This window comes from Diorhabda carinulata, chromosome 1 (genome assembly GCF_026250575.1).
Source record: "Diorhabda carinulata isolate Delta chromosome 1, icDioCari1.1, whole genome shotgun sequence".
Lineage (NCBI taxonomy): Eukaryota > Metazoa > Arthropoda > Insecta > Coleoptera > Chrysomelidae > Diorhabda > Diorhabda carinulata.
Window position 1 is genome coordinate 10,123,685 of NC_079460.1, and position 72,089 is coordinate 10,195,773.

Sequence of the window (72,089 nt, forward strand, 5' to 3'; positions counted from 1 at the left end):
CAGCATTGGAAAACTAACACTGGCGAAATTAAAGATAAAGAAAAAAGCGGTCTTCCCAGATGGGTCAATAGGCAAGAACTTGCCAAAAAATGATCTAGGCAGGAATTTATTTTAATGGCCGTACTCAGTTGATTGTATTGAATGAGAGTTCAGGTATATAAAGATCAATGGTGGCCAACATACTGCCACAGTTACATCTTCTGTAGACCTCCAGTTCATTTTTATAGATGGTAATTGGAGGTGACATCGAGCTAAGGTAGTTTTAGAATAAATCATATATCAAGGATTTTTCACATCTTATGCTTCTATTCACGTCGCCTGGTCTCAATCCTTGGAATCAGGAACTTGAAAATCTTTTTCTACAGCTTTCGGCAGAAATCGCACATAATTTATTGAACAACTTGGTTGAAAGCATACCCGGAAGATGTGATGCCGTGATACGTGCAAATGAGGTCACACGGAATATTAGCTGTTGCTTAAACATTATTTTTTATTGAATTCCCTGGTAAATTCGCTTTAGGCATTCAAAAGTAAGCAAATATATACCATTTATGTAATAAATTTTCGGTTCTATCTTTTGAAATCGAATTTAAACAGCCATTTAATTATGGAGGTGTGAAATTATGAAGCTTATCAATTTAAATTAAAAACGAAAGTATATATAGATTATATAAATTGGGCTTAACAAATTACAGAAAGTTACGTCTTTCTTTACACCAAATTCAAATGGTGAAAAGTAAGTACGGGTTAGTTATCCTTATAAAAATTTAATTAAATTGTTTGCCAAAGTTGAAGCACAATACTGCAGTCAAAAATTCTTAATTATGAGATCAATATTTTGTGCAATGTAACAATAGATAAGGGAGAGATATGAAGATAAAATGGAAGCCAAAGCTTTTAAATGGTTTTACTGAAGTTGTCCATGAATATTTCAAAGGTACCCAATTTTCGCTGCTTTTTACATAATTATAGACGTCAATTATTTCCTAGGAGTTAGTTTGCTATCCACTTGATCAAACTACCTCGATAAACTCTTTGAACGTCAAATGCATACCAATTGACACTAACAAGTGTTTTTGATGTTTTCTTTTGATATGGTTGTATAATCTAAGAAATAGATTGTCAACAAATGTTCAATGAATCTTTCTATCTTTTATTCACACGTCTTCTACAATTATATTATGGTAAGATATGTTACGATATACTTACTACTTCTAGATTCTTCAATCTCTCTAATTTTTTGCGTTCCATTTCAACCTGATGAATATTAGACTTGGTGATTGAATTTTGGAGTTTGTTCTTAAGGTATTATATTACTCTAATACTAAATTAACATTCATCGGGCAGTTTAGGCAATAAGATTTGAATTTAACTTTCTGGCATATTGCAGAGCATTTCATTCCAACAAGTTTTTAGCTTAGTGTTTAGAATATAGCAAAATATTTTCAATCAGAAATGACCTAAAATCAAGACGATTTAGGAACAAAAACAAATCGAAAGGTCTAAGAAATTGGAGAAATTTATTTGGGACTATAGAGTATCGTTTACATTTCTGTGTTTTAAGAATCAATTTATACCATTTCAAATAATTGGGTACCTTTAAGACGGCACATGAAGTGTAAGCAAATTTCTGTCCAAAAACATCTCCAAACTCTATTAAACAACCACTATAATACTTTGAAATGTTACAGACCCAAACTTCTTTCAAATTTCACTTCATAGTCTCAATTTGAGACTTTCTTTTCTTACGTCGATGATGTGAATGTATTTGTTAATCTTTTCATTATCGCTGTTTTTATGGGTAGAACAGATTACCATTTATATTTTTAAATTCATTCTGTTATTAATTCCATGCTCCATGCTCTTTGAAACTCTTAGATTTTTAATGGTAAAAACTAAAATAGTTGCTATATTAACTTAACTCATTTCACTTCTACTGTTTCTGAACAGATATTTTATAGCAAATATATGAGTGATTTCAATTTTTTGCAATTGTTATTAGTTTTTCGAACTTTTTGTTGGTTTAATATGTATGTGTAGGTACTGTACTCTGGTGGATCCTTTTATGAAATATTTCCTTTGAAATATATATATTTGATGTTACATGCTTTTAATATAAACATCTCTTATTTTCTAAAAATGTAATTATTATCCAAATTCCTTCAATTTTCAAATCATAAACACAACACCACCGTAATTTTTAATACACACAGTTTTTACCATAAGTTTATTAGCCCAATCAAGGCCATATTCTATTTTTAAATTGATATTGTTTTTATTAGATAATGAAATTCAGTTCATTTGAGTGGTAACTCATTATTTATAAAAAAGGTAAGGGTAATAAAAAGTGTATAAAATGAAACACATTTTAATTTATATTAAATAACATTCATTTGATTATGTTACTAGATACTAAATACATATTTTTTTACAATGTATATCTAAGCGATGAGAAATTTTACAGGTGTAGATCAATGTAGGTTTTTCTCAGATATTGCACATCAAAAAGAGATCAAAGCATTCTCGAAAGAAAGTCCAATCGGGCTATCACCAGTTTTTATTACATTGCGTTTAACTGAAGACAATAATCTGTACATTCATTCAATTCATAAATAAATACGTATTGTGAGAAATTAACATAATTAAAATGCTCTGCCGTTGAATTACATATATCTGCTGTTTTAGGATCTTCACAAATGTATTAGCAATAAATATTTAAAAAAATTTACTCAAAATAACTTTTCATTAATTTTCAATAGATAAGCTTACCAGCGCATTTTAGAAAGACAAATGAACTCACACCAAACCAGGAAATCTCTTCACTCACTCGGTACATCCCTCACCGGAGATATTTTTAAGAGAATTCAAGTATTTCTGCCATGCATTAAGACTTCCTTGAGCAATGCTACAACATCCCTCCTAAACCGTACCTGTCAATTTCCAATAGTTTATCTAAGAAAGGTTTCAAGAAATTTTATTATGAAGGCCCAGGAATGGAATGTCAAATGGAAAACCTCGTTTTCCCATACATACGAGTAATCCTATTTACTTTTGACAGCAATTGTTATACAACGGTTTAGCTTCTGAGTTTAAGAATCTATCAAATAATTATATCATATTGTATTGTTATTTAAAGAAGATACAGTCCCTTTTTGCTCAATTGGAAACAAAAGGAAGCCATTCATAACATTGATCTGAAGTAGTGTGAATCAGTTCTTTGATATTTTTGTTTGAAAATTTTCTTCTTAAAAATGGCTAAGCTTTTTTTGAAACGACAAAAAGTAAGGATGATGATATTCGATGTTGCTTCAGACGGAGGAACTTTAAATTGAAAGCTGTAACAGAATAAAACCTGCAAAGATGCAATTTTGACAATCCATTACACTCCCAATACTACGAATCTCTACTGGAGGATCTACCTTCAACCAGTAATAATAATACTGAAGAATCGTTGAAAGCCAAAAACGTTGAGATAATTCTGATGTTTCCGATGCTAAGAAATTAGTTGTGAATTTCTGCAAAAATTATCTAGGTCCAAGGTATTCTGAGATATTATTTATACTGAATACACTGTTTACTGCTTCCATCACACCAACATTCACAATTATACTTTTTCAATAGTATACGATTTGCTCAGTATGAATATCATCAGGCTCCAAAAATTCCAGCTTGGTCAGAAATTATTATCAATAGAACTTTGTTAAATACGTATAAGAACTCATCAATAGCATTTAACTACAGATAAATCATGATTTTCTTTCCCGCAACACAAAAGAAATAACACGGTTGCTCAGTTTTCTAACATATATTTTTTTCTGGAAAAGTGACTTCAATTGTACTTAACACTAAATGTACTTATCTATCTAATAATTTTCATTGAAATTGATTTCAGTAAGTCATTTATGAATGATATTGAATATCATTTGTTTCATTTTGCTGCTTTAGATATAATAAAACAATATAACGAACAAGGAAAGCAAACGTATTTTGAATATTTTTAATATAAGAAACGGAATATCAAATAATAACGCAATAATTATTGTCAAAAGAAAATGCGCAGAAAATAATGAAATTATCATCACAAAATGCCAACTACAAGCTTCAGAGTTGGTATTTTTTTTAAAATACTTGTTCCATGTTAAACTATTTTGGATTCTAAAACTGAAATTGGTAGTAGAAACAGGAAATATATAGAATCGGTTTCACGATGAAATTTCGAAGCACAGTTTTTTGAAAAGAGTCGTAATAAGGAATTCATGTGTGGCAAACATAGTAGAAAAATACAACTGCCGCTGAGATACTAGAGCACCACCTACTAGTAGGGAATAATTAATTATGGAAGACTTCTACTTATAACAAAATTATTAAGATAATTATTATATTTATTTTTAAAATTGTTATAATACCTAACACATTTTTCTGTTTGGAAAGCACAATTTTAACTGAGTGAATATAGTTTTCAAATAGGTATTCTAATCACCTTGGTAATATTGAGTATTAAATGTACAGATTTATCATCTTTGATGAACACAACAGTTATATTTAATACGAAGGTCACAATAGTTTCGATGAATACACTGGGACAGTCATGGGTGGACGAATGAAAGGGCTGATGAAGTGGTGAATATTCCTATCACCGGAGTATGAAGCAGGAGTTGGTCCTTGTGAAGTACTAGACATAAAGTCGGGTTCGATGCAGTTACCACTATTTTCATGAAGTTTTCTCATATGCTTCTTCAAGTCAAAATTTCGACAAAATCCTTTTCCACATACCCTACATGTAAACGGTTTCTTGTCATTGTGAGTGTGCATATGGAAAGTGAGATTATATATTTGATGAAACGCTTTTGAACACACAGAGCATTTATAAGCTTTTTCCCCGCTATGAGTGAGTTTGTGATTCTTATAATTACCTTTTTGATGGAAACCCTTTCCACAAAATTCACAAACAAAAGGTTTGTACCCGGCATGTATCCGTGCATGCGTATTCAGGGTAGAAGATCTGTTGAATGCTTTGCCGCAAGTGTGGCATTTGTGAGGTTTTTCCGAAGTGTGAATGATTTTATGCCTACAAAGCGTTGAAGCTTGTCTAAAACCCTTTCCACATATTTTACATACGAACGGTCTAGCTCCTGTATGCACTGGCATGTGCCTAGTTAGATTATAATGGGCATTGAATACCTTCCCACATTCTCCACATTCAAAACTCTTCTGCTTCGGTGTTAAAATTGGCGAGCTGCCATTTGAGGGGGTACTAATTTTTGGTTGCGCTTTTACGGGGCTTGTTTTAACTTGATTAAAATGTAGAGATAAGGGATTTACACCTGAACTGTTTCCAATTGGACCGGGAGGTTCTTGAGTTACCGATGAAGTATATACAGATACTGATCCTAACATTAGTTGACTGGGGTGGTAATATACTAAAGGATAATTCTGTAAAATTTCTGGAGACCTAAGAACATTTGGAACATACTTCTTGAAAGCGGATTCGAATGCTGAAGCATGAGAGAGATTTAAGATACTGTTGTCCTTGTCCATTTCTAAATTCGATTTCTTCATTTTATTGTCAGGCTCCATTATTTTTGCGATAGAAAAATTTAAAGTTCTTGCGGGTGGAGATGGAGGTTTTTGAGGCGGTGCGCAAATATTTGTCGATATTTCCGAAGCCATCTTGAACATCTATTGAAATTCCTGAAATAAAATAAGCCATAATTATTACCATAAAATTATGTATTATTCATCCTGTATATGCTTTGAAATTTATTTTTGGATTTTACAATACCAAGTCTAATAAACTGATAAAGTGATATTTGTTATAAACTATAACTTTTCAACAATTTTCAAGTATTTTTATGTTCGTTTGTGTTTTTTTTGTTAAAATATTGAAGATATATAATCAAGAAAAATAATTATATTTGCATTTTGGCGTTGAGAAAACGATGAATGTAAATTGTTATATTAACACTAATTTTAATAGTAAACACAAGGATTTCGCAGGGCCTATCCAATTAAGATGGAACTTCAGGCTACTAGAAACAATAAAGAAAAAAATAAACTGATATGTGATCGCAAAAAATTTTTAAGACATTTTTACACTACTATTATTAAAATTGTACCTACGTCAAACGATACGTTTCTAAGGTTCAGGTACCACATTATTGTAGTCCTCAAATATCGAACATATATTAAAAAATTCAATATTTGAAATCAGAATATTATAAATATAAATTTAGACGTCTCCACCATTGGCGCTTAAATTCTTAAGTTTTTATGTGCGATAATGTATCTGACCAATTTTATTTTTAGTTTGTTAGACCTTAAGCGAATGAGCAGTATTTAAAAAAGTTAATGAACCTTGCTGTCAATAAATATGCTTCCGCTAGAAATTACATTACAATTAATAATAATTAACATTATTTAGTTTAAAACAGTTCTAGGAGCATTTTGTGTAATATTGAAAATCGAAATCTTTATTATGTAATGTATTTATATAATGAGTATTAGCCCATTCAGTAGAGAATTTCCCCTGAAACTGACATTTGCCATACATGAGGTTTTTATTGTCTTAAATACGAAAAAAAGCTATCCTAACGGTCGACCACATGGGGGGTGAAAACTACACTTTTAAATCAATTTTTATGATCGATTAGATTTTTCTAGAAAATAACCATGCTTATTGTCGGAAAATCCTGCTTAAGATTGATGTCGTTGATTTGAAATTTTTTTGCTTAGACACAAGAGTTTTCGCGTGAAAGCGCGAACTCGATTATGTGAAATTTGATGCGTCTTTTTCGCAGATTTAATGAATAGTTAATGGATAACCCCAAATGATGAAAAATAACTTATAGAGGCTAATAAATGTACATTAACTTATGATTTGATGAAATATGAGGAATAAAAACAATTTATATTTCATTTTATGAAATAATTCTTTTTAAACAAAACAAAATTATGCAATCCATTGAATATTATCGTTATTTTGAGAATGTACTATATTTAAAAATCTGTCAAACCGGAAATAGCTATAATCAAATGCATTTATAAAGGGGAGTGGCTATGAAACCCTCTATATATTTGGACTATCATTATTGTCCCTAGTTGTCGAAAATTGTGCAGCTGAAATAAACTTGGACTGGCATTTATTGGTTGCGATTAACTGTTTTACAGTAGAGAATAAAAAGATATGGATATCAATCAGTATTGATGGTGGAAATATATTCAATGTACTATTTAGAATACAATAATTCAATATGACACATGTTTTTCTTTATTATTACGTATAGACTTGATTAATATTTTTTTTGTTTCCCTTGCATAAATAAAAATATGCATTGCTTGCATATGCGCAATAAAATTATTCTATAACGTATCTAAATAATGTCACCATCTCTCTTTATATATATATATATATATATATATATATATATATATATATATATATATATATATATATATATATATACCATTGCGATTCTTATCAGAGGTTTACATCTCAATTTCTATCCAAATAGAAATAAGGAACTCTAAATACATGCTGAAACTTCGCAAGAAGAAACTTCGTAAAGTTAAAATAAAGTTGATAGCCTTCCCCGTTGCATGCTCTATCGAATTCAAGAGGTGATTCTAATCTCGCGCCTCTACCATTTGCGAATTGAGGGGCGTTGACTCTGGCAGTCGGCAGTGAGTCGTTTTCAACTGTAAAGTTAGCTCTGCCTTTCACGATCTCAATCAATGCATCACGAAAACGTTTTTTAAAAGATTGATGCGAAATGCGAAAGGGTGGGAACGCCTTTCACCGAGTTTACCGTTGCTTTGCACCATCACCAGAATGCACATTGAAAAGGTTAATATTATTCACTCAATTTCACACATTTTTCATACATAAATATGTATGTCACTTGAGAATAAGGCGCAGTCGAAAAGTATTTTTGGATGATATGGAAAACGGTTGGTATCCCGACAATTTTTATATACCATATTTCATAAAACGAAAAGACATCATCCAATTTCGACAAGAAAATTTCAGTGAAAACTATTTATCATACTGAAAATAATAAAAGCTGGATTGTAAGAAGCAAAAGTAATGTAATTAGCAATGGTGTAGCGTGCTCTAATAAAGAGGTGGGTAAAAACAGGCTACGACTCATGATATTGAAAAATTATGAATGCGCGGTGGGACAATATTGAAACCATATTGAATTGTAAGGAGGTTTTATTTGGTAACTTAACGATCTAATTTTTTACAAAAGTAATGTTCTTCGGCTTTTTGCTTTACTGAAATCCTCTAGTAATGATTTTTAATGCATTTTTGGAGCTAAATTTGCTTCGATTGCTAAACAAATAGCCTGATCGGCTTTATATTGTTTTTTAAGTAGTTTTTAATAATCTTCAACTTTTCTGCGCATATTGCACTTACAGGCATAATTAACCAATTCTACCAGAAATGTAAAAATTAAAAGTTGTAGTCATGAAACGTGGGAGAGAAATTCAAACAATGATTGGGGAATCCCAGTACATAGTCAAACATTATTTTCAAGTTTTAACATAGATGCTTATCCTGTTAAACTTACATAGCTTCAGTTATTTCCGGAAAAACAGAAACCTCTAATTTTCTTGAAAATTTTTTACTTTTGACTTTTTTTAATAAAAAAGAAGAATGCATATATATTGTGGACGTTTTATAGTCTCTCCGGTACGAGGCATGTCGCTCTTGTTCGGAATCTCATCTTAGATGCTGCGTCGAAAATATTACCTAGGTCAAAAACGAACTAAGTGTAATTAGTACATACGATCTCAGAATCTTAACTATACCATCAGTCTGAAGTCCTCCACAATGTATTTGTTGAATCGTCAAATGACGAAGAAATATGGCTCTAAAACGCAGAGCTTAAGAAAGACTATTAAAGACTGTCCTAATATTAAAAAAAGTTTTAAGTAGTTTATATAAGATTTGTTAACTAACTAATTTGTTAACTAATTTCTCTCTTCTCTTCTAATTTTTTCTCCTTAAGAACCTGCTTCTGGTAGATAGCAAACGTGAAGATTACTATTCAAAATAAAGCTGTCTCAAGTCTTAATATTACTATAAAATGCAATCATGACAAAAAAGATAGTAGTAGTAGTAATAGTATTCTGTACAGGTAAAACTAATAAAGCAAATAAAGGATTTACTTATTTTCTTCCAGAGATATTTGTCAAGATGGATCATACTCAATTCTTCAAATTTATTATAAATAACAAATATAGTGTATGAAATAGTTCACCCTGTATATCAAACACCCTCAATATATTTTTCGATTCTTCGCATCCCTGTTAATAGAGAATTCGTACCAATTACATTTTCACATTCCCCCATTCAATTCTGAAAGTGTCGGCTGCAACGGAAATAGATTTGTGGAATATTTTTACAAATATCAATTATAATCGTGAAATTAATTGACCAAATGTCACTCGAAATGATGTTCGCGTTATCGTGAAAATAAACTAGTCCATGCAGTGACATTATATTCGTGTTTGTTTGTGATTATCTACAACCAATCATTAGTATCCGATGCACTTGCACACACACACATGCAGAAATAATTTTCAATTTACTTGGCTATATCGGTTTTAATAGAAAGTATAAAACGATATTTTGTGAATAAACAACGAGGTTTTCTAATATTTCACTTGAATACATAAAATGTGAAAGCATACACACTGAAATGTTTAAACTACCTACAAAATTTTAAATTTTTTCTCTTTCAATATTGATTAAAGAATTAAAAAAAATTATAATAAAAGTTATAGTTATATAGACTACCCAAAACTATTTTTTCTCAAACCGTGCAACCCTATTGTTTCAATGCTGTTATATATGTTATATATTGTACATAAATCAGCATTTGCCAATCTTACCCTGATCAAACAGGGTCAATATTTAATTTGCAACAAATTTGTTAAAAAAAACATAAAATAATACTTTCATAATTAGGTACTGTGAAAAGTTTATATATTAAACTCAAAGTTTCTAATTTAATTATGTTTATAAGCCAATATTAAACATTCCTGTAATTTAATAATATTCAATTAACTGACCCTCCGATCGAACAGCAGCAGCAAGCTACCCCTATCTATGGACATAATAATCCATTAAGAAGCGCGATCAGAAGTAATTAGCGATTATAAGTGTCAGCAGTTGGTGGCAGGATCTCAATAGTCGAAAATAGATGTCTGTCGGGGAGTTTTGAGGTGTTGCTCCTGTTTCTGTTGTTCGTAGTTAAGGCGATTACTGGCATATAAACATGGAAATGAGTGTCATCGGGGGTGAAAGAAGAGACGAGCTGAAAACCAATCTATGAACGTCCACGCCCCTTGCTAACCAGTGTCGGCTTCATTTTAGGGTTGAACAGCTTCATTTGTCTTGTTAATTTTTTAAACTACGTATTATTACTAAAAAAGTATCAAATCATATTTAGTATTTGGAATTTACCTGAATATGACTACTTCTTCATTTAAAACATCACGATCTGTCCATTATAACAATCATTTAAATTTTTCATTAGTCCTATATTGTAATTAATAATCCTGAATAGGGTTTCAATTGATAGTCTGATCAACGCAAAATATTTTCCATTCTGAAAAACTCAGCCTCGTACCAAATTTAAGAGGAATTCCAATAAGAGGTGTTATTTTGAACAGTTCGCTATTTCGGTAAATATCACTTTTGAAGCTGTCATTTTTTGACATTTGGCAAGTAGAAACTACGCCATTAATGAAAATGGAACGATACACGCTTCAACAACGCATTGAAATTATTAAAATTCACTATAAAAATGGTGAAAGTTTGGCAGAGACGGTTCGTAAAACTAAAACATTTTTGGGTCGACGTGAAGCACCTTCTCGGACCGCAATACAGAAATTGGTGGAAAAATTTGAGCTGTTGGAACAAGTTAGTGATGTGAAGAATAAAACCCGTGCACGTCGCTCAAGAGCAACTGAGAATATTGCTGCTGTAGCCCAAAGTGTTGAAGAAAACCCAGGTTTGTCCGTTCCTCGTCGTTCTTTGGAATTAGCCATTCCACAAACGTCATTACACCGTATTTTGCATAAAGACTTGGATCTTACGGCCTATAAAGTTCAGTTAACACAAGAACTCAAGCCGGCCGATCATCAACAACGTCGTGTCTTTGCTGATTGGGTCCTTGAAATGCATGAAAATGATCCGGAATTTCATCGAAAAATCATATTAACTGATGAGGCCCATTTCCACCTTAGTGGTTACGTCAATAAACATAATTTTCGAATCTGGGGTTCGGAAAACCCAAGAGTTATTGTTGAAAATCCTCTCCATCCTCAACGCGTGACTGTTTGGTGCGGTTTATGGTCTGGCGGTGTCATTGGACCTTACTTTTTCGAAAATGAGGCTGGAGCAACAGTTATGGTGAATGGATTGCGCTATCGAGAGATGATTAATGATTTTTTATGGCCGGAGTTGGATGATATTGATTTGGACAACGTTTACTTTCAACAAGACGGCTCTACGTGCCACACAAGCAACGAAATCATCGATCTTTTACGGGAAAAATTTCCGGACCGTGTTATCTCTCGAAGAGGTGATCACAATTGGCCACCGAGACCTTGTGATTTAACGACTTTTTCCTTTGGGGCCACGTGAAAGATAAGGTCTACGCCAACAGTCCAGCATCGATTCAAGACCTCAAAGATGGAATTCGTGAGGCTATCGAGGACATAGGGCACCCGCTTTGCAATTTGGTTACGAAAAATTTCATGAAATGGATATGGTCCTGTAAGCGCAGTCGTGGCGGCCATTTGGCTGATGTTGTGTTCCATTATTAACGGCATACCTTCCTCTTCATAATGAAATAAACATTCGATCATTTATCTCAAAAAATGGCATTTTTCTTTGAATATACCTCTTATTGGAAAACCCCTTATATTTGAACACGAGAAAATAAACGTAGCTGTTGCAACCTGATGTCATAGATTTAGTATGAAATACTAATCATTCGTTGAATCTGATATAAAGAAGACTACCTTTTCTGGAAAACGTTGATATCAGAAACGTGAATTTCAACTAAAAATTCTTCTCTATGAAAACTAAATTTACTTTGAATAAACTAGTACAAATTATATTAACAAACAGTTTTTTAGATGATATTAGCGGGCATTATCAAAAGAAAGAATCGTACCAATGAATTGACTCCGAACTCAATTCCTTTATTTTGCCCGCTTGCCTTTGTCGATCGAGTTTCCATCTGATCTGTTTACCAATCTTTGTTTTTGAATCCAACTTTTCTTCTATCAACAACGTTGTCAAAATTAAGTTTACTTTCTTTACTATGAGAAAAAAAATTGAAAACAGGAATCTTTTTTTCTTGACTATGAATTACAGCGAGACACATAGCAATAATCACTATTTCAAATAAATAAAATCCGATATTTTAACTTTGAATTAAATTTAATAAAGTTTGTTATATTATTGTTATAGATTATTCATTTCATTTAGTAGTTATTTTTAGTCTCTCACACTTCGAGGAAATGTAGACAGAATCCGGACGTTCTGCTCTCTGCGAAACCTAGCGCCTCGAGGTATTCTTTGAGGCGGCAATACCTCGACAGGGCTCCATTAGTATTCGTAATTTGATCTTACTTAGGTTAATTAATTCAATAGATTTTCGTTGGTTATAGTTCACCAGGAGTATCTTAACCTAACCTGCCCATATTGATTGTTCACAAAAAGGTTTACCAAGTTCATTGTAAGTACATTCTACTTCATTAAATATTAGGTGAAAAGTTGAATTTTTCAAGTCAGTGTTGAAGATCAACTTTTATTGAAACATGAAATCGGATTAATTAAGTATAAATTCAAAATATCCAATAGCTGTATATTTGAGTTTATTAGAAATGTAGGTATATATTCTTATAAACCCCACAACGTCGTCCCTGCCTTTAAACGACAATGGATTTACGCGCATTGTTATCTCGACCTTTGTGGCTCGCAACGATTTGATCTCATATTAAAGCAGGCAACATAAAATTGCTATGGTCAATTAGAAAGTAGACTGGATTGGTTTTGACACTTCCACTAAGGAAAGATGTCAGACAGTAGTCTTAAATTCATATTTAATCATTTGCAGACATGATTTACGAGGGATGAAATGAAAAAGGTATACATAGGCAACGAGAGATAATGATAGAAAATATCAGGAAATGAAAGATTGTTAAGCTTGGTAACGTATTTTATTTTGGTAATAATTTATACATAAATCCTATTTAATAAAGAACTGTTAAGATAATAAACCACTAAAATAAAATTAGAATCAAGTAGAATTTTTGTGTTCTGACATAGGCTAAAACATTGAAGGAATAGAATACTGGTGAATGGATCGTATTGTTGGTTCTACTGTGAGTGTGAGTCGTCCAACAGTCTGATAAAAATCGGGATCTCAAGATTTGGATTAAATGAAAAGACGATCTCAGGTGGCCATAGCATTTAGTGGTTTGTCTAGATGATTTGATTGTCCATGAGTCCAATGACTTCTTCTCTTATTGTGCTATACTACTATATTCTGTTAAGTTCTGTTATTTAAAATGATAATTACTCCTAAATCCAAATTTGGAGTTTCAAATTAAACTGAAAAATGTTCACCAATTCGAGGAGCTTGCTTAATATACCCAAATGGCATTTCATATAGAAGTTTCAATTGGGCTCAATGATGAATCTTGATTTAGAATTCATCTTGATTCGAGGTGAGTAAGTGTTTAGAGAGAAACAGTACAACAATGGTTCGGGAGGGTAGTAGAGTTAGCAGAAGAAATTATCTCATTATATTGGACAGTGCAACCAATCGTCATTTCATATGCAGCAGCTGTAGATTCGTTCATACCATAGAGCTCGTGTGCAGATTTATAATGTACTTTTTAGATAAGCGCAGGATATTCTACAATGACTGGTGCGGTCCTCAGATTTCAATCTCATAAAATATGTATGGGATGGGTTATGCTCCAACGAGAAACCCTACATATGGTAGAACCTAGAAATAATCCGCATACTCTAGGTGTAGCTCCCACGTACATCTCGAATGCTATTTCTCGAGCTTATTTAGACAAATAAATTTTTTGTACGTCGCTGTTCTGAATATTCGAGGAATGCATATCAGTTGCCAGTAGAATATATATGTAATAATTTTTTGATAGTGTAAATATTTCACTAGCCTATTAACTGTAATTGTATATCATACTACTCTCAATAAAACAATTGAATTGAAAGATTTCTATAATGCCTTATTATCCCTTATTATTGCGACTGTGTGTATTTTATTTTTATTTATTAGCTTGCATTTCACCCTTTCTTTATTTGACCAACTAACACCTTGACTGCCTCAATCTTGCATTCCTAACATGTAATCAAATTGTCATAAGTGAATCCAGACATTCCTTAATAACAATCAAAGGCGTTCTCGTTTAAAAAATCTAAATAAAAGCCCTTACTTCTTATACAAAATGCGAGGCATATGGACCGTCTTCCGGCCTTAGCCTTCTTCCTGTTTCTTTTGTTAATCTTCGAGTTGCAGCGAACACGCGTTCTAAACAATAGATCCTCAAGGGAGTGCGAAGTCTTGTTTTACAAATAATTTTTAGTTGAGTACCGATTCAAGATTTATGTCGCACGACTAATATCTTATTACACTTCCGCGAGTTGCATCTGGAGGATCGTTTGTAAAATTTCTAAAGCTCATTTGACTGCATACTATACCTACTTCAATGTGGAGGCACGCGGCCTGATAACTTTTTTTGATATCAGCAGATGAACGGTTTTATTTTTCATTTCAAATTAATGGGTGTGAACGACATAACTGGATTCAAATCGACAAACTGTATTTTATTGTGTTAGCTAAGAGGGAGGGACCCATATATTTTGAAAAGTATTAATATAAAAAAGGAGAGCAGCTCAGGTTTACCGAAATAAACATTTAAAATTACATACGAAACATTTGTTAAATTAATATTTTCTCAGCAAGCTAAACAACTAAACGTGTTAAAATGAAATAATTGAGATTAGAAATGAAGATAGAAAAAAGTAAATATATTGGAACATAAATAGAACTGAATATATTTCAATTAGTTAGTAGCACAACAAATTGACAATAAAAGCGACACCAGGTCAAAAATATGTGAAAAGAGAGATCTACAATTACTTATACCTTTTTTTTCTTCAAATTACTTGCACGTTTGGAAAATTAGTTTCCTTTTTGTCTCTGTCGTTAAATATCTGAACAACTGGAAGCTGGCATATTTCTGTTTTAAATGTGAAAATCTAATTAAATTTGCTTTTGTTTATGTCATTTTCTATTTACCGAACTTAAGGTTTTTCAATTTTGTTCATTATTCGATTTTTAGTTCACCGATATTCAATTTGTAGTAATCCTTCGGCTTTCTAAATTCGAATGAATTAAATATTCAAATGAATTGATTTGAAATGGTGTGATGATTATTGATATGGGGTTATGTGGTTCACCTTAATAGAAGCCGAGAAAGAAAAATTCATTAATTTTGATTGTTTCCCACTGGAAACAAGAACAAAATTTGACAGGAAAGACGTAGAGAGAAGAAATGTCTTGATTTTAGAAAAGAAGGGAAGCAAGTCGACAAAATGCTTTTCTCGCGCAAAGACTACATTTGTGTAATTTATGTTAAGGAAAAAATTCTCATCTACTGTGAAGTGAATTTCATTGGATTTTCGACATTTCTGAACATCAGCTGAAATAGAAAATGTGTAGTATATTCAGTTCAATTAATCTGGCACCTTTCCGTCTTAAAATAATGAACCCATTATCACATAGATAGTTTTATTAAAACTACTGTTTCATAAGAACAAACAATTTCCAAGATTTTCAAGGGCAAAGGGTGTAGTTAATTTATGTTTCAGCCTTAAGGGTACTAGTTTGCAAACAAAAAGAACATTTATCTAAATGATTGAAACTGCTTCTTCACCTTTAAAAAGAGTACTTGGATTACTTACTTGTATAGATGCCAATATACTTCAGAAATATAAGTGAACTGATACATTTTAATTCACTCAGCAACAACAGATGCAAGCTTTAATAATTTTAACCCATAGTGATACAAATCTCTTAGCTACAAAACCCATTTTCTATTTGTTTATATGTTGCAATAAGAATGAACTAATCAGGAGTGTTTTATAGTTTCGCATTTTGAGGTTATGTTATTTGTTCACTCCATAGTTTCAATTCTCTCTCTTTTATTTCAGTAGTTTTTCTCATACTTTTTCCAATTTACAGATACTTTGTAGTCTGTATTCTAGTTACACTATCGGGTTTTTTAAGTAAGGTAAGTTTATGTCTTCCGAACCATGTTGTATATTGATGAGCTGCTCTCATATTGTATTTCACTATACAATTGTGTTAAAAATGAAATTGGGGAAAATTTGAAAAATTTTAAAAACGAAAGTAATAATTCCAATCTAAAAGGAAGCTATTAAATTGAAATGGTTCGAGTAGATAAAAATAACAGATGATGAATGAATTCATAGGTTTCTTATTTTTTCTATTCATTTATACACTTTTAGTACTTTTAAACAAAAAAAAAAAAACAATTTTCGGAGTTTGAATACACTTAAATCTTGTAATCTTCATTAGATGGTATGAGCTAGGGTGTAAAGGCCTTCCATATACTTTGACCTGCGTACCCAGGACTGTTGAATAAGCGAAGATCACATACAACGAAGATTACGTACAGCTGGAATTTAGCGAAAATTGCGTACGCCCAGGTTGTAAAAAATTTGATGTAACCATCAACCTTCAAGACAACTGTCTGTTTACCAGTCAGATAGCATCGATTGTGTAAAGCTATCTGGGGAGGGCTGTACGGCTTATCTCTTCTGGTTTTAAGGAGCATTGATGTGAATGCTGCTTTCTTTGGTTCCCTGCGGACACTACAATGTGTGTCAGAAATTTCGTGTTTGCTTAACGAAAGGACATTTTGTGTCCAATTTCTTGTTCATTACTGTAATTGTCACATTTTTCATTGGTGATTTAATTTGATAATTTTATAGAAAAATTTCTCTATACTGAATGATGTAGCCTACCTCGACTTAAATAAAAAATAAATGTAACAACAATTCATGGCACAAAAGAAAATACTGTTTTCTGGTATCAAAAACACTAAAGGGTCGCATCGTATTTTGCTTAATTAGAGAAAAGCGAGTGAATAAGAGTGCAAGTGCCGTAAAAGAATCGCTAAGTCAAACAATAAAACAGCAGCTGGGGTAGATTTAGAGAGTCCATAATTACGACATATGTCAGAAAATTCAAGAAAACCGCAGGGGAGAGCTTCTGTGGCTGCACAACTTTTCGTTCTACGTTCGACATTCACAATGAATAATTATTATTCTCTGCTAAATTATAGTACCAGGGTTTGAAATCACAGCATTGTGGATGACAACTTCATAGACGTAGACAGTTAAGCATTTGGGTTATTAAATTTGCGAACACTTTTAGAAACAATAAATGAAAATTAGATCATGGTCGTGATAAATAAGACTTATCTTTCATTCGAATCAATTTATTATGAAGATATTTATTTCATTGAATAGTCATGTTATACCTTTCTGTTTTAAAAATTTCAATCAATTGTGTCCAATATTAATCAAATCATTTTCAGCAACTTATTCATAATTTTATGATTATGAACAATAAAAATGATATTTTTCAACTAAATGTAGGTTTTTTATACCCAAAATATCGATAATTTTAATGAAGTCAATATCTCTTGGAGGTGAAAAATTGTTGTTTTTGTTTAAAGGTAGAAACAAAGCTTATATTAATTACGCGATGAAATTAATAAAAATATGAGATTATTGTCCAAATTGTTTCATTTATTTATTTTTTAGTGAATTGGCTTGTTCTCTACGACCCTGGATAAGTTTGCCAACTAGCACGATCTCACTGTCATTTCCATAGTCACCCCGTTGCTACCATTGTTAGGACACATCGCAGGGCTTTTATACCCACCAACAGAAAGACGGAAAAGTGAAAATAATAATCCGGGAAACAACTACTCCATTCGAAATTCTACTCAACTTCAAATAATGCCCAAGATTTATGTTTTTTCTTCAGACCGAATGTTATTTGATAAATATCTATTATGACCAATATTTAATATCATCATTATCCGAAAATCTGTCAGCTATTTATTTTTCTTTTTTTACAATAATAAGCAAATCGTATCTTCTCAATCTTCTATATTTTTTTAATGAAAGTTTGTCTCTTCATTCACGTAACCTCTATACTAAGTAGGTACTTTAACTTCACTTATTAATAATGTATAGTCATCTTATAAAAGAAGTGTAAATCTACGAGTATTATTAGACCCTACATAAAGTTTATTCAAAACACTCTAAAGAATTACTCGAATATCTACCATATTTTCTTCGAATTTTGCAAATCACACCGAATAAAATAGATTATGATGTTTTGCTTGGTGGCTATTTCGCTTTACCCATAAAGCGATGACCTTCGCATACATTCAACCCTTGTCGTCAAATCCTGTTGTGGGAATTGCTAATTTGCCCAAAACGCGTTGTGAGTTAGTAGTGGTGAAATTAATGCAGATTAATTTACCCACATTGCGATCTGAGTGTTTTGCCAAGTACACGACGCGTTGTTAGTTTAAATTTCGGTCAATGTCCGAATTCGCCAATTACATACATATACAATTGATACTCGTATGGGGTGAACAGTTTATCTTTTTAATTTTTATCTTTTACAAAAACCTTCTTATGTCCCAAACGCACAGTCATTTATTTGATTTGAAATATTTATTTCTTCACCCTTATTGACTTGATCCTTATCATGATTTTTAAAAAAGTAGGTGAAATGTTTATTCTAATGGTTTGAAAAAAATCACCATGATAAATTTTCTCAGAAAAGACAAAAAACGAAATTTTTTTTATCAGTGTAACACGTTTTTCGTGTAATTATAATATAAAGTTTTAATAATAACTAAAAATTGTGAGTAAAAATACTTTAAAAAAAATTCGGATGCGATTTTTTTTCGTTTTTTTTGTAATGGTATAATTTTTTTACATCATCAGAAAGTAGAGATTTTAACGAACAAACTTTAAAACGACTTTTAAAAAATTGATATTTGGAAAGGAGAATTTCCGATAGCTCTTTCAATATTCAATCAAAGTAATGTTAAAAAATTTCAAATCATAAATCGAATAAATTACAGTGTATTTGGGAGCCAAAAAACTAAGTTTTATAATATTTACTTTTCTTCTAAGTGTCTTATGTTTATAATAACAAAAAATTTATTAATTGGGTATAAACCAACCAATAAAAATAATTTATTCCTAATAAATTTGTTCTTTCCCTAGTTATTTGTATTTATTTAAACTTGTGCGGTCACACGAACCCTTGAAATTGATGATCGAGCGTGGCGTGTTAAGTCCAAATAAACAGTTCTTGATGTACTGTAGTCCACGTGCTAGCGACATAATCTACAAAATATAGACACACCCTCAATAATACTGGAACATTGACAAGATCTAACAGTTTGTGGGCTGTAGCACCTCGATTTTTGCATTCACATCCGGACACGTGTACATTGGGGAGCTCGCATACTATTTACCATATAGTTTAACCGCTTTTGACATTGTACCGGAAAGAGAAATTGCCACAATAGAAATTGGACTCAAATTATTCATTAAAGCGCAAGCTCCTGTTGGCGTTACCCTTCTTATATACAGCGGGATGTCCATTTTGTGCTACGTAAAAAAATCGTTTGAGTAAACGGAATCAACTATGAGTAAAATAATTATTTGTAAGTAAAAAAAGCGTTTGTTCATTGTGATAAAAATAAAAAGATATCTATTACTGTTATATATCTATTTCTACATGCAGCCAAATTGAAAACTAGGATTTCGAATTGATGTATTATTCCATTCTTCAATTTTTTTCCTACTTCTTATATAGCTACGTGTTTGTTCTTCCTTGATATCTCTTCTTTATCTTGCTCTTTTTCTGCTTGAGTTTTTATTTGTAGCATTGTTTTCATCAATTCATTGACATGATTTCAGTGGTTCGTTGGATTATGTTTTGCTTTTCTACAATATTTGTTAATTGAAAAGCAATTTCAATAAATTCTACTTCTTTAATCAAGAAATCATGTCAAATTTCATATTTGTGGTAAAAAACCCCTTTTGAAATGTATTCCATAATTTTTTTAATATTTAGCTTGCAAGTGGGGTAGCCGAATCTTGTATTCCTAGAAGGCTTCTAGTAAATACATCACTTGCTTAAATATGTTGAAATGAGAGCGGAGAGGAGGAGTGACGATAAAATTAGAAGCCAGGCATCTTCTAGTCACAAACCAAAAGAATGGTTGTTTTGCAATCACCGTAGTTTTTTTTTGACTATAGCTACAGAAGAAAATAATTATACTACAAAGTTACATTTAAACTTAAATTTCTGTAACCGTTGGTGACATCCATACTGAACACTATATTTACAGTCTCCCGTTTCAGTTTCTGAAGACGATAACTCGATTATCGAAACGCGCTTCAGACAATGTAATTGTGAATGTCGGTGTAGGAAGGAACTAGGAAGGTCTTAGTAATCTATAGTAGTGTTAGTTATGTAAAGAAAATTTAATTTTATCACAAATACACCATTTTAAATATCGCTGTTATGAATTGAGCAACAATAAAAATACACAATATCGAAGTATCCGTCGGAAAGGAAATGAGAAAAATGTTTAATATACCTCTTGAACATTACGAAGGTTTTTAGTTCGATTAGGGAGACGGGAAAAGATTAAAAATTGTGTGTTTAACAGAGGGTGAAAAGGGCGGCTATAAATCTACTACACCGCTGTAGCTATAGCTATAGCTATAGACGGCAATGGAAATACGCACATGATGGTCCGTTTAAAGCCGATCTAAATAGTTAAAAGGTAAATGCTGTGCAAATATTTGACAAAGATAATTACACCCGCGCCTGAGAGGCGTGCCATAACGCAGGGTCGAAATCTGTGCCCTGAAATTGCAGAGCTGGACCTACAAATATATATTTGTTCATATTATTCATAAGGAAACACGTGGTTTACTATTCATATTTCTAGCCAACTATCAAAAAACACTTATTAATGATCAAAATTAGTTTTATGCCTTTTTGTAATATTCTCCCACAAGGTTATCATACTTTTCTATGCATTTGAATTCTTTTTGAGTAATTTCCAGCTTTGATAGCTATAAAATTTGTGGTTTTAACACAAAAATGATTTCTTTTGTTATAGAAAATCATTGACCATATGCTCTTATATATGCGGGATGAAAACCATTGAGTGTCAAAATGGTGGATAGCCAATCGATTCGATCTTTTGGCTGGCTTTAATAATTTGTGCAGCGGTGCGAAGGTCACAATTCCATAATGAAGAAAGATTCTCCGACGTTTTCCGAAATCCTTCTAACACCTTTAGGAGTTAGTCATTTTACGCTGCTCTAATGCCGCTGTTGCCACATGATCGATAATGCTAATGGAGCAGGCAACCAATTGCTTCTTCCCCGGAAAAATGTGGTGGAATTTTGCTTCACTTACAAAACTCACTCAGTTTATTTCTGTTTTGTTTGATGTTCATGTATGATGTTATACACAACATTTGATGCATATTTAGCAAATTTTCTCAACTTTTCAATGCACTTGTCGAAGCCAACCTTGTTCTGAACATTGGTCAGATTATGCGGAAACAAAATTTTACGGTCAAATAATAATGAGGTATCTTGTTGACGTTAGTCATATTAATGACCAAAGTCTCCTCAATCTAACTATATGTCAGGGTTTTTTCGATCATTTCGACATATTTTGAACTGCCTCACTATTTAGTCCTGGAGAGATTATCGGCGATGTTTGATATTCAGTATACCAGTTTTTTACAGAGCATCATTGTTTCATAACGTATTAAACACATCAATGCCGTCTTGTTATGCATGATAATCCATTTCGAAATATATAAAATATGTAATGAATATTCTAGTCAAATTTACCCAATTCATTGAACATAAGTGACAATATTTTAGTTTCTGCCTCAGAATTTGACACAACACTGAATTGACCTAATCATAATATATTTTGGATAAAGTACCAGATCATTTCTATCGATCTATTTATTTTGATGCTGTGGTACACAGGTCACGTTTTGATGGAGACACAATAAACGCAGTATCTACTTCTTAGAAAGCATTAGTTTGAATTATTTATGGTCTTAAAGCATATATGTAAAATCCTCACATGTTTGTACGGTAAAAATTGTGTAGTCACGTTGATATTTTTAATAGAAAGCTAATAAAAAATCGATATTCTTATTCTAGAGGTTTGGTTAACTTGTAGGAAGATATCAATAGCTTTATGAAAATTGAGAAACACAACTAGAAATAATCAAAAGAAGATGTGTAATATTCCACCAATATCTTTATTTGTTATCTTGCTAGAGCGTTCAGAACTGAACGGAAATATTATATATCCATAATATTTCGCTGTTCTGGAACCTTTTTATTTATTGTTTGTATATATGCAGAAAATCGAAAATTTTTACGAATAATATAATAAAATATTTATTCTTCGTCAGAGAACCTCTCTTTTTTGATAAAAATTGAGTATTCAAAATAACTCAATAACAGATTAATATTTTCTAGTTTCAGTGTATTTAATTGTCCCTAATACGACACTGCAGATATTCGAATAGCTCATCGAGTCTGCCAACATTGTGCCACGGTAGGCGGTCCCTAGAGGTTAACTCGACTGCCGCCTCCAAGCTCTATCTGTTTACCGATCCTTGCATCCGTTTCTCTCTCTCTCTTTAACTCTGTTGAGTTCTTACTGGAACGTTCCAGCGAGGGGTATCTAATAATTTTTTAGCTCATGCCTCAAAGGGCAACACTCAATCTACAAATGACGATACAAATAATCCCCTATTGTTTAAACTGAGTTGATGATATGAGTTTAGACAGTTATATACTGGATGTGTCTTGATTCTATAGATACGTTTATAAAATCTTTAGTACAAGAATATGACCGACAATATATATATATATATATATATATATATATATATATATATATATATATATATATATATATATATATATATATGGTCATGATACCTGTTATCCCTATTCTGTTTCTACCAGATCTAATCGTTCAATCCATATCCTAATATAGAAGTTGGAAGTTGATTAGTACGAGTATTGTCTGAAAAGATTCCGATCTGATGAAGAAATAAGACATTCTTTTCCATAATCATTTTCATTTTTCAATACATTTAGTCCTGTGATACTATAACTTGTTAATCCTTCCAATTAATAGTTGCCGTCTTACTCCTCAAAATATGCGATCAAGTCCTCGTTCGATGACAACAAGATAGTTGATGAACATAATCCCAAGACAATCCCAACATCACTTCACCGGCTGAAGAAATATCGGAACAGGTTCGCCCTTTACAACCACTGTCTTGACTATTTTTTCGTTCCAGGAGTATAGTAGTGGATCCAGATTTCATCTAAAGTTATGAATCGACGTAAGAAATCCGACTCATTTTGCTTAAACCGCGTCAATATGGCCTGGGAAATGTTCCTTCGAATACGCTTTTGGTCTAAAGTGACCAACACATGGATAGCTTACGCACTTAATCTTTTATATTCACTAAGTTCCTTAAGAGTTATTTGGTCGTTGTGTGTGTCCTAAAAAACGACTATTATGATATAGTGGATGTTTCTTTTACTCTATAGTGAAGATGAAAAATTACCGTCAAAACATTACACCAATAATTACTAGTATGATTTTTACAACAATCGATGGCTTGATTACGAGATGGTTTATTATATTCAATGTAGGTACATATGTTCAGTTTCAAAAACACTGTAATGTTAAATAGAGATCCAAAATTTTTTAGCTTATATTTAATAAATTTAATACCGTTTTACTAACGAATGATTATATGTTCTGCAAAATGTATGTATTTCTCTTCATTTTTACGTTTTGCACTGCCACTCTTTTATTTACCTACTTTATTTTATTTATTAATACGTTAGCTTGTGTCAATACCTACTAACGTGTTTTCAGTAATTATCCGTTTAGTAAGATAGCGGTCTCCTCTTGTTTGCTTTATAAAATGAATGTATTTGTTCCAGTAGGCTGATTTGAACCATACCAATAATTGACAATTTATATTTCAGCATAAAATTCCAATTATATAAATGGTTCTCTATATCTATGAAAATATTGATTGTTTTGTATATATTGTTTTTTGTAAACTATATTTAACTTCGCTTTGTTTCATATTTCTTGTACATCGAACACGCGATGTTTTTTTCACAATAATATTAGTTTTTCATTCATTATTGTTTTAAGCTTTTTCAAAAATTATTTTTAACTTATTATTTCGATGTGCTTTATAAGTAGGTTTTTAGGTTTTTTAAACAATATTTATTATAATAAATGGTATGGAGTGCGATAAATATGAAATTCATGTATTGTTATGACATTATTGGAAACAAAAGTAGCCGTAGCAGCAAGGAAAATATGTGAAATTGAAAAATACACAGGTAACGAGGGAACGGCAGAGCGTTGGTTCAATCGTTTCAATAGTGGAGATTTCACCCTTGAAGATCGTTCAAGCTCGGGTCATCCTCCTGCTTGGGATATTGAGGTTTCAAGAGAAATAGTTAAACCATCGATTAGAGGTGTATAAACAAGTTCTTGCCCTGCCGAAAAAAGATTATTTTATGAGACTCATTATATGCAGCTTCAGTGTACTTCGAACTCATTCCAGACGGTCGAACTCGATACTATTGAGTTCTTGCCACTTCCAGGATTTAGTCTGGATCTTACGCCGTCAGATTACTACATATTCAGTCCAAAAAAGGGTTTTACAAAGGTCTCAAAGAGCTTGCCGAAGGTTGGGTTAAAACCACATAACACGATAGACTTTCTTTTTGTATGATTATTCAATGAAAAAGTGAACATTTGAAACCGACATTATTTATGAGTCATCCTCTATATAACAGAGGAAGAGGAAATAGTAGATAAGAATAAAATTTCAACCGCTTCAAAAATATATTTACTAATGAACACAAAGGAGTAATAACTAAAACAATGGACAATTTGCTATAAAATAGAATCAAAATGAGTAAATAATACATTATTTATTCATAAAAATATACAGAAATAATAAATAGTAGGTTTCCTGGTAATAAACACGTTTTATATGATCTTCAATGTGGATAAATAGAGTAGGTACTTGGCAGATTTAAATCTTACCGAATCTTGAATGCTTCTAGTGCAGTAACTAACATGTGCCTTATGTTTTTAGGTTTTGACTTTTATATATAAATCATGAAGCCTGTTTCTGATAACTCTAGCTGTTGATAGTTTGTTTAATAAATATTTCTCACTTGTGTTTACGCTTACTGAAATTTCAAGTTAAGTTAAATAATAATAGTAATACATCACATTTATTTTAAAAAATTATATCGATTCAGAATATTTATAAATAAAATAACTTTTCGTGTGAGAAATTAATGACCAATTTGAAAATATATGAGCAAAAGTTGCTTATAAGATATCAACTGAAGGATTGTCTAGGGTAGATAATAATTATCCAGCTCAATTGTTGGTCATGTGACGGTGATAAATTTACATGTTTATAGCGTGATTAAGGTTACGTCTAGCTTCAGTGGAGTTCAGGTGAACACCAGATTTTTATACTGATTTTACTGCCCACTATCCGCTCAAAAATAGTACAGTTACAAACTCACATTTTCAGGTATTTACTAATATAAATTCGTTCCGATCATTCACTTTTACATCTATAAAGTTCTATAAAGCCAATTGTATCTCCCATATTATTCGTTTTTACGAGGTATTTTTTAATAACATTATTTTGTTAAAGACTATTTATAAGAGTTAATACGACTGGTTAATATCTCATATTGTTATTAACATAGCATCTTTATTGATTTTTTTTTATGTTTATTAAAAAAAATTCATTCGTGTAAATCGTTGATAATAGATATTCTAATAACTTTCTTCTAATTTTAAGTTGATACATAATAATTTTTAGTCGGCGTATTAAATTTGAATTCTAATAATAATCAGATAGTTTAACCAAACACAAACCTACCAACAATATTATTAATAATAAAAAAAACTTCAATACTAGTTAGTTCTATGCTATAAATATAATTGATGTGTAAGGAATAAACAGGATCAGTGTCATTCACGTCCAAAATTTATAAATCCATTATTTCCTTAGACATACCCTAACATTTCTATTTCTTCGATTTATATTGTTTTTCAAATGAAAAGGCTTTCCAAGCAGTAAAACTTCGTCCATTTCAATTTCCGATAGACTAATTTTGGTGGTTATTCGTCTGTAGTTAAAATGAACTGTTCTATAAAATCGAATAATTTACATCAAGAAGATAAATGTCCAACCGGAGGTAGATGATGGTTTGGCTGCCGCCCCACTTGAACGATGCATATTTTAAGCGAAACTTGCCGTTACTTTTGCGTGCCTTGCTTGAAAATAGAAGTTAACTATCTCTGAGGGTTGATTAATTTATTCACGCTTTTGTGGTCATCGGTGAACTCTTAGCCTTAAAAGGCTGTTCACTATTCCACCTTTTAAAGACTGTTTACAATGTTTCAAAATAATTGAAAAATTGACTGTTTTTTCTTCTTATTAATATTGAAAATATTGTTTGAAATGACGAAAAAAAAATCCTGAAAAATTTAGAGCTCTTAATATTAACATTAAGAAGTGCCGCGTCGAAAATTTGAATTTCCCATTTGATTAACGTGGGAATTTTTTTTTCTAACTTTGGAATTTATTAACTCTTCCACAAGTCATCGGACTAATTGAGTCAGAACATATTTTTATCGAGAAATTTCTACATTTTTCTAATTTTCCGACGCAACCATCAAATTTATGAGAAAATTTAATAGGACTTTTTGTAGAACATTTAATTTCCTATAACTTATCTCTTAAATTTTTTTTAATGTTATTGTTATTTTGTTTTGTTATTTGCGAAAAAAATTTTTTAAAAAATTGTCATTTTAATGCTTAAAATTAGTTATGATATCAAATAAATTAAGTTTCAACCTAAAAATTTGATGTTTATTATAATTATACACTAAAAAATTTCTATTAGAATTGGAAATTTTTTTTCTGTATTCACTTATAACTAACTATAAGTATTGTAATTGCTCTTCATTTTTAGTGAAACACTTTTGTATTGTTCAATTAATGCTACGCCACGCTCCGCCACATCATTTACGACTGTTAATTCTGTAAAAAATCGCACACACTCTTTAAAACTTCCATTACTAGTCCAAGAATTTAAATCTTTCTCAATGAAGTCATAAGGTAAATCAAAATCTTTGAAAATAGATAGAGAATCTATCGACACAAAGTCACTCATATATTTGTAAAATATTGCATTTAAATTGTATTTTTCACTTCACATTTCCTTGCTTTAGCTTTCTTTCCTTTCCGACAGTTAATATTTACAATAATTTTGTTTCACTTTAACTTCTACTTTATCATAAAACAAGGAAATTATTGCGTTTCAGTTAAATACCACAGATGATTAATCATTTTTTCAGTAGCAGCTTTTGATAATTTAGCATTAACGGCTTCGTATCGAATTAATTTTTGCAAAAAAGTGAAAACATGATTTAGACTATTTTTTTCAAGAGCACTGGGTTTCAACTCTCTAAAAATAAATATTATCGGACAATAAATTGCCTTCGTCATCCAACCAGCGTGACTCATAGCTCCTGCGCGCTCCTAAATTGATCAGACAGGAAATTCCCGCGTAATTCGAAAAATTCACTTTTTTTTAAAATTTTTTTCATCGAAGATAACTCACGAACGAATTAACCTACTTTGACCGGCTTGGTGACGATCGACGTGGTTTTTTGATGTTAAGAGCTGATTAGTTTTTGGAATCGATCGGTAAAGCCGTTCAAACGTTATTCCAAAAAAAAAAACTCCTTTCGAATGGCGCTAACCGCGATCAAATCGGTCAAGCCGTTCATAAGTTATGGGAGGCTTTTAGGAGATAAGCTACAGGAAATTAAATGTTCTACAAAAAGTCCTAAAAATTTTGAATCAATCCATCTTTATCGTTAAATAACTTTTGAAAAAGTAAATATATCAAAAAATTATATATATATATATATATATATATATATATATATTTTTGTAGAGCGTTCAATTCTCGATAAAAATAAGTTAATTAAATTAAATAAATTCCAACATTAGAAAAAAAAAATTCCCAGGTTAATCAAATGGGAAATTGAAATTTTCAACGCAGCACCTCTTAATATTGATATTAAGAACTCAAAATTTTTGAGGATTTTTTTTCGACATTTCAAACAATATTAATATTATTAATTATTAATATTAATAAGAAAAAGAAATAGTCGATTTTTTCGGAACAATCTATATCTATATTTATAACCACAGATCTATATCTACAGATAACAGATTTTAATAGTACCTTATTTAATCTCAGCTCATGTCATTTGATTCACATACAGTGACATGGAATGAATTCATTATTTCGGTTTCTGTACATGTTTATGAAAAATCCCAAGACACGTCAAATTTAAATTACAGATTGACATTCTTCAACATGAAAATACGATCTCCTTCAAATGACAGGTACAACCCTAATATTTTCAATGGACATCTAGGCTTTGTGATAATTTTGAAATTATAAAACTCTATGAAAATTGAAAAAAAAATCAGTTCATTCGAAATTTTATTTATATAAGATCAGAACAAAAGTTAAAAATTAATTCAAAAATCAGCAAAGAAAGAAATATTCTTAAAAAGGCCTAAAAATAAAATTTTCCTGTCTTATGAAATAATAAACGAAACTTAACGATAATGGAAATCTTCAGCTAAAATGAACAAAACTGATTTTTGTAAATAATCTTAAGAGACAATACCTACAACAGGCCTGTTTAACCCCATGGGTTAATTAAGCCACTTGTTAAGTTATCACAACATTTCTTAAATATTAAGGATCAAATAAATAACATACTTAAAATTAGACTTTCAACTAGGAACTTTTGGAATTAGATTCGTTTACAAATTATTGTACTTAAACGACTAAGAACTTACAATTAGACTAGACACAAAAAATAGCCTTCTAAAAAAATAGGTACTAATCTAATTAATGATAACGATTACTCATTCATCACAGTTTTGACAATTACAAACATCCTTATCATTGTTGATCAACCCTAAGCATTATTCGTGGTACCATATTTTGCATAAAACCAAATTTTTTTAAAGGTCTCTGCATTCTTTATTCAGTCTAAGACTTTCCGTGGCAATGTTCTTTATTCTGTTTAAAAGGCTTCAGCGTAGTTATTATTATAGTTTGAAATTCATTAACTTCGTGACTAATTCTAAAAAATGGTTAGATTATTGGATTGCATGACATACTGGATATCCAATTAGAAGACATTAAATGTTTTCTAAAATACACTATTTCATATACAGTCATCCTAAGCGGCTAAACTATTGCTACGTTTCTATGTAAAATCGTCACTGGATGAGAGAAAAATACACACAATACCTTCAAATAGTTGATGTTTGATCCTTTTTTCACCGAGGCTAATGTGAACCACCATCATTACTTAGAACTATTTTCAAATGACGCCATTCTCGCATTGGCAAAGTTTTACCGTCAAGCTCGAGGTTTCAACAAGATGGAGCACCACCACATTACCAACGCGATTTCCCAATCGGTGAAATGGGAGGAGAGGATCGATAGGATCACCTAATCTTATATTTTCAGATTTATTTCTTAAAGGAAAGGGCATTTTGTATGAAACTTAACCGTTTAATTTAAATGACTTAAAAAACGGATAACGCTTGCGATAAAGCAGATTACGCCTCATATGTTAAATAATTGGATTGTAGCAATTGATCGCTGCAATGAATTTGAAAATAATAACATTTTTGAATTGAGAGTAAAGTGACATTTCAAACGATATATCACAAGCCTATACATACCATTTCAAAAATTGTAGGTTGAACGTCACTCGAAGGGGATTTAAAATAGGGATGACGTTGAAGAAAGTCAATTTATAATGAATTTATTCCCACTGGCATTTACATACTGTATATTTCTAAATAAAAAATACTACGCATTGACTCAAATCGATATATTTATTTTTTTTTGTTAACTCACTTGTGCTTGAATAATTGTTTATGATCTTGGTTCTTATCAATGTCCTATATATCGTTGAAGAGTAGAAGAAAATATATTCCAACTATATTACTCCTATTTATAAAAGATAAATAGGTACATAGCATATTTTTTATCCAAGGTATATTCAAATATAAATTTGTCTTATTCTTCTTCAAATGACCACCTTTCAGGTTAACACGGAATCCTTCCTCGTGCCTTCGATTAATCTTAAATATTCTAGAAATTTCTAGTGGGCGAAATTTTCTGCAATACGTCTTCTAAAACCTGCCCTTAACGTATCCATAAATAAGATTTTTTATCATCAGCTTTTCAATACTTAGCTGAAATATCACACCTTGGTGTATTTTTGGCGCTAATAATGTTCCAAAACTGAAGCTAATCTCGTCTCAAAATTTTTATTTTAAAATGTATTTAAGCAAACAAACATGTTCTAAAAGCGAATTAACGGTACATTCAAAATAAAAATATTATTGTGATAGCAATTTAACACTCTATTCTATGCGTTTGAATCTACCAATCAAATAGGTACGGCAAACACGTAACGCTACAGATAATATAGAAAAGTCAGAAAGTGGGGATCCAGTAGAACAGTTCAGTTCACGTACCGTAATGATAAGTGTTACATATTCATGTTTAGGTTATTGAGAATCTGTTCAGTCTGCTGAATGATAAAATTTTATAATTGCGGATCAGATACTGGAAAGCTCGATCGTTTTCTTTTTTGGTATTAGAAAAACAATTGTACATTATTTATTCTGAATAATCGGAGCATTCAATTACGCTTTATTATTATTATGTAGTATATCTAAACGGATACAGATAACAAATTTATTTTTCGAAGTCAAATTCCGAATTTCGAATTGGTAGTACGATGGATGGACAAAGGTACCTACGAGAAAATTTCTGGGAGAGAATGATAAGCAAAGAAATCCTAATTTTTTGCAGGTGGTGTGGAGTTTGAAATTGTGAAAAAGGATGATCCAATACTATTGGATAGTTTAAGATAATCGCTTCGAATTCGGATACGGTATCCTCCTTCCATCGCCTACCAGAGGCAACAACTAAAAACTAAATTCAAATAAATTACTTTGTTGTGATATTAATATTTGTACTCGTTGCTCTGCACCATCCTAGACCATACTTGAAAGCTGCAATCTACCCGTCTCTCAATAGATAGTTTCCTGTCAAATTTCTAACGAAGAATTTAGAGTTATTTTTATAAACTATAAACTACTTTCTAGTGCTTTCTTGATTACACAGATAATGCGATTGTTACTTTAAAAAAAAAGATATTGCTGAAACTTTTTATTGGTTCCAATAATTTCTGCTAATTCAGAGAATTATGTTCTGATAGTTTCATATTCTTGAGGCCACGTTAATTTTTTAGAGGTGTTTGCAGCTTTTCCACTTTCCTCTTCATTAGTAAATTTGGTTTCGTTGAAAGAATCTCCTCTTAAAGGTTAGAGTATGAAATAAGGCCTATGTATTTGATATATTTGTATACAAGGATGGTCCCAGAAGTACCTGCCCTGAAGTTGCTTAAGAAATACCACTGTATTAGGAAGTATACAATCTCAATAGCATCTGTTTCGACGCCATGTCGTTTACTATTTCTTTGGCAGCCATCAATAGTGAACGTTTTCAGTGAATTTGTGAACATGGAAAAAATTGGTCATCGTTATGTGATACAATACTTTAATTTAGAAGGTATTAGCGCAACCAATATGAAAAGTTTTACTAGATTCTACTCTGGGTGACACTGATCCTTGTCAACAATTCAATATTGAGTAGCAGAGTTTAAACGAGTCCATACCACCTGCGAAAACCAGCATCGCAGTGGTGGACCATATGAAGGAAATGTTATAGAAAATCCACAAAGCAGTACTGGATGATCGTCGCCTGAAAGTGCACGAGCTAGCAGACATAGTAAGTATTTAGGTAGACATAGGTAGGAAAATTTGGATATGAGAAAGGTGTGCGCAAGATAAGTGCCGCATTTGCTCACAATGGAACGAAAATAGAGTCATGAAAATGTTTCTATCGAGTGTTTGGGAATGTTTCACAATAATAAAGCAGAATTTTTGCACCGTTTATAACTATGAATGAAACGTGGGTCCATAATTTCACACCCGAAACAAAATTACAATCAAAACAATTGGGATAATTTTCACTGACTATCTTGAAAAAGGAAAAATTAACAACGGAGAGTATTGTGGGAACCTATCGCAATGTTTGAGCAAAGAAATCAAAAACGGCAAAAACGGCCGCATTTGACTAAGAAGAAAGTAATGTTCTATCGAGACGATGTACTAGTTCACAAATCTGTTATTCCAATGGCTTAAATTAATGAATTGAAGTTTGAATTGCTATCTCATGCACCCTTTTCGCCAGATTTAATCCCCTCGGATCATTTCGTATTCCCAGACTTGAGAAAATGGCTCATTAGTCAAGATTTTCCAACAATGGAGAGGTGATGTCGGCAGTTGATGGCTAATTTGAGGAGCTTGACAAATCATATTATAAAAGGAGTATCGAACGTTTTGAACATCGCTGGGAAAAGTGTATGGAGGTAAAAGGAGATTACGTTGAAAAATAAATATATTTTTTTCCAAAATTTTTCTGCTTTCTCTGTTGGGCCAGGTACTTCTGGGACCATTCTCGTATGTGTGCCTTGCGTGTTCGATTATTCAGGATAAAATATTTTGAAATAGAATGGACTGTCATTGATGCAGTTTCTTGAGTGAAAGTTGAACATTTACATTCGAACTTTTTGTGTAATGGATGTCTCTAAAAAATGAAAGCAATCCAGACACCGAGCCGGTTGATATATTTAGAAAAATTAGTTCAAGAATCAAACAAAAGAAAAACGATTCCGGTTAATTAAGAAGATATTAATTTATTATATTTGTTGCTTTTATCCAAAGGTATGGAGCTGAATACGAACCTTAACACTCGACACTATCCGCAACAAACTAGATGTCTATCGCCCGTAGTTATCTCTCAAAAATAACCTCCCTTTGACATAGAATTTGTTTTTTTGCTCCAATCAGATTTAATAAATAATGATAAAGCTTCGATTGAAATCGTTAATAAATTTCTAATACAAAAATACAAAACAAAGATAGTAAAAAATTGATGATGGAATTTTAATAAAATATAGTTACAATATATTTCTTTTATTTTTGTTTTGCATATATTAATATTAATTTAGTCCTAAAAGAATAGACAAGTAATGTATTTTCACAATATGAGTCGTAACACTACAGTATTCTACATACTTAAAAACGACCCTCTGAAAACAGCTGAAGAAAGTTAGAGTGCACTCGATATCAAAAACAAAAGCAAATCGGGGCTGCTGGAAGCTTTTACAATCATTTCCAGACCTTTATTTTTCAAGCACTAGCATTTTCTAACCAATCAATATTTACATTTCAAATAATACACCAACTATATTACTTTTTAAGAGGCCTATTGTTTTAAAAGTATTGTTTTAGTTATCATCAATTGAGAAGGATTTTGAACACGAATTGCAACAACAAAAAACAGTTGTCGCAAAATAAATTCTTAAAAATAAATAATATCACCAGAATAAAAGAATAATTTTTTATTCGATTTGGAAATGAAATTTCATTGATTTGGTAATTTATAAAATATCAAATAATAATTTGCACAACGCCTTTGAATTTGCATGAGGTTTGAAACTGTAGGTGTGTTAAATATACAAAAAAAATGTATTTGTTAAAATAGACAAAATATGCTAATTATTTCAAACAAAATATTTTAATTACTAAATTTGCTAGTTTGAAGTCTGGGACGTAGAATTTTATTCTTCTTTGAAACACTAAATTAAATTGATATATAACTCTAACTTAAACAGAAATATAATAACTTACAAGAGTCCGGGAATTAAAAAGTTATAGTTTCCTGTTTTGTCGCAAAACTTCACGAGTAAGTGTAAGTGTAAAGTAAACCCATTCGTGGTAATAATTCTAACTGATAATATATAGGCTTTCAAAACTCATCCACTTTATTTCCCTGTTTTAAATTACTACCGCCCACAACTTAATTTTATTGCCATCATGTTAAGGGCGCACATAGTTAACTGCTATCATTTTGCAGCGTTTCACCCTGCCGTATAATACTGTTGCATGATTTCGATGTTGTAATCAAATGTAGGTATACTCACGATTACTAATTATGGGAATATTTTTGCAGAAGGTGTAACTTTTGTCCACAGGCTATCGTTTTTCATTATTTTTCTATATTTAAGATTAGAATATACTCAAATAAACGACTAGAAATTAAAACAACTACTAAATGGTGTGAAGAACCCATTAAAATGACTCCACTTCAAAATTACTTTTTTTTTTCGTCTCTCCTCCCGATTTTCTGAAAACAACTAAAGTTTACTCAATCCATATACGATTAGATCCAAGACTCGGTTTTCGTTAAAACTTTTTTCTTAGTATAATAACAAATTATAAAATTGTTTAACGCTAGCATAAATATTTGTTCCTCCATTTTTAACTAAATATATTCGATATCTTTGACATTTCGCAATATTTTCATAACAAGAAGAATAGAGGAAGCAATGAATGATAATCAGAACCCCATTGAATCCCTTTCTGCGCATTTTTATAAATAGAAAATACATTAAAAATTTTCCGGAAAACCATGGCTAATGCAACTTAATTTTACTGCAATTTATTTATTTCTGAAATGAATTTTATTGATTCCCCATGTATATAAATGATAACAGACACAATAATAATTTTTTGAGTCAAGAAAGTTCACACTAGATAATGTGAAGCTCAGAAAATAATTATATACGCTAGTATGATCAGCATCAGAATATTATGTTCATACTTTTTAAAGAAAACCTTATAACTTTTTAATCAAGTATACATTTGCAAAGAATTGAAATATACAAGCATAACCAAAAAAAGAACAAAAAGAACATGAATCGCGAAAGCCACGTACATAAACTACCAGAATCACTGTTCAGCTTAAGTTGAAACATCAAGCACAAGAAATTTACAATTACTAAATTATTCCATAATGATTTTGGTTAATATTTTTTAGTGAAATATTTTAATTTCAATTCAATGTCTGTTCCGTTGTACGTCAGTTCAAGATTTAACTCGTAGATTATGGAAAACCAAATTTCAAAACCGAACATTAGATTTTGATGTATAGGGGAATGGTCAGTGGAGGAATGATTGAATCAATTGAATTTTATTATAAGCTTTGATATCAAGATCGATGTTACATTGTGTAGGTATTGATACTGATTTTTATATTGAACATTTTGAAATAGAGTTTCGTTTCGTTTGGTACATTATAGTACTGTTCGATAAAAAGTACCTATATTAGATATGTATATTATTTCTTGTGAAAAATTAATAGGAAGTTCGATAAAAACGCAAAACTTAACAGTCTTGCACATACTATTTGGCAAGAGAATATTAACTCATAGTTATTTGTTCAAAAGAAGCCTGGATCCAAAATATAGACATTTAACTCTTCGATAAATATTTCGTACGTTAGACTAAGTCTTGTGTTTTTTCAAGGGCTTTCTAGGAAGAGTTGGGATAATGGAGACCATCTTTAATACCGTCTTAAAGGTGATCGTCCATGCAATCAAGGTCATTTTTTTATCCGGTCTTTTCACTCTCTTCTTCTGTTTGCTCATCTCACTACGTCTTCTTTTCCACATCGGATAAGGTATAATTCGAATTTTTTTGTTCTGAGGAGTTATTTTCTTATGGTGTTATCCGCTCTATGATGTATATTATTAAACATATGTTTACTCAATTCTCAACTGACAAATACGAATAACGCATTCATATTCTAAAATTGAAGTGTTTAATTCCATGTTAAGAATTTGAAAACGTTTTTCATATCTTTGAGCTTACCATGCACAGATTTCTGTTTCTCTATAAAATTTTTCAAAATGAAGTAGGCTTTTATTGTCTACAAAACAATTTTGTCAACTTCTTCGTTTAACGCTATGATGGCACGGAACTTTTTTTATATAAGAAATTTGTGAAATTACTCTTTACAATTTAAAAGTAGCTAATTAGTTGGTAACAATCGTTTAATTACTACTATGAGACGCGGCATTATATTTCATTTATAAGTTTTTGAGTTTTCCAGTTTGTTACAATAAAACCTCAGAATTAGAGACGTGTAATTCCAACAACTAGAAATTAATACTTCAAATAATGATTATCATTTTTCACAGCCCCTTGAATTTAGAATTATTAGTTCGTTGACAATGGTAATCATGATATGACATGTGTGAGGACTAAAAACTAAGTATATCACGCGATATCAAAAAGGGCACACAGGAAAATGCATAAGTATCACAAATTTCGTACATTTATAAATTTCACGCTTGAAGTTTATTGTATTTACTTAGATTATAGATATCATATTACATTAAATTTATTATTGAAGTTATTAGGTTAATAGAGAAGTTGTTATTATGAGGAATAAAGTTGATTTCATTTTCCAATCTGGTGAACATTACCATAAAACCACGCTCGAGAAAAATTGTTAAATACTGACAACAAATTAATCAACTTATTGACTAGGTGTTAGATATGAAGAATATGGTAATAGTGGTAGAATACCCAATTTAAGCTGTAAATTCAATAGCTAATCATTATAAGTACTTTCATGAGGTTTTATATTTCATATATTGATCAATTTTGACCTTTTCTGTGTTAGAAAAGCATTTAATTTGTTTAACTAATTGAGTATATTTCAGTATTCATTGACTGAACCAGAAATAAATTGAGACGTTTTCTTCATTTTGGTTCATCTTACACCATTATAAGTATCCGAGGTCTGGTTATTAAATAAAGCGACTGCGCGCCTAGAGGGCGCACTACTCGGGTGGGATAAAAAACGAGTAGAGCGTTGGGTATCTAGATAACTTGTCGATGCACGTCCCAAAATACGTTTCCGTCACTATTATAGTATTAGTGCAGTAGAGGTTTGAAACGAACGTGTTTTTTTCTCAACATGTGTGACTAAAAACATGAGTAACGTATCAATCTCAAATTTCTCATTAAATTGAAAAAAACTCCGACTGAGTGTGTGAGTGTAAGCGTTTTAGTGAAGACCGAGAGAAAACTGAAGATAACCAGCGCCCAGGTTGCCCTGTGATTGTTTCAATTCCGGAAACAGTGACCAAAATCAACCAAATTTGTGTGTGCAGATAGTCGAATGAGCATCGGATGATTGCCGAGGCTGTAAGCGCCGATAAAGAAACGGTTAGAAAATTTTTACACGAGGAATTACACAATTGGTGCCAAAAAATCCGACTCCTGACCAGAAGCTCTTGCTTCAACGGGTCTGCTCAGATTTACTTGAAAGGTTAGAAAACGGTCTGCTTTGAAAAGGGACCCGATTTGAGTCGATGGAAGCGATAAAGCAAAAAACGGTAGAGCTCCTAAAGGCACCTACCAAAGAAGACTTCCAGCACTGATTCGATCAATGGAAAAAACGTATGGAAAGGTGTGTGGTGAGGGCAGAGCAATATATTGAAGGGGAGCATTCGAATGTAGAATAATCTTTATAATAAAACCCTTTTTCGTAACCAGTCTAGTTATTTAATAGCCAGAACTAGTATTGTGCTGAACATTGTTATAGATAGCCATTCCACGTTTCAGTATAAAATTAGTTTTATAATGCAATCTCGTAGCTATTTTTCTGGGTTGTAATTAGGAGTATAAATCCTTTTATTGTGTCGCTATCAGGTCCAACTGGTCTTTTAGAATTTGGTGCATCTTCAACATCAACAATGTCTGATTGCAATTATGCAAACCTAATAAATCTATTTCATCGAAATAGATGTGCCAAAAAATAATCTTAAAACCTTAAAGCAAGTTTCTAATTAACAATTACAAGTAATTCTTTGTCGTACATCATTATATATTACACACAGAACTGCTCCTGTAAAATAATATTTTAAAAAATTGTACAAACACTTTGATAATTTGCAAAAATATGAATCTACAAAGAATTATAGGCGGTAGACTTTGTCAAAAAAGGAATAGATGTATTGAGCAAAACAGTAACACCAATTATTCGATAAAATGACGTTAACAGAACGAGAACGGAACCAGCCACCGTTATGCACAGGTCTGTACCAGAAAGTATTCGAAAAAAAAAATGAAACACAAACTGTGTGTGACTAGGGCGTTGATGGATTAATTTTGTAAAAAAGTTAGAAACTGGTTAGAAAATAATAGATATAAATTATGATATTTGGCAGTTAATTTCCATATTTGGTTATGTACGTATTTTTTACAATCATCTTGAAAGAAAATGACAAAAGTAGCCTATGAAATGTCAATATCCCTGCTACTTGGAAACTGTCGCTCACATTCGTAAAAAAAGTCCATTGCGTCCATAAAAGATCCTTTCTATGTTATAGCCTGATCACGTTTTTGAAATCATCAAAAAAATGATCATATAGCTGTCGAACGTATCTAATATCAAGAGATCATATTATACCAGTGATGCCTAAAATAGCTCAATCGGATTAAAGTCCGAGTGGTAAAGAGGCAGTCGCAACACATTGTGTTGAAACTTCATCTTTCTCCAATTATAAGATTACCAGCATTCTATAAATCTGGTTTTAGTGTGTTGATTTAGAGTGAATATGTAATTTCCACATTTTTTTTCATTACGGTAATCTTCCGTAGTGTAATTAAAAAAATAGAGAAAGATAATGCTGATCTCACCGCCAGCATAAACAATAAGTTATTCTTTGGCTTTCCGGTTTTGTTTATGATGAACCATTGGCCATTAACCAGTCAATGTTCGGAAAGTTCATTTTACAAATATCATTATCTTGTGAAATATTATGAAATATTTAATGTAGGTGTTTATTAGAAATATATAAAATGGGCTTGAACGTCTAAGTAGGATTCAAAGATTCATAAAACTATGTATTAATTTTGATAGATACAAGAAAATAAAAGCTTTATTTTATCTACAAGCTGATTCTACATTAATTAGTTCACTTGTTGGCAACTATTTAAAATAGTTGAAAAATTAATCTTGTTTTAATTTTGTTTTGTTTTTGTTACTACTACGTATGTATTAAATATTTGTTACGATTATTGTATCAGGCAAATTTTCATTTCTCCATCCCAATCTAACCTTCTGTATTATGTGTCTTCACAAAATTAAAGGGGGGGCGAACAATTTCTATCTAACATTGTATTTAAGGGGGCATTTCCCACAAATTCCCTCGCCCACCAAAAATGCAGCCAAATTAATCAAAAATGTTTTCATATTCTACATTATTATCAACATCTCATAATATTTGGAACTATTTTTTTTATTTTTATGATGGATTTCATGGCCGTGTTATGTAAATCTTTAAAATAAAATACATAAATATAAACACCATATAAAAATGAATATTTTAAACATTCTCTTCTATTAATAAGTCAGTATAATGAATTTAATTTACCTTCTACATTGTTAGAAAATGTTTCGATGATTCTGTTAAAATTGCGTAAATGTACTAATATATACTGATATTCACCTCGACCTGTTGATGAAAATATAAATGTTTCACTTCAAATTTCTGGAATGTTTTGATTGTTGTTCACTAGAAACTCTGTAAATTGAAATTTAATAATAACTGCATAAATGTTTCAATTTACAGCAAAAAAAACGACAGCATTTTTGCAGTGGTTTTCATTGGACACTATTATTGATTTTTTTGTTATTATTAATGAAAATGAATGGGAAAAAGGCAACCAAGTAAAAATAAAAATAATCCTAGGTATATATATATATATATATATATATATATATATATATATATATTTCTTTAATTTCTTAGACCTTTTGATATATTAAAGCATCTAAATGTTCTTGATTTTGGGTCTCTTCTGTTTTAAAATTAGTTTTTTTTTGATAATTTTTAAAAGACTACTAAAAGTTAATTTCGACTTACTTCAGCTAAAACAAAAGAGACCTAAAATCAAGAACTTTTAGAAACATTAATATATCAAACGTTTAAAAAAGAAGAAATGAAAGAAATTTATATATATATATATATATATATATATATATATATAAAAGCGGTTTTTTATTGGGAACGTGGCAATGAAACACCAAAGTGAACTAACTTCAATGTATTTTCCGAGCTTTCGAATACTTTATGTATTCATCTGTTAAGATTTGCGGAGGCTTTAAGTTCTATAAATTCTTGTAAAAACTTGAAATTCATGAAATTCAATATTGGAAATGACATGTGATAGAAATATTGATTAAATTCCAATTTCCAAGTGATTTGTGGTTTTAAAGTACCTTAAAATTGTGTATCGATATTCCAAATTCACTCACAAACAAACAAACAAACAACGAAGAAAAGTGAAGAAACGAGGCTGTTATTATATGCGACAATAATGATCGCCATTTTATGAATAAGATATTTACGTTTTTGGAAAATCTTCATTTATCTAAAAATACACACATAACTTGCGAATGTGGGGTGAATGTTTTTGGGCGGTTTATAATTCATATTCCTAAATCTTTTTCGAAATGCTTGAATAATTTATCACATACAAAAAACTATATGATGAAAAATAACGAATACAACCTATCAAAATCAAATCATAGATAGTTAATATTTAATTTCGTATTTTTGTTTTCGAAATAATAATTCAGATATATTTCACTATACTTTATAGAAAATTCATAAAATATGAATAGAAATTCCAAATTGCATAATTTTAAAGAAGGCATATTGGACTTTGTGAAATGTTTTAACTAATAACTATGTTGAAAAAAGTGTTAATTTGGAAATTATTTTTTGAGCGCTCCTTGTAGATAGTTTTGTTCCAGAAATTGACTAAATAGTTTAATATAAATTATATTTCAAATAAAATACATGAAATGGTATTTTATTGAAATATTCATGTTTACGAATGATAATGATAAAAGTGCTTCAAAAACAATACAGGATGAATATCCTATAATACACTAATTAACCGTTTAAATAGGTTGTCACCCAGGAAAGTAAAGACAACCTAAAATAATGAAACTAAGTATATTATTGACCTACCTACCTAACGAATAAAGTCGTATAATTCCTATTTGAATAAATTCAATTTTCCGGTATACAGCAAACAAACATAATTGTTTTAATGATTCACTAAATGCCACAGTCACAATACTTTTTTATTCACATTTTCATATTATCTTCCACACTTTTAGAACATTTTTTTTATAAACGAATCAAATCCAATGAGGTTATCCGTCGGTTGACTTCAAAGGGCTAACTGTTAGCTGGCTGTTTGGCAGCCGATGGTAACGTGAACTTTGCCCCTTCTAAATTTGGAAAAAGCGCAAACAAGACAGTGCCTGATGGTGGCAGCAGAAGGTAAGCAGATAGAAGAAGTCGATTTGCATAATTTGTGGACCAAGAATGAGGACTATGAGAAGAGGCAGTATAAGGACACATCCTCCACCAATAACGTGAATCGCTTACGGCGCCGGCCAATAAGAGTGGGAGAGAGGCCGGGTTAGGGGAGGGGCCAGCTCTGTTGTTCCCGATTCCTTTGCTCCATTCTCGGTTCCCAAGGGATCGGCAGCTGTTCTCTTGTTTATCGTGGTGCAGAATTCAGCCGGGCTGCGCTTGCTCTGTTGTCGGCGGGATACCACTTCAACCACTTCTTCACCTGTCGACCATGGGCGGCCATACAGCCAACTTTGTTTAGTCATTTTACAGCTACTCTAGAGTGTTTATACACAGTCTGTAGGTACTATCCTTTGTCAAGTCTAACATTACTTAATTTGCTTTGTCGCATATAACGGGTTTTAAATGTGATCATCACTTTTAAAAAACGTATAAAATTTCTAATTTAACTATCGTTCATTTAAATATATATATCCATATAAGTATACAGGGAACAAGCAAAAGTTGCAGAGTACATTCTTTAAGGATACGACACTTTATTTAAGGTGACATAAACAATTATTATTGTTACAATCGAAAATGTTTTCTTATTGTAATAAACACTAATTAGGCTCATAGAATATAAAAGAAAAACAAAAGTTTGTAGATAAGTATAGTATGATAACTTAGTAAAAAAAATAGGTATGTGCCTTGTCTTGAAATTCATTTTGCTCAACTTTTGTTTGTTCTGTTCTTCTTACCACATATGGAGAACATATCCATCTGCCACACATAAAACACTGGATCTAACACGGTTGTCTACATCGTTTTGTTTGTTTATAATTTTTATATCACATAAATAATATCAATGATATTAATTTGTATCATTTTTGTCTCTCTGGGTTTGATAACATTTGTTTTACTCGACTTCACACTTCGATCACATACACACACACATATCATGTAATATTTTTCATCTTCTCCATCTGTTTATCTGTTTGTTACGTTTTCAAGCTTATTTTTGTGAAATAGGTATGATGTCTTTGAAAATTCGGTATGTAAGCCGTCCATTGATCAGCATATGTACCTGCTATTACCTACTAATGTTCATTAACATATGTTTAGACTAATAGACATTATGTTTTGAAGAAGCAAGTCAAAGTGGATGTATAGATAATCCGGTAAAACTGCTGGGTTAAATGAAAATACTCCCAAATCCAGAAACAGCGTTATCTGTTGAAGCTGCCTTTTTCAGCATTTTATTCAACAATCTCAAACGATAGTCTTGTGAATAAACCATATGCATTTTGATTTATCCTCATGCAGAAGAATGATACCGTTTTGATGGGCGTATTCAAACATTACAACTGAATCATAATGCGTTGAGTAACCTCCAGCAACAATAGAACTTTTGTTGTTTCCAATGGTGTCCAATTTTTTTGCGAGGACTTGTCCAGGTTGATTGTTCAACTAAATGACCTGATTCATCCATATTGAACACACACTTGGGGTATGACATTAAATCATTGTCTATGAGAATTCTTCGTTTTCATATGGCTATTTTAATGTCTCCCGACTTTCTTAAAACAATATAGATTTTCGCGTGATTCAAATATCGTTTAAATACCATCAGCAAGTTTTTTTATTAGGTAAGCATCTCAAGCATTGAAGTAAAATTTGTCGCTTTTTATTTTTGGAGCATCCATTAATTACGTGAGCCATTTTTCGATCAATTCAGACTCCCTTAGACACCTTAGGTGAGATTCAGTGATATTTGCCTGGACCCTCCCTCCCCTTACGTGAGATTGATTCTAAAATATTTTAAACTATTTTTTTAATATTCGTAAAAATAATAATTCGTTTAAGTATACTATAGATAATAATTTATCGAATAAAATTCAAAGTAAAAACAGATAGAAGCAAAGCTTGTTTAAAATTTTTACTCAATCTATGGAACTCCTGTAATTTTGCGATTGAAATAATTGGACACATGTCATCTGGGATTTTTAGTAATGCCGGAAGACAGTCACGGGAAATGTCTACATTTTCCTAGTCCATCGATTCCAAACCTTCATCCACAATACACAGCAGCTCTTATCTGTGCTTCTGCAGCTTTAAGCACAAAGTAAAAAAATGCCACATTTCTTATATCTCACATCTATTATCAATAATTTTATCATTTTCTCTATATTCCTCTCCAACTGAATGATTTTAATATCTATAGTATTTTTTATTTTTTGTTAGTTATCCCCCCTCGGTTTAAATGAGATTTGGTAAGATTTCATTGAATATCCCCACACTCTGAGCTCACTTAATTAATGGATGCCATTTTTTTTATGGAATTTACAGCAGCTTTCACTCCAACTTGCACCATTGGCTGTAGCATTTTTCTTGTTTAACGTTTATAATAAAACATTTGTAAATGTAAGGTGCAATTTTTAGGATGAAATATCTGAGATCTTTTTCATATTACAATTAAATTATTCCCATCTAGCATTTTATAATAAAAATAGTATTTTATGATAATATATGACCTTACCTACTATTAACTTTAACTATTTAACTTTAACAATGCTTTGTAAACTACGTTTGTTCTATTTGTTTTTTGTTCTTTGATGTTATTGAGTATTGCTCACGGTGTATCTACTAGCTGTATTGTAGCGACATCTCTCAATGCATCTGCAAAATAATTATCACCATCTCTAACGTTCCAAAATTTATTTTGTGGTGTATAGGAAATTGATGACATATAACTAGATACTTTCATGAAGGGTATAAGTAAAATATACAGCACACAAAAATTATCGCATCACTCATTATTTTTTAAATATTTTAAATGTGTTGCCCGTTTTTCGAATTTTATTATTATTACGAATTAAGACAACCAACAGAACCGCCTTTTGCAACATTTATTTTATATCGATTTAATCTACAGAGGACAAATGTTTGATTTACCAAAACATAAAAAATATCAAAAAAATTGTGTGCACTTTATTTCACTCTTAATATATTAGTGTCTTTTCCGACATTATTTGATAACATTTTTGATGAATTTTTCCAAACGAATAAAATTGTTCTTCAGATCTTCTTATATCACAAAAACTTCATTATATATACCTACTGCAGGTATCTCCTCAAATATCGTATTTTCATGAATCTATATAGTAGCTCCTAATTATTCAAAATTTTTATTATATTATTTCACAGTTCTATAAATGTTTATTAATTCTTCACATTTTTGTTTGCTTTTTAGCTAAAACCTACACACTTCAACATTTTCAGTTTTGTTGTTTATACTTTTCGTGATTATATTAACCCAACAGTTTTATCGACAAATAAACTTGAAAGAGATTAACCCCACAATATTGAAATGAGCCCGCTTGGACTTCTCAACTCAAATAATATAACAAGATGGAGCGTTTTATCTGGTGTAATGTCCATTAGCACTTCAGCTGAAAGCGTCGTTCCGTGAAAAAGATATGAGTTTGTTTTGAATCGAGCTACCAGGATGTGCGTGTCACAAAGTCTCAAAGTTTGATTAAACACCGGATGAAAGGAGAAAATGCTCCGAAGTATTCACCACCAAAGGATAGAATATTGAAGTGGTTGAATGAGGGTGACACTGACAGTTCCAATTGATATATTTCAACTACCTTCAGTCAAATTAATTTTGAGACTCTCAAAATTTTTACCATAAAATCTAAAAAATAAAATATTAGTATTGATTCCTTTCTAAAATACCTTTAATTAAAATAACAAATATACCTACTTGTGAAGCGAGTAAATTTGAATAATGAAAATATTTCAAATTTTAATATTTAGATATTGTTAATATGAAGATATACTTATTTGAATTTTGATTTGAAATATTATATTTTATAATTGCAATGTGATCATTTTCAACAATTCCAAATTCATGTATATTTGCTTTTATTTATGACAATTTTTTAGTGAATCTATATATACGAGGATGTATTGATATCTAGTTAGCCTAGACCAGTTCCATGCATAAACAAAATATTGCGTTACCATAACAATAACTTATTAAAAGTGTAAGTGTAAAGATTGGCGTCAAAAAAGTAAACCAGAGTTACGAAATAAATTGAAAGAAAAAAGAGTATCGAGCCATCATCAAGTTCCTGTACTTAAAAGGGTTAAGAGGTAAGCAGATTTACGATGATATGCTTAATACCCTTGGATGCAGTTCATGACATGATTTTATCAGACCGTCAAATTGGGCTAAAACGGATATCTGAAGTACTGAACGAGTACATCATATAGTTCACATCAGTTTGGACATGAGAAACATGGATCCCCAAATGTTTGAAAGTTGACCAAAAGCGTGCAAGTGTAGAAGCATCGCGTTCGATCTGTGCTCGATTTGAAAACGATGTAGACTTCTTAAACCGAATTGTTACTATGAATGAGACTTGGGTACATTTCTACGATCTAGAAACAAAGCAACAATCGATTGAATGGCCACACTCTGGTTCTCCAAGACATAAGAAGTTTCGTGTCCAAAAATCTGCTGGAAATGTTCTAACTCCAGTTTTTTGGGATTGCCATGTAGTCGTCATGACTGATTTTTTGGATAAGGATAGAACAATAACTGGAGATTACTATTCGACATTACTGACCACTCTACGAGGAAAAATTAAAGAGAAAACACGCGGAAAGTTATCCAAAAGTGTTTTGTTTTTACAGGACAACACCCCTTCATATAAATCTTATGTTGCCATGCAACTGGCTCTGTCAGACTACATCTCTTCCCTCAACTGAAAAAAAGTTTATAAGGTCGTAAATTTTCTTCCAACTAAGAGGTAATAAAAGCTGTGGAGGTCTGGTTTGCAGAGCAAGAAAAGGTCTAGAGACGTTGCAGGTTCGCCGTGATAAATGTATCCAATTAATAACAGAATATGTCGAGTAATAAAATATTTTGCAGTTGCTGTTAAAGTGTGATAATTGATCTGAAATAACTACCAACAAATGAAGAACGTTTTATTTTTTTGTGTTAATAATTGATAGATGGAATAAATGGTTCGAATCATGGTTATTAATGAAAGAGAGTACCGCTAGTTGTACATTAAGAAAATGAGAAATATTAACTCCAAATTACCTGAAAAAGACTCTGTTTTGTTTATAAAAATGGAATTTTCCACTGTGAGGCCAAAGATTCCGAGATAGCACTCTTACGAAATGGTTACTTGAAATTCCTTTTTTTTCACAAATTCACAAAGCCGTTGAAGAATTCCTTTAAACCTTCATACAATATAATGATCAACATGTTGAACTACGACAATTTAGAAAACAATGAGATCTTTGTGACTTACTAAAATTTTCAACAACATAATCCCTTCACTCAATTCTATGGAGAACTGATGTTTTTGGAAATTGGATTTGTACGTGACGATTCTATAAATTGTCACCTAACTTTCGAGATGGGAATGTAAGCTAATGAGCAGGTAAAAGGAGAAAACTTTGAGGAGCTCAACGTAACATGAAGAAATATGTGGTAACAACTCAAGCCCTGCAAAAATCAGGTACAGTAAGATCAAAAGATGTCATCGTAAACTGACAACAGCCATGCAATTGCATATTATATGTTTGCGGCAATTCCAGCAAACTAAAAGAGTATCTGGAATTTGAGCTTTCAGTACATCCATTAACCATATTTGATGGTGCATCTCTTCGAAAGAGTACAAAATCTTCTCTTCAGGAAGTTGTCATCGACAACATTGAAAAGAACGACGCTACCCATGTTTTGGATGGAGGATACTTATAACACCTTAGACTTGTTAGCTCTACTGTGATGTACAGGATACAAACGTTGGTTTAGACGTACAAGAATTCACGACATCTTCTACTATTTATCAATGCATTTACTGGATGTGACACCACTTCTTGTTTTCATGGCATTGGGAAAATAAAATAAACAGACGCTTCCACATCGAAAGAAAACTTGGTAACTGCTGGAGAGAAGTTCTGTATTTGTATTTGCTGTATTTGTATGGTTAAAAACATATTTTTCTTTAAAAGAGGCACGATATTACCGATTTGTGACATGGACAGAGAAAAGTACGGTAAAATCAAGATTTTACCTATCACGACTACCACCAACGTCTGGAGTTTGCCACCTACACTACTTAGAGTCTTTTTACAAAATCAGTCGTGGTTAGGAAACAATCTCTTAGCCACACAATGGGGGTCGAAAGTTGAAATACTCACTAATGTATTCCAAGGGAGATAGTATGGATCCAATTTCTATGGACTAAAACTGTACATATTGTGAATATCTTGAAAATTTTATGTAATGTCGTTGAAATGTTGTAATTAAAATGAAACAGCTACCTGGTTAGTCCGATATGGCTGGTCCATAGGTGGTGGATAATGGAAAAGCCTATAAAGTGTCAGGGGGATTTCCCCTCCCAAACCAGAACTGGCTAACTTATGCCTTTTATCGCTATCCTTCTGATAAAGCCCATCAATATATATTAAATGTATTGATTGTCAATACAATCACGGTATACAAAAACAAATATTTTAACAGTGCTAACAATTGCCTGGGATGATGGGCGGCCACGCAAGATGTTGCGTTGCGTCAAACCTTCTTACTTTCTCACCCCTACATGGCGGGTAGTAACAAATATATGTAAGGAAAATTGTATTTCACTAGATTCACAAAAGGGTTGGCATTTGTACCAAGAATTTTGTCATATTTTGAGAAAAAATCATATTCAGTAAAAATCTAAATTTTCATCATAAAAAATTTGATTTTGACGCATATTGTTTCAAATTAATCTATAGTTTCAAATCAGAAGTATGAAACCATTGACTAATATTATAACCTATTCAATAACAAAAAAACATGAGAAAAATCACGATTTTATCGGACTATTTTTAAGGAAGTTATTAGAGTTTCCGTGAATGTTAGCAGTTTGAACATTTCAGGAGAGCTGGGGAAGGAAGCTCCTGGAGGATTTTTGAGGACTTTTGTAAAAATGTTCCTCTAGTAATATTCTATGAACTGGGTGAAATTCAGCTTTATCCTATATATACGTGGAGTCCATTTTATTACAGTAGAGCTCGAATAATCATACAGTTTTAAAAATGTTTCAAATTGAGTTTTGCGGTGTTATAAAATGTTCGACTACAGAAGGATTAACACCAACACAAATAAAAAGGGTGTTTACAGTGACTTGTGTGCATCATCTTCAACAATTGAAAATTGGTCGAAGCTGTTTTGTTGGGGACGACAATCAATAGAAGATGACCCACGTGCGGGAGGTCCTGTGATGGTGACTACTCCTGAGAACATCAAATTAGTGGAGGGCATTGTTCTAAGCGGCAGCGCCTCAAAACAAAAGAAATTGAAGCACAGGATCCTTCATGAGCATTTGAATATGACAAAAATTTGTACAATGAGTATACAAGCATCACAAAAGCGCAAAAGTTGTGTCGATTAGAATGTTACGAGCGATTTTTGGAGCTTTGCCGCCAGGACCAAGAAAATAAAATCCGATAAATTAAAAAGGGTGATTGAACTGGGATCTCTACTATGATCAGACGGCTATAATTTTTAAACACTGCTAGAATATCCTTTCGATTAACTTTAAAGAATCGTCATACGGCATATTACTCTGACTTACCGAGCAGTTGCATTAAAAAATTGTAGAAAAAAGACGCGATAAAATCAACCAAAGTGTGCACTTTTTTCATGTCGATGTACCAATCCGCTCTGCGTTGCTTTCCATGTTTACACGACAGTGTGTGGATGTAAAGAAAGAATAAATTGAAATATAATCACAGTTTTTTTATTTATCACCTTTCTTTCTATGTAAGCATAAGAACTCATGGACCGCACTACGTATTTGACGATTAATACATTCCAGCAAATACTAAATTTCAATTGCGCTTCTCCATAAATTAATTAGTGGATTCAAAAATATTTTTACTACTTTTGAATTGAATATAATTTCATTCCAAAGCATCCCTCTCGATATGCTATGAATCGATCGACGACAAGATCCAACACTCAATACTATCTGTACGTACAACGCATTAGTGTGACGTAGAAATTAGTAACTGTGTGTCGGTGTTTGTATACTTATCTAATTATCTAATAAGCCTTTTCTGTTTTTCCACATATTAATCTTTTTTGCCTATTTTTTCCAGAGCCTCCAATTTCTAATTATTTTGTTCCATCTTTTGTCTTTTTGTCTGGTGTTGTTACCGGCAAATCTAGATTCCAATTTTGCTACCTTCTCTAACGCCTATTATTTTGTTTTTATTTATTATCCAATTCATATTCACTTATAAATCCAAAATATTCAGCATACAGGCTTGAAATATTTTATCCCCAAAATATTCATTTATTTTTTCTATTCAAATTTATAATCATAACTCTTCGAGAGTCTTTCTAAAGATACAAAATAAGTTTATATATACTATTGTATATATTATATATATTATATATATTATACTATTGTAAAAATTAATTGAAAATATTTTTAACAAAAATGAACAAAAGCAACAGATATATACCTACTTGCTCGTCCATATTTTATTGATTTGATCTCGTCTATCTAATATATTTCTAAAATATAAGTATTACGTCATCGTTACTATTTGCTAAATTCATACCATAGATAGTATATATTGACAAATTGTCCTTATAATTTTAATTATTTTAGTTAGATCACGCACCATTTAAACTAAAATCAATTCCATGGATATTTTTATTAGCAAATGTATATAGTAACTATTTGTACCTTCAATATATTCAAAACATTATGAAAATATCCAGTTTTTCCTACTTAGTTTTTGTTGAAGTAAAGTGTACGTACTTTTGAAAATGTTAATACTCTCAAACTTCTATTGTAAATTAAACTAATCTTTGTGTATAATTAATTATACTTAAAGGTGTCAAGATTCTTCTGCATAGAAAAAAAAATACATTCAACGTCTTTGTGGAAATAATAATTGTTTTTTATTAATTATGCACCAGATTCGCAATAGTGCGCGGTCTTTTACAAAGATGACACTTGAATGAAGATCAGAGACTTGTTAATTACGTTTTGCATATCAAAGCAAAAAAATTGAACGGATTCTTTTGCCCACGTTCGTTTGCCGTTTTTAAAAGGGAACCTAATACTTTGTTCAATTTATAGAGTATGCGGAAATACACAGGACCGAATTAAGAAAAATTATATTTTAAATATTTCATTCATTAAGATATTCCACCAACAGAACTAATCAAAATTTGTATAGTGCTTCAAGACCTGACAGATTCAACGGTGAGGATGTCGCCAAAAGTATCTACATTAAAAAAGTAATGCTTGATCTAGAATTCTAAATGGCCGTAGTTATGCCCGAAACAATCTTTTCCACGCTACAACCCGCGTATGCAGCTTGGCAAGACCGAAGTGCAGGATTGAATGACGCCATAACAATCGAGTATACAATCAAATTCTGGAAGAAGGTAAGTCTTTAACAAGAAACGATTGCGACGAATCTGTATATAAGACATAGATCTGGAAGAGGCAAGTTAAGAAATCAAATTGGACGGATGGATGGATGACTATTTGACCTATCGCCCTTCCTGTTCCCCTGCCAGACAAAATATAAACGAGCCATATAAGTCTGAGTATTTCGAAACGTTGGACATATTAATTGCTAAATTACAAAGAAAGTTTCCGGACAACGATGATCTAACCAACTCGATTGTGAGTCTTGAAAACTTGGATGTGGGGATAAAATGGTTCCACTCAAAAAAGTTAATGATTGAGATATTTATCAGGTTCAATTTACAATTTTAACTAATTTTTCAGGTCTGAAAATTCCATCAAGGGAAGAGGTTCGTGTTTTTCAAGATTACTGGAGTCGTAACGTAAGTTTTGTACAGGCAACGAGAGGCGAATCTATGTTTTCTCAGCTGTTCTGAATATTCTTCTTTATACTTATGTTAATTATTGTAATAATTTTGCAGAAACAGTATACGGTAGTTTTGGTCGTATCACTTCACACTACAATTAATTATCTTACTCAGATGTAGAGGTCACATCCAAATCTGGAAGTTCAATAATCTTGTTCGCTTCTTCTTCATCATTTAATAGTTATTAGATCCGTGCTCATGATCTGTCACAGAAAGTATTTGACTAATTTATAGCCGCCCTACCTGCTTAGACTGTCTGCTTCTTGCATTGAAGAAATTAGTGTCTCATAGCTGACATTATTTTCTATTTCCACTAGTGAGTACATACCTGTGAAATCATGAAATAACTTTCAGATATTCGCTCGAAAAACTCCGAATTCCGTCATACAAGTGTATGCGAAGAGTTTCTCGACGTTAAATAAAAGTACTTCCTGCAAAATACTTTTCCGTCGAAACAAAGACTTTTAGTCATGTGAATAAGATAAAAAATCGTATATCTTGAAATTCGCCGTGGGGATTTTTCGATTGAAAACGACATGTTTATAGCACTTAGATGTCGGAGCTTTGATCTGAACGGTGACAGCGACGTCTGACGTCGTTATCTTTTCTATAGCGCCTGTTGTCCACTCGATACGATACGCTAATATGAATAACAGACGCGACAATAAAAAATATCGAACCAATTATATTCAAGATGTTGATGATGTTGAATTAATTGAATTTTCGTATAAACTTGTCGTAATTTCCTTGTGTTATTATTACACTCTTAAAAATGCATTTTTCGATATCCTACTCGTGATGGTATTATGCCTAACGAAAACATTATTTTACGTATCAAACCGTTGAATTACTGGATGAATAAATCAACAAGCATCCAAGTGAGGAAATTTATTCTCAACATTCTTTAACAATATTAAGTATACCTGATTAAAACTTATTCTAAGTTAATATAACTATCAATTAATTATCATTAAAGTATCGAAAACTGACATTGCGTATAATACGAATTTATTTTTACAAATAATATATTTGTATAGAAAGTCATTATAAAGTCGTGTACTAGCCGAATCCTGACATAATGGTCCGTAAAATATAATCTAATGCTAATTATAATACACAAACCTGGAAAACCTAATAACAAATTAAGAGTGTTATATGATGATATTAATTTCACTTATATCTTACCTAACTTTCTTGCTTTTCGCGAAACATCTAGAATAATGATTTGTAATCTGTACAATGTGATTCATCAATAAGTTTAAGAAGAAGATATGTTCTCAGATCCAAGGTTTTACCTTGGAAAATATATTAATTGCTTTTCTCTTTTGTCGAAACTATTAAATATTTTTCTATCATAGTTGGTAATGGATTAAAGTAAATTGAATATGGCGAATGGTTTCCTTTCTACATTTTAAGCCATTGGTGAAACTATCATTTGAGTAGAATTTCCGTCTGTAATTTAAGCAAGATGGAATAGATAGCAAGATAACTTTTTTATTTTATTTATTTATTATCGTATCAACTGCAAATGTTACTAGAGACATGTCAGTTGTTCACAATTTACGATACAGTTGAGTGTTTTTTAGATATTCGGTTAAGTTTGTGGTATTACAATTATTGTTAACTAGAGAAATTATGGCGTTTTGAAAGATGTTAGTTAGTCTTTCGTTTTTGTACTTCTGACAGTTCAACAATGTGTATTACGTTTAGATTCTCGTTACAAGTTTCACCTATTCGTGGGTTTCCTCTGTTAAATAAATAGGAGTGTGTCACTTTGGTGTGCTCCAGCCTTAAACGATCGATTTTTATTTGGTCCGAGCAAGATAAATAACTTTAAACAAATAATACATCAATATCACGATATTACCAATATCACAAAATTGCTTATAACAAATGTTCGTTCAATATAAACTTAATTCGACTTAATTTGCCAAAATATATTCGAATTTGAAAAATATTTGTGACTGTTATGTACAATAAATTACAGGATAATGAGGTGCTACTTCATCCTGCATGAACTACTTTTCGTATATCGTGTTGTTTACAAGATCTGCAAATAAGAATGATTCTTCAATTTTTGTGACTTTTTATAAGGCTACAAGAAACTTTTGGCAAAAATTCCGCACGAGATTTTTTTAAGCAATGGTGAAAAATGATACTCATGAGGTAAGTGGCGTAAATTTGATAGAGTAAAGATTCTAAATGTATTAAATTATATTAAACCTTAAACAGCAAACTATAATAATTTTTTATTATTTTATTAAACGCAATCTAGTGATAACGACTAAATTCTATGAACATTTGCAGTCACATGTTTAATTGTAAATATCTTGAAAAATGAAAAATAAAAGCAAATTTTATATATTGTCCCTAACAACAGAGTATTATTTTAGTGTTTCGTTTTATATCTTCATGCCTCATAATTTGTATTTTCTGTGTAAAGATTTTACACATATTAATGAGAGCATTTAGATACATGCTAGAACCTACTATATGTTCATAGTGGCATTGATTTTATTAGAAAATGCTTATAAATAGTTGATTTATAATAGAACAATTAGAAACGGATCTGATAGAAGATTACGTCATATTGTAATATGTGCAATATTGATAAAATACTCCTTCATAAAGGAGTGAAATATATTTAGAAGCGTTATGATTATGAATGAATATTATTACAGTTTGTTTCTCCAAAACGAGGTTTGCTGTGAACAAAAGATTTCTTTTATTATCTCTCAATAGATTCATAAGCATTCCAGGTTTGCTTCTAACAAATACATCTTATCTGTAAAATTATAAACTATGGATTAATTTCTGAATATTATTTAATGCAGATGTTTTATTTCGGAATCATCGAGAGTTGTAAAGAGATGAAAGTTTTTTAAAAAAGTACATTTTCATCTAACACCAGAAATTACTCAAACATTTTACGGAAAATCGCACCCGAAGCCCAACCTTTTCTGTCGCTGACTGAAAAAAATATAATTACATTATTAAAATACAAAAACGATATTGAAAAATACACGCAGTATCTTCAAAAACATTTATGTTTACTAGAACTAGTTATTTTGTGATCTTCTAAAATGGGTAGATTGATAAGTGAAATAAATTTCTGATTACCTACAATAAGCAGAAATTCATTTTCTGAATAATTTAAATTGGTTTTAGAAGAATAAAGCCCAAAAATAGAATTTTTGGGCTTTAATACATAAAGTTGGAGCCAATAGAAATAGTAAGTCTAATGAATATAATGAAGATACCAAATAGAGTTGACAAACTGTATTTTTCAAGTGTCGCAAGATTATCGCACCTGTACAGTTTAATGATTATAATTCTAGTACTTACCAATAATTCTCACATACCACCAACCCCCTTCTTTGACCTTCAGCAGCTCAACAATATCCCCCTCTTCAATGTTAACTTCATTGTATGTATTTGCATAATAGTCTTTAAAGGCAACATAAATTTGAGTCTAAAAAGACAAATTTAATTTTCAACAAGTAATATTGCGATAGTAGGTATAAAACGATACAATCGAATGATGCCAAACTAAACACAAATCGAATTAAGAAACATTCAATTTCAAGAACTAGTGGCAGGAAGATCTAAATGAAGAATAATATTCTAATAGATACGATTGTAATTGAAAATTTATACTAGGTATATATTAGACGAATGGAAATTTTTTCAGAGTAAATAATGATAGAAAGTGCCTCATTAAAACGATTTAATCGGTTTCTCTTGATATGCTACTATTCTCGGTCCCATTCTCTCTAATTGGAGTTAAACGAGGTGTTTTTGCAATCGAGAATTGTTATTTCTATTTTCATGAAATATAATATTATATAGTAAAATCAGTGCCGGAATCAGTACTTTTTCTCCACTTAAATAATCAGCATTGCAGATACTAAAATATTTTATACATACCTGACAACAATAACCAGTATCATTACTGTTAGTTGCTGCAGCTTGACTCGATACCTTTTCTACTGCAAAGGAGGAAGTTTCCTGCTCTCTATTTTGTAGAATGAATCTAAAATATAGTGAAATATGTGATAAAAATATTTGAGAACTTTAAGCAGAAGTAAACTTCATAAAAAGTGAATTGGAATTTCTGGAGCCTCTCCGATATTTATACTGAAACACAACACCAACACTCACAATTACACTGTTTGACGCGCGTTTCGATTCTCAAGCTATCGTTTTCAGAGACTTTAGAGACTGAAGGTAAACAGTTTACTTTGAGATAACTTTATCGAAACGCGTGTCAGGGTATTCAGTAGATAATCATAAAATGTAATAAAAATTCATCAATAAAAAAAGACTAATTTTTTTTGCAAAGAGAAATTCATTCTCGAAATGATTATTCTAAATAAATGCTCCAATAAAAAGGCGAATTAAAGATAGATATTGGCATAATATTGATTGATTTCTCATAAATATGTTTAGTGTTCATTGAAAAGATTCATTTATTATGATAATATGCAACATAAATGGACAGCGGTCAAAGAAACAAAAGTTGTAACAAAAAATATTCGATGTAATTGTTAAGTTACATTAAAACTTTCTAATAAATTAACAAAATCATCATTTATAAAATACTATATCACTCTAAACATTCAAGTTATTCTTGTTCCTATTTTAAATATACCTACATTTTTCAAAAAAGTTGAGAATATGACAGAATTGTAGTTTTTTTAATACATATCAATATGTATTGACATTGACGAGGCAGAGCTAGATTTCAACAAATAAAAATTTATAACCACTTACTTGGGAGTTCGACCTTCATTTTCTCTTAACTGTTTCCTTTCAATTCTTTTCATTTGTTTGAGTAACAATTTTTTAATTTGGTTAACCCATGTTTCCTTCATTTCGAGATTAGGAGCTTTGATGACATAAACTTCTTGTCTTCCTTTGGACCAAATTTCAAATTTCAGGTTATCATCTTTAATATATTCAGTCAACCCAATCTGAGACATTGGCAAATAATTTTTGAACTGATAACTAGCCTGATCTTCCGTTGCTTTCGAAATTGGTTTACAGAAAAGTAAAGCTCTTTGGTAAAGCAAAACGAATCTTTGCTTTGCTAATGAAAGTAGTTTGTGATCATACCATACAGTAAATCTTCCTTTGAGCAATAATTCTCCCTGTTGCGATAGATTCAAATAAAGGTCCGTTATACACCTCTGGTATAAACGATCATTGACAGATTTTAATACTTTTCCGAAACAGTCTACAGCTTTCCGAAGTTTGGCGTAAGCGTTAGCGTCCTGGCAGTATTTTAGAAGATCGTTTAAAAATACTTGATATTCAGTTATACGCTGTACTGGCTTCAATAAGTATGCTGCTAAGGGCATATCGTGATCTGATATTTCTTGGCAAAGTTGGAAGAATGATTTCAATTCAGGAGAATTTTCTCTCACTTTTTCAGAGTTTGGAAGATTTATACAGTAATTACTGTATAATAGATACATCATATTTTTCTGGAAAAATTAAATTAATTAAACATATCCTGTCTTATAGCTAGGTAAATTAGTATATGTTCCAGTGTGAGTACATTTTCAGTTAATACATATGACACTTTGAAAAAGGACTATAAGGATACTCGCTGTAGACCATGTTATTCAACGATGCTTCAAGGATTAGAAACAGCGGAATAAATTGATCAGGAACTTTTTTAAATAAATGGCAATACGTAAGCGGCGTTGTGCTAATAGCAAGGAATACAGAAGAATAAACGTTAATTATCTATATTAGGTTACACCCCCCCTATTTCGTTAGAATTTTAGTATGTTATAAAGAAAATTACGCTGAACAAGAATATATAAATATATAGGGCGCGGAAATCATCTCTTCAGGTACTTTTTTGCGTTTAAAGAATCAAATAATTGTAATGATGTTTCAGTGATTGTAGTATTTAAATTAATCGTTGAAAGAAATAAAAAGTGATAAAATAGGACAATGTAAGAAGTTGGTTTAAAGTTTTAACATCCCCTCCTTCGACTTTTTTCACCCGTCTCAAAAGCCTGCCCAACAATAAGGTTGGTTAGGAAAGGTTAGGTTAAGTTAGGTTAGGTTAGATTAGGTTCGCTGAGAAATCATTACAATTATATATATATATATATATATATATATATATATATATATATATATATATATATATATATATATATATATATATATATATTCTTGTTCAGTGTAATTTTCTTTTTAACATACTAAAATTTTAACGAAATCGGAGGGGTGTAACCTAAACTAGATAATTACCGAATAAACTATTATAAAACTTGCAGAAGCAGCAGAAACTATAGAATTGAAAATAAATTCAGTGAAAAGTCCATATACGAGGTCTGGCTATTAAATGTCGAGACTGGTTACGAAAAAGGGTTTTATTATAAAAATTATTCTACATTCGAATGCTCACATTCAATATACTTCCCTCCCCTTGCCTAACACCTTTCCATACGTTTTTCCCATTGATCGAAGCAGTGTTGGAAGTTTTCTTTGGTGGGGGCCTTTAGGAACTCTGCCATTTTTTGCTTTACCGCTTCCATCGACTCAAATCGGGACCCTTTCAAAGCAGTCATATTTTTTGGCACCAACTTCGCACAGACTTTTATCAGGTGTAATTCCTCGTGTAAAATTTTTCTAACCGTTTCTTTATCGGCGTTTTGTCCCCATATACCTCTTGCAACAATTTATAGCGCTCAGTCGAAGTTTTAATCAATATAACGTTTTTCGTCACCCATGGTTTTCGGCACGAGAAAAAAACCGCTACTGCACAAATACTATAATAGTAACAGAAACGTATTTTGGGACGTGCATAGACAATATATCTAGATACCCAACGCACTACTCGTTTTTTATCCCACCCGTCTAGGGCACCCTATAGGCGTGCAATCTCGTTATTTAATAGCCAGACCCTGTATGAAAAATAAATCCAGAAGTGAAGAGCAAGAAGTGATAGAGCTAGAATTACAAATCAGAAGAATAAATATAGAAGACAGACTATTATATTTGCTTAGAAACCTTGTAGCAATGTAATGAAGACGCAGAAATCTATCTTATACTAGCTAAGGACAATAGATGCAAGTCTATAAAGAACTACAAAAATGGAGAGAAATTTGTACTGTTTACAGCGAGGATACTGTAACTGATACCAAAAGTTATTTGTTTGAACGTTTCCTTGGAGGAAATTTGTTTGTGGAGATTTGACTAGCTCCGATACTTTGAAACGCAATGAAATGGAATCATTTCTGAAGAGATTAATAATGAAGGATGAAAAATGGTGGCGGAAGTGACCACAGGGCGCAGATTGAAGTCCCGTAGGGCGATGATGTATATATAGTTATACTGGAAGATAACTATATATCCTGGGGTGTCACATGGTTGATTCAGTACTTTACTAACAACAATTGACAATCTCATAGGAAGAAATTTGAAAGAAGCGTCTCGTGTCTTTGATGACTTGCCAAAATTTAACTAAACTTGGTTGTGAAGTTATAATGCACCCAGATATTGCATATTGTCTGTCTTTTTTTATTAAACAAAATTTTATACTAAATGAGACTTCAAAAATAATGTCGTTAAGTTCTGCATCTGCAAAAATCCCAAAACTGGCAAAAGGTCAAGGATAATAATGGCATATATATACCTAAATAACATTATTAGCAAAGAAAATTTTTATTCCAGAATTAGGTAACAATCGGAAAATAAATTTTGGATGACCCTATATATTTATAAGTTATTTTCAACCGAAAAGATAAAATATTTGAGTAATGTTATTGATTGATGAAATTAAACGTAGATAATTTCTCAATGACTCATGTTATTCATATAAACAAATTGTTTCGTGATTGTACATATAATAATGAATCTGAAAAATTTTTATTCATGATATTTGTCCCTTCACATGATAATTGGTATTTCATTACCAATGTATCATTTACCAGTCAAATAAAAATAAAAATAGAAAGAAATAATACGTGAGAAAACGACTTAATATGTTTGCATTTTTTGTTCGAAAAAGCAAACTTTTATTTCATAACCTCTTTTTAATCTCATTAAAATCTATTCAACTTTCCAAAAGTTTATAGTACTTTAGATTCTCATAAAGTTGATTTTAAATTATACTTTTTAATTGCAGGCATTTACTATTTCATCACATTGAGCAGAGAATTTTTTTTATTGAAAACATCAGCTATTTAATTTAATTTATCAAATATTTTTGGAAATAATATTTTAGTATACCGATTCCATGAAGCACTTTGCTATTTTTCCACTTGTTGTTGAATGACTGCTCAATCCCAATATAAATTGTTGCGTATGAAATTTACAAATATCTTCCAAATTTCCAAAAATAATGGTGAGTTTCTCTCCTGCATCTGGTGGGAGAAACACTTGCATATGCTCGTATTCAGACGCATCTTTGTACCCCTGGAATTAATATCATTTTAATTCAGTTATTAGGTTTGAAATCCAATATTTATGTATATTACATAATGTTAAACAGAATATCAGCTATTATAAGTATTATAAGTACCCACACTTATCATGAAACATAAATCATTAATAAAAAATAAATATAGAAGAAGAATATAAAAATATAAGTTATTGTGAACATTTTGTATCCACTAGGACACTAGTCAATATTTGTTCAGGAAATTCAACAAATTAAAATTGAACCCAAGGCAAATATCAACCAACTACATACCAACTTACAAAATTTACATATTGTGCAGGGTATTCAAGTGAATAAGGAAATTGAAAATGCTAATGGATTGTTATTCCTAAGATAATATAAATATTATAAACAAAAGGTTATTGTTTGTTTCTTTTTCATCAAACGATTAATTTTCTATCCTTGAAGTTTTCAAAGAAATTAAAATGGGGTTTTATTACTTACCTTGAGTACAGCTAAAAGATCTCTGACATACATTTTTTCGGATTCCAAGAGGTTATTTAAAACTGATTCAGTTTTAACTTTATTGAAGGCTTCGTCTAATGCAATTGGAGAGGAATGTGATAAAGAAGAACCTGCGATTGCATGTTTGTCATTGTTTTCCTTAAAAAAAACACCTTTAAAATATGTGAGCATAAGTGTCCTCAAAATATACAAAGTACATTAGTACATTACGCAAGAATGGTCAGAGTATAATATTAATGCATCTAAATGTTCTTGATTTTAAGTCTCTTCTGTTTTAAAATTAGTCTTTTTTGATTGTTTTTAAAAGAAAGATAAATTAAAAGACTTAAAAAAAACTAATTTTAAAACAGAAGAGACCTAAAATCAAGAACATTTAGATGCATTAATATACATATATATATATATATATATATATATATATATATATATATACACGAGGATCTATTGAAAGATTCTTAGCCTAATATAAAACCAAATTTCAATACCAAAATATTTTTCAAAAAAAATGTTTCTTCTTGCTCTGCACACCAGACCTCCACAGCTTTTATTACCTCTTCGTGGAAGAAAATTTACAACCTTGTAAATTTTTTTTCAGTTGAGGAAAGAGATGATATTCGGACGGAGCCCAATCTTGTAAATAAGGGGGGTGTTCTAGTAATTCAAACCCTAAATCACGAATGTTTTGCATGACAATATGAGATTTGTGTGCAGGGGCGTTGTCCTGCAAAAACAAAACATCTTTGGACAGCTTTCCGCGTCTTTTCTCTTTAATTAGGGTGGTCAGTAAATGTCGAATACTAATCTCCAGTCATTGTTTCAAATCGAGCACAGATCGAACGCGATGCTTCTACCCTTGCACGCTTTTGGTCAATATTCAAACATTCGGGGATCCATTTTTCAGCAATTTTTCTCATGTCCAAATTGACGTGAACTATATGATGAACGCGTTCGTATGAAATATTCAGTGCTTCAGATCAGATCCGTTTTAGTCCAATTCGATAGTCTGATAAAATCATGCTGCATCGATGTTTTCGGGTACTTACACAGAAACTGGCCTTTCCGATCGGTCATCATCATCAATGGAAAATTTACCTCTTTTGAAGGACATTGATCACCAAGGGTATTAAGTATATCTTCGTAAAATTTCTTACCTCTTAACCCTTTTGAATACAGGTACTTGATGATGGCTCGATACTCGATTTTTTCGATTTTCACAATTTCGGTGAACATCTTTTTTCTTTTAATTTACTGCATAATTCTGGTTTACTTTTTTGACGTCAAACTTTACACTGACACTTCTAATAAGTTATTGTTCGTTGCTATGGTAACGCAATATTTTGTTTATGCATGGAACTAGGCTAACTAGATACCAATACATCTTCGTATATCTGTTTATACTGACCTTACTTAACGGACTATATGATGTAAAAAAAAACAATTAAAGTTTGTGAATGATACATCCTGTCACCTAGCGGTACAAAAGATAAAAAGTTTTCTCAGAAAAAAGTATATTATATAGATTAGCGAAAATGTAAAGAAGGATAAATAGAAAAATGGAAACAACTGTATGTAATGACGAATAAAAATAAGAAAACATTAATTAATAATTTCACACAGAAACGAAGAGAATAGACAACAGATTGAAACGAGACCCAACCATTAAATGTAATATGAGAAGAAGTGTGGGATTATATAATAGAAGCAATACCAATATTAGTTATATTCGCAGAAAAAAATATATATCGATAAAGATAAGAATAAAAGATAAACCAAAAAACCTTCAATTAGCACCGACTTCCAATGATATAAAAATAACGAGAATAGCCAGACAACAACCAGAACTAACGATAAATGAAGGGAACTAAACTTGTTAAAAGAGGAGTTATGCAAAAAGACAATTTTGAAATAATCAAAGCTTTAGCTATAATCTAATGATAAGGCTTGTTGCTGATAATGATTTTGAAAAGCTTTCTACTTACGAACTTAACTTTCTCTCCATTATCCTCCAAATTCACCCAGAACGTGCTTCTGCTTCTTACCATTTTCATGGAATGATTACTACCCTTCAGTAGACGCTGAAAATTTAAGTCACGACTACTGGCCGTCTCCTGGGAAATTTTAATTCGATAAATAAAACCAGCTGAATCGACATGATATATTTTATCGGATTCATTACTCTTATGAAAATTAAATTATCAAATTGAAATATAAAAAAAATCAATAATAGTGGATAACAAATAATTTCTGTATGGGGTCTAATACATTTTAAAATAACTTACTGAGGCTGCTTCTGCGTTTGCGTAAAACATCTTATATATAAAACTATAAATGCAAATTATAATTTTACTCGAATAATAAAAAATTGTTACTAACACCTAACGACAAAGTCAATTGGACTGCGGTTATCATGCAACTAAATGGTATCAGTAAACCCAGCAGTTATTATAGCCAGAAAGTTATGGAACAACAATGAATTAACAAAATTTAATGAAATTTTTCAGATATTGTCTGGAGTGATTTGTTCTCCATGACTAATTAAATATTTTAGTAATGAAACGTATTACCCAAAGAAAATACATTTTAACGTGTCTGCAAAATATTATGATGATTAACTGTTGGGTGCAATCAACTGCCATAAAAGTTAATTACGTTCTTAAGATCAGATATGTTTGAACTAGTTGGAATCTAGTGATGGTGAGGTTGAGAAGGAGAAAATAAAGCACACCGATCTAGCGATCTCCTTCCTGATAATTTTAGGAAATAGTCGATTCCAAGCACTTGGGAATCATCTCTCTAAACAAACTATGCTTTTTGTTTACTTTAGTAATAAAATGCCGACAACTTTGGTAAGTCAAGCATCTGAATTGGGAACAAACCTTTGGTATTCTATAAAGGCTCGAAATGACATTAAATATTCATGGTATCCAAATCATTTTGATTTTTTTATAGTGAAGAACCAGGTTTATAACGGAAAGCTTGATAAAATTTTTAAATTCCCACTTTTAGTAGTTTCCTATAAAATTAATACTAGGTTCATCAATCTCTCAGTTCTCTATGAAATAAGAACATTTACATTAAATTTGTTAGAGAATTAGATGAAGATAGTGGCATATAGATGGCTGTTAATGAAAAACTGCCATTTTTAATCCAGCATACTACAATGAAAATAGAATTTACAATCTGAAAAACAAACACAATAATGCTTATATTAAAATCTAGTGAACTCAAAATGACTAAACGCAATCTATTCACGTTTTTGAACCTATAAAGCATGTTTATAACTACAGTTTTTTGTGGAATGAGTAACAGATTACATTAATTTGAATTTCATATAATATTATAGTTCAAATACTGTCAAACAGATGGCTATTACTAAAAAGAAATCATTTGCGATTATGGTTTTAGACATAGAACATACCATTTTATGTTCTGCGGTTTTATATACGTATACAAACCAATCGACATATAATATCTGTATATGGGCAAAATTGCTAAAATAAAATTTACCACCTATAAAACGAACATAATACTACTTATATCAAAATCAAGTACATCAATTAAATCAAAATCATTTCCCTTACTAGTATTAAGTTAATAAACAATTTACTTTTTCAGTCCAGTAAACTAATAAATTTTTTGAATCTCCACAAGTGAAAACACAGCACACGTACTTGGAATACGAGAAACAATGTTAATTAACATTTCTAATGCAATTCAAGGCTAAAAACCGTGCTGGCACGTTTATAGCGTTTCTCTGTATTTGGAGGATTTGGAGCTCATGGTGACTTTTAGTGCTTTACTTTATTAGTATTTTTATCCTTAATGAATATACTTTATTTGGAAATTTTAAATAAAAGCTGCTAAAATTGAGTTGAAATACCAAGTCAGGCTTGTGTACCAGACTATTTATTATTTTTTAATATTTTTACCCCAGCTAAAGTGAAATCTTCTGACTATCATTTGAACACTACAGAAACCAATTCTACCATGGCTTCTATTGTCACCCCAGCATGATTTGGTGAAAATGAAAATTATGATTAGATTATCAGACAATGATACAATTAAATTGAACTTCATTACTGTGCTATATTTTATACTATTAGATCTGTTAGAATATATCCATATGAAAACTAATGAATATTTATTTAATTGTTACCATTTTTGCTATGATTAATAAAAATTTGATTGAACAAAACATGCTAGGTTATATTTATATTTTGATGATCAAAATGTAATTTACTCATAGAAATATCCATTTCGGTCTACTCTAAGAAAATAATATTTTCCTATGTATTTCGAGGGATTCAAATAAAAATTTTCATATGAAAATGAAGCCATCATTTTTTTCATTACAATCTCATTTTTTTCCTTAAGGATTATAATTTTTTAGAACGCACGTTACATTAATGTTTCTCCACTTTACCTGACGGTGCAAATTAGTCCATGATCATTTATAGGCAGTACAAATGAAAACAAAGCAAATCGTAGGTGATGTTTTTTCAAAATGAATTAATTTTCTGCTAGAATCAGGATTTTCAACCATACATGCGCAGAAGTTACGACCCTTTGAGTAGCCGAGACCCTAAAAACTCATAATAAGTATGCTGAAATTGTCGCCAACTTTCATTAAATGGATATGGCACCTAAATAAAAAAAAAATAAAAATGAAATGTGTTTGGAGCTTGTTTTAAATTTGCACAAAACAGAACACGAAGATCATAATCTTTGATAAAAATTTCAATAGGGCTAGGACGCTTCATCTGCTGATAGGTGATGTATCTGACCCAGGATTATAGTTTCTGATGAATGATATGCAGAAAAAATCCACTAAATTAAATTCACAACATATAAAAGCTCGCAATACAACTTATGTCATTTTAAAACTAATTATTAAGCTTTACATTCTAAATGAAGTCCCTTATTGAAGTTATATTTGTTCAGTTCACTATTATGAAGATTTACTGCGTTGGTAGGTATTTTTCCAAGAACTTTCCTCCCCCTTATTTTTATCAAGTGGTTCTATTTTATTCTAAAATGCCTTTGGCATTGTTGCGTAGGTAATGAAATGAGAGATGAAAAAAAAAATAGAAATATTCTTTATTTTTCAAACATAATTATATTAAATAATATTTTTTACATATTTTTGGAAATAAATTAAAGTTATACGATTTAAAATTGTAAGCTCCATCTGCAAAATAATTTAAATTATTAAAACACAACAATACATGCTACTAAAAATATAACCAGTCTGTATAACTCTAAAAATAAATATCTAATATAAATGCATCACTTTTCTTAAACAAAACTTTTATCGCCCTATACAGTTTAAATTTTTTCAACTATTTATAATAAACTAAAGTAATGTTTTAGAGAAATGTATACCAATGAAAATTAATTTGTACTCAAATATCAAAATACCTTTATACATGATTGAACTTTAATATACTACTATAATTCAATTTTCTGACAGAAACACATTTCAGTTTTCAACACAAACTTTGGTCAAAATATTTTCTATAAAATTAGAAAATGAAGATATGTTATAAGGTAAGATAAATTTGAATCATCGATAGTTTAGCTAATTTTGAAATGGTTATTACTATATTTTTTCCAGGATGAAAACCAACAAATACAAATAATGTTCCCTCCTCAGGTTTTCTACCAACCTTTCCTTCGATTATTCTGTTATTATCAACGGTTTTGTCTTTACATGTACTGATGAAATTTTATATATAAAACTTTTATTATGATTTGTTACTCACAATTATTTCGAAAATGATCCTTATAAGCCACTGGAATGAATTTAAGCAAGAGTAGTAGTAGATTATTTTCAAAATAACTACATGACAAACTGAATGACAGAGCATGAAAATGTTTTTATATACAAACCAAATTAATCTCGAAATAAAATGAGAACATTAATAATATATTATTAGATATCATTGCCGTAGTAATGAAAAATTCAAATCAGAATGAGACACTGATTTCTATTGGAAGTTTCTTTTGTCAGTACATCAGTGAATCACTACAGATACTTGGAAGTCATAAAATAATAGTAAAACATGTGAGACTCCTTCTTCATCTACCCGTAATATTACCATGATATAAAAAAACATTACAACTATTAATACTTGACTGCTAAAAATCCATAAAACGTCCGCCACTTGTTGCTATAGTTTAGATTTTATATATTCAGCACTACATTGTATTTTAGTTTTCATATGCCATAGCTTTTAGAGCAATTGAAAGATATTTTAAAGATCGACGATTCTTTTCAAAACAAGTGTTTCATTCATAAAGGAAAGGAGGAAAAACTTACAATATATTTATTGTCATGTATGCGCTTGTATAACAATAGGAAAGATAAAGAGAGAACATGGATGAATTTTGTCTGGAATCATAAAAAGCATTAGTGTACATAAGTTGACCCTATACTTCGAAGACATATGTTGGAAATAAGTCAGTTTGGAGCTAACTGGTGTAAAACTTGACTTCCAAACAAGCGATTAAGAGATGATAGAAAACATGTCATATTATTGAACAACGAAGGAATGAAACACTTATTTCACAAATTATTATGGGTTTTATCACAAATAAATCTATTAAAGGTTGTATAACTATCCATGGGGACAATTCAAGTTTTTTAAACAGTGCACCATTTAACCAAGCACAGCACTGAACACTAAAAGTTTAACTTATCCTGACTCCTACTGCTACTACTACGGTTATTTTTAAAATGGGAATTCTCTAAATAAGCAGCTGGAGCCCATCCTTCATTGTTAGTTCCTGAAAAATATATCAATTTATGAAAAAAAAACTATTAATATGCTCCAAATTTCATAATTGTTCAAAATACAATGGAATAAATAAAATTTTTTTTAACATCTGATGAAATGTATATAAATAATGCAAATCTTTAATATGACTTTTGATGGTATCCAACCCATAAAATATTTAGTATTATGTTATTTGTCAGAACAATAAATATTGACTAAAATAATTTTAGTCAAGATATAATATAAAGTTAATTTATTGAACATAACACACAAAATTTCAAATTTTATAAAGTTGTCAGTTTTATCAAGTACATTTACGTACCAATCATTCTTACAAACCACCATCCTGCACAACCTACTTTTAGTAGCTCAACAATATCCCCTTCTTTTATATTAACTTCGCTGTTTCCAACCGCACAATAGTCAGCAAGGGCAACGTAACGTGCATTCTAAAAAAATCAAAGGTATACAGTAATCATTATTGGTATAAAATCAGCACTTTACAACAAAAAGCATATAAATAGATTCGGGTTATGAAGAAATTTTTTAATATATCAAGATCTACGGCAGTTACATCAAATTCTTAATTTATTGTCTTCAGAAACCGCAATATTATGCTATATTATGAGCGGTTTCTTATTGGAAACGTGGCAAGGAAATACCAAAGTGGACTTTAATATATTTTCCGAGCTTTCGTATACTTATACCTATGTATTTGACCATAATTTCAGTTCCAGGCGATAAATACATAAGTATCCGAAAGCTCGGAAAATATATTAAAGTTAGTCCACTTTGGTGTTTCCTTGCCACGTTCCCAATAAGAAACCGCAACAAACACCCTATATATATATATATATATATATATATATATATATAGGGTGTTTGAAAACGTTCGCATGCGAGTTATATCACTGCATTAAGCGAAAAAGCGAAAAAAATCGATCAAAAATCACCAAGTTTAGCCAATCAAAGCTTATTAAACATTTAAGTTCCTCCCTATCGAGCGGTCTAGAGAGCCATAAAAGTATTTAGCTGCTGCCGCATTTTTGCATTTACTTTTGTTTCTACAACGTACTCGAAGGTTTTCCGGCGCATATTATTATCAATCGCAATTAAAATAAATAAGAAGCATTTTACCCTGTAAAAACGCCAAAAAATTCAACGATCGTTGATACTATGCGCTGGCAAATCTTCCAGCACGTTGTAGAAACAAAAGTAATTTCAAAAAAGCGGCAGTAGCTAAATACTTTTATGGCTCTCTCGACCGCTCGATAGGGAGTAACTTAAACGTTCCACAAGCTTTGATTGGTTAAACCTTATTGTTAATTTGCGATTAATCTATGCGTTATAGACATGTGATTGTTTGGTGATTTTTGATCGATTTTTTTCGCTTAATGCAGTGATATAACTCGCATGCGAACGTTTTCAAACACCCTGTATATTCCAGTGTAGTAAGAATGTCAATGCGTGTCTTCAAAAACAAGAAATTAAGAACACATATTCGCATATCTTGTATTTTTCCACATTCTCTACACATGATACAATATACATACCGTTATTTTTTTTTTAAAATTGTAACAAACTTTATTATGATATAATGAATGTGCAAAAACTGTAAACATCAATTATTAAAAATTCCTTTGAGAGAAAAAATTAGACATTAAAAGAAATAAATATATACTAATTTTCTAAGCAATTAAATACTATATTAGTTGATATTAAACTTTTAATGGAAAAAGTTAATAAGGTTATTTAATTCTTCTTGTTAGTAAGAATGGATATTAATGTTCATCAGAATAGAAAAGATCCATAAAGAGGAAAGCGCTACAAAGCATAGTGGTTAGAGTAAAGCATTGTTTATAAGACCGAAAAACATGTTTATTGCAAAATTAGATTTCTCTTTGGGTACTCATTGGATTATTCATATAGTTACAAATATGTTCCAATTTCCGCCATCATTGCCTATATCTAATGAAAATTCTATTTGAGAGTTATCACCAATTTTATACTATACTATATACATTTCAGTTGTATAATAAGACATATTTCATCCATAAGTTCAACGCGTCTAATAATAAAGGAATTCGCCATGTTTCACAAAATGAAAATATAAATAGAATATGATGGTAAATCTATTTCAAAAAAATTAGGCTAGGTTCAATATGCCATGAAGGACAGGTTTGGCAATAGAATCAAGTGGTAACAAAAAAAAATTACAACACAGCTTAAAAATATGTCTGCAAAATACACACCTACATAAATATATTATACAATGGAAATCTTGCACTTACTATAATAGAACTTAGGATACAAGCCCGCCAAAACTACAGTAGATTCATAAAAATCGATTGTAAGTTGAAACTCTTAAATAAGATAATAACATGAGGCTCAAATGCAGCATGGATGAAAGTTGACAGAGCATACAATTTTTCTTTTATGTAATATTTTTATATTATATTCATGTTATTTGACTGACATTCATCAGTATCTCTATGTATACATAGGCCTTTGTTATGTTTTAGGTATTGGACGTAATTAAGAGATTTGAAAATCTGGAAAATTCATTATATCAGTTAAACATGTTTCTCGATTGCTACTGAAGCTCATTTACCATAGTTTCATAACGAGTAAAAAAGAAATTTTACTAAAGTACGGTGATGAAACGTGGTAAAAATACAACAAAACAAAACAACAAATTCAACTTACTAGAATAAATTAAAGAGGAGATAATTAGAAATGTTTAACATAAAATGTAGTAGAATTGGTTGTACTGCCAATGAAATACTGAACGACGCGATCGACTAGTGAACTATGACCCTTCACCATATCCCTAGACTGCAATAAATATATAAAAATGGACACAAAATACAATACGAATATAGATTAAACAGAATACAAAATATTGTTTTTATAATATGGTCAACATGCTGCTTGAATGGCCTGTGTAAAAGCCCAAGTAACTTTCAACTATTTAAATTAACTTTTGCAACTAGTTATATTGTAGGTACAAGGGATTACAACTCTGAGAAATATGGATAATAATCAGAAACTTTATAATTTTCTATAGAAGAAGAATAGATTCAGAAGCCTGATATTTTGAGTTTGAGGAAAAGTACCATAATACTAATTTCGAGGATTTTTATGGTGGTACATCAGTGGGACTTTTTGTATTCTGTTCTAGTGTGCATAGTTTCACAAAAATCAAATAATTCACTAGATAAGCTACCAAATGTTACTCAAAATTAAAAATCTCCCAATTTTTAAAAAAAATGCTAAAAAGCCAATGCACTTTTGCATAACTTAAATACATGCAGGGAGTAGAAATTAAATAATCAAGCTAATTTTGTGGTATTTACATTACTTTTCACTCTGATGTACATTTTTTATAATATAATTACAAAAAAACAATTCTCTTGAAATCGACATTTCTTTATTTGTGATAGAAATAATGCAAAATTTACCAAGAATAACATAAAATTTCCAGTTTTTTCTGTTTTCATAAAAATTATTGTGTGAAAATTAATCGTCAACAAAATGGAAAGGAGCAAAATTCATCTTATAGAATCAAATGTTACCAGATTTATAAATTTTTATTCAAGAGTAAAACTCATTGCTTATCTCACGAAAAGGCTTATTGATTGTAGAATTGTTGAAATTATACAAGAAAGCTTCTTTCCGTGATAATCAATGAGTCACTCTCAACTGAAAATTGTTGGAGTATTAATCTTATTAAAGAAGAAATCAAAAATTATTATCAGTATTCAATCCATGATTTAGAGTTTTCTAATTGTGCTACAATATTCATGAATAATGTGAAAGCTGAATTTTCAGAAATTTGTTACTATTGTGCTATAACAGTACATGTTGACTTTACGCTTTTTTTAAAATTCTTAGATGGGAAAAGTTTTTTCTCTGATATTTAATATATAACGGAAACAATATTCAATATACTAGAGTAAAGCACTGGGAATACAGCATAATTGGTATAATTCATCATATGTTTACATAAAGCGAATGTGAATTCTTTCAATAGTGAGAACCGTGGGCAATCCAAAAGTCGACAGCAATGTATGAATTATTATGTTAGACCCGATTACAATCAAATAAAAACTATGCCTAAAAATTGGATTTTATATATAATTAACAGAAGCTTACAAAATATTGTCACATAGCCATTTCATCATATGCCAGACATCTGGTCTATTGGAGATTCCGGTGTCATTAACTCAAGAAACAAAATAATTTTCCTATCTATAAGGGCATTAGTTTCCTTAGTTACAGTTACACTATTATGTTACTCGTCTTTCATGAGAAGAATACTTCTGTAGTTAAAACTGTAATATGTGAGACATTTTATGTTCTTCACTGCGTATTAATAAAATGTTTACTAGATCAGTAACATTCGTTACAATGCTCATCTAGTGGATTGCACCCTATTCTGACCTATAATTCTGTTGTGGTTTCAGTTTTATTTATGTTTTGTATCATTTTTATATATACATATAGAAATATTTATTTTGAATAAAGTGAATGATTTATAAATATTTTATTATTTATACATACTGTGGAATTGTTATCTTCATCATCACTATTACTGTAATCCGATGACCAGTTACTATCAATTTCATTTGTCATTTCTTCCATATGTGTTGGATGATCAGAATCACAGCTCATTGCTCTTTGATGATTTAACATAGGTGCAACAGAAG

The 72,089-nt window shown here is 30.9% G+C and overlaps 3 protein-coding genes across 6 annotated transcripts in view; all 3 read right to left on the minus strand.

The window, feature by feature from the left end:
• Nucleotides 1-2,352: 2,352 nt before the first annotated feature.
• LOC130892328 (fez family zinc finger protein 2-like) lies at nucleotides 2,353-41,749 on the minus strand. Its single transcript, XM_057797711.1, has 2 exons — nucleotides 41,416-41,749; nucleotides 2,353-5,691 (listed from the first exon to the last, which is right to left on the minus strand). The coding sequence occupies exon 2, from the start codon at nucleotides 5,677-5,679 to the stop codon at nucleotides 4,555-4,557; it is 1,125 nt and encodes a 374-aa protein (XP_057653694.1). The 5' UTR covers nucleotides 5,680-5,691; nucleotides 41,416-41,749; the 3' UTR covers nucleotides 2,353-4,554.
• A 12,840-nt stretch (nucleotides 41,750-54,589) lies between these two features.
• On the minus strand, nucleotides 54,590-62,995 carry LOC130894785 (proto-oncogene DBL-like). The gene is made up of 8 exons (XM_057801806.1): nucleotides 62,884-62,995; nucleotides 62,584-62,712; nucleotides 60,584-60,742; nucleotides 59,929-60,114; nucleotides 56,449-57,161; nucleotides 55,603-55,708; nucleotides 55,021-55,147; nucleotides 54,590-54,645 (listed from the first exon to the last, which is right to left on the minus strand). The coding sequence occupies exons 1-8, from the start codon at nucleotides 62,911-62,913 to the stop codon at nucleotides 54,590-54,592; spliced, it is 1,506 nt and encodes a 501-aa protein (XP_057657789.1). The 5' UTR covers nucleotides 62,914-62,995.
• A 2,689-nt stretch (nucleotides 62,996-65,684) lies between these two features.
• Nucleotides 65,685-72,089, minus strand: part of LOC130893733 (guanine nucleotide exchange factor DBS-like) — a 66,439-nt gene continuing 60,034 nt past the window's right edge. For 3 of the 4 annotated variants that reach the window (XM_057800069.1, XM_057800084.1, XM_057800077.1), the window contains exons 10-12: nucleotides 71,944-72,089; nucleotides 67,703-67,829; nucleotides 65,685-67,390 (exon numbers count right to left, since the gene is read on the minus strand). The exon at nucleotides 71,944-72,089 is cut by the window's right edge and continues 44 nt beyond it. In XM_057800069.1, the coding sequence (XP_057656052.1) occupies nucleotides 67,287-67,390; nucleotides 67,703-67,829; nucleotides 71,944-72,089 (377 nt within the window). In that variant the 3' untranslated portion in view covers nucleotides 65,685-67,286. Of the gene's footprint in view, nucleotides 67,391-67,702; nucleotides 67,830-70,086; nucleotides 70,216-71,943 lie in introns of those variants that run through there. The other variant, XM_057800092.1, reaches the window with a different exon arrangement.

Excerpts from the sequence above, each read along its gene's own strand:
- LOC130892328 (XM_057797711.1), bottom strand. The coding sequence starts at position 5,679 with ATGTTCAAGATGGCTTCGGAAATATCGACAAATATTTGCGCACCGCCT.
- LOC130894785 (XM_057801806.1), bottom strand. The coding sequence starts at position 62,913 with ATGTTTTACGCAAACGCAGAAGCAGCCTCA. Across the intron at positions 62,713-62,883 it reads CAAACGCAGAAGCAGCCTCA|GAGACGGCCAGTAGTCGTGA; the intron begins GTAAGTTATTTT and ends AAAATTTCCCAG. Across the intron at positions 55,709-56,448 it reads AATGAAGGTCGAACTCCCAA|ATTCATTCTACAAAATAGAG; the intron begins GTAAGTGGTTAT and ends ACTATATTTTAG.